This window comes from Salmo trutta, chromosome 25, assembly GCF_901001165.1.
Source record: "Salmo trutta chromosome 25, fSalTru1.1, whole genome shotgun sequence".
NCBI lineage: Eukaryota > Metazoa > Chordata > Actinopteri > Salmoniformes > Salmonidae > Salmo > Salmo trutta.
This window is the reverse complement of record NC_042981.1, coordinates 40,060,699-40,118,312: the sequence shown is the minus strand read 5'-3', so window position 1 is coordinate 40,118,312 and position 57,614 is coordinate 40,060,699. Positions and strand designations below refer to the sequence as shown.

At 41.9% G+C, this 57,614-nt stretch overlaps 2 protein-coding genes across 11 annotated transcripts; both read left to right on the top strand.

Annotated features, from left to right (window-relative positions):
- The first annotated feature begins 5,662 nt into the window (after positions 1-5,662).
- On the top strand, positions 5,663-14,724 carry LOC115162550 (heterogeneous nuclear ribonucleoprotein Q). 5 transcript variants are annotated; one of them, XM_029713977.1, is made up of 12 exons: positions 5,663-5,804; positions 7,327-7,486; positions 8,251-8,369; positions 8,478-8,585; positions 8,703-8,816; positions 9,050-9,226; positions 9,335-9,470; positions 10,122-10,327; positions 10,536-10,685; positions 10,785-10,906; positions 11,093-11,436; positions 13,418-14,724. In XM_029713977.1, exons 2-12 carry the CDS (start codon positions 7,339-7,341, stop codon positions 13,441-13,443), a joined length of 1,650 nt encoding a protein of 549 aa, XP_029569837.1. In that variant the 5' UTR covers positions 5,663-5,804; positions 7,327-7,338; the 3' UTR covers positions 13,444-14,724. The 5 variants fall into 5 exon arrangements, with proteins under 5 accessions (XP_029569837.1, XP_029569835.1, XP_029569834.1 ...); XM_029713975.1 differs by having other exon boundaries at positions 11,093-11,463; XM_029713974.1 differs by having other exon boundaries at positions 11,093-11,463; positions 13,415-14,724.
- Positions 14,725-15,123: 399 nt separating this feature from the next.
- LOC115162549 (sorting nexin-14) lies at positions 15,124-46,470 on the top strand. Of its 6 annotated transcripts, none has more exons than XM_029713968.1 (30): positions 15,124-15,431; positions 15,517-15,745; positions 15,967-16,087; positions 17,646-17,716; positions 19,649-19,727; positions 19,822-19,865; positions 19,968-20,055; positions 20,145-20,229; positions 20,327-20,483; positions 20,698-20,773; positions 20,958-21,083; positions 21,170-21,284; positions 25,403-25,558; positions 25,853-25,977; positions 29,328-29,386; positions 29,974-30,000; positions 30,599-30,757; positions 31,352-31,484; positions 33,373-33,559; positions 42,016-42,099; positions 42,342-42,442; positions 42,932-43,043; positions 43,220-43,260; positions 43,596-43,715; positions 44,119-44,242; positions 44,521-44,685; positions 44,837-44,932; positions 45,153-45,244; positions 45,827-45,883; positions 46,170-46,470. In XM_029713968.1, the coding sequence occupies exons 2-30, from the start codon at positions 15,609-15,611 to the stop codon at positions 46,212-46,214; spliced, it is 2,982 nt and encodes a 993-aa protein (XP_029569828.1). In that variant the 5' UTR covers positions 15,124-15,431; positions 15,517-15,608; the 3' UTR covers positions 46,215-46,470. The 6 variants fall into 6 exon arrangements, with proteins under 6 accessions (XP_029569828.1, XP_029569829.1, XP_029569827.1 ...); XM_029713969.1 differs by having other exon boundaries at positions 17,643-17,716; positions 46,173-46,470; XM_029713967.1 differs by having other exon boundaries at positions 17,643-17,716.
- Positions 46,471-57,614: the final 11,144 nt, after the last annotated feature.

Here is a 57,614-nt window from a genome sequence, read left to right as displayed (position 1 = left end):
TGACAGGAACAGCCTGTTCTCTTGATGAAATCCAGTTTGAGTTATGTTCGTACCTCAAAGTCAGGTGCCATTAATAGTGGATGGCAGTTGGCCATTACATCAACCATTACATCAAAGTTCCAAGAGCTTTTCATTCGAAGGTCACCTAGGAAGAAATTTGTAGGTCAGTGTGATTACCCAAGTGCCCCCAGGACTGGCCATCAGCAAGGGTAAATGTCTGTTTCTGACATGGAGACAATAGCACTGCCTCTGGCTCCCAGACTTCCAAAGACTTTCTTGGATCAGTGAGGAGGTACTGCCAGTATAAATCAGGAGAGGTTCTGTCATCTCTCCACTTTATATGCTGACTTGTAGGCAAAGCTCTTTGAATTGCTGGAGCTAAACTCTGATGTCCTTCGATCGCCGTTAGAGGTCTTCTTTTAAGAGTTGTTCTTTGCATCATTGATCTTGGTCCAGTGTTCTTTCACGTTAGATAAATTATGTTCCACCATGTTCCCAGTCTATCAGCTCTGTAAAATAAATATCCCTGCTGTGCCTCAGAAGGCAGCAGACATCTTGGGGTTGGCAATTCATATTCGTCTTACATTATTATAATCTTATACACCAAAAATTAGTTGCTAGCCAAATGGCCTCATGACTCAATTATTTTTTATCAGCAAGTCTTTTAACCCTACGTTGGGTCCAGGCATTCATTGAGTTTGTCTTGGTGCCACAAATGTCCTCAGTATTCACCTAGATCTCACCTATTACCTCAATAAGTATGTTTGAAAGGAACAGAATTTCAAAGGAGTTTCACATTATGCACCACTGGAATGCATAAAATGTGATTGGACTAAGGTTTTGTGTAATGTATTGATCATGAAGCCACGTCATGGTTATGATCATCCTCAGCTTTGTCTGTGTTATGTCATTCCACCACTAAATTAATTTAGTGATGACTAGCCCAGACAAGAGCCCAAAATCATGTGGGCTGTAGTGACTTCCCACTGGGCACACACTGGTTGAATCAACGTTGTTTCCACGTCATTTCGACATTGAAACAATGTGCCATAGACGTTAAATTGACGTCTATAACCAGTGGGTTGAGACTGTAGCTAGACCTAACCCCTAGTCCCATATAATTTAGAGGTCATTTGTATCACAGAAAGACATACAACATTAATGTCAACAATATGCTAATATGACACAATACTTGGATCAATTTATGATGTGTCATGCAGCTTCAGGCCTAAATATGGGCTGTCCTTCAATGTACTTTCTCAGTTTATTCTTATTGATTGGTAGAAAAACTGTTAATGCATAGCACATACAGTACATTACTCAATTGGCCAAAAAGCTGGAGTAATGCATAGCCCTCTCGTGGACGATAATTACCTTTAGTGTCTATTCATGAAGGTATCTTCTGTCTGGAGGAGTTTTGATTAAGAGCCCCTACACGCGTTCTGAGCGTTAACACGCAACGCTTGCGGTGCGGTTTTGGAAACATAAGGAACATATCTTTCATATCACTGAGAAATATATATTTTTTAAACTAAAGGTTGAATTACTACACACCCATTTGGTTGGATGGATCTGTGCAAACCTGCTACAGTAAATGTATATTTTTTATTTGAAAGATTCTTTCTCGCTGATATGAAAGATAAGTTCCATGTTTCAAAAGCCGTATCGCAAGCAATGATTATTGACGTTTCTAAACGTTAAAACAGAGCATCGGGATTGTAGTTCACATGGCCCCAACGGTAAGCTGTGCTTATAGCTGAGAACCTTTGGGATAAAGCAGAATGCCTTGTTAATGCCTTGGGTTCTCGAGAGCTAGAGTAATGCATATCAGATCCAACACGCTCATTACACATAATAGAGTTGACAACTTTCAAGGCGCTCTTTGACTTTCATGCTATTATGTTTTTGAATCTAATGTAAAAGATCAAAGGGGACTTGAACAGAAACTAAAAGAACTAAAGCCCTAAAGCCCTCTGCCAAATCTTCATTTAAATTACAAATGCACAGCCTAAACTGTAAGATGAGGAGAGTAACGATTAATGATCTAGCAAGCCCATAGCATAGGGGGAAAACATATTAATCAAATGTACTTATCCTACAATACTTCAAAATAGTTAATCACTTACTTTCTCTACACAAATGACTAGTTCATAGTAGTGATGGGGGGCAAAATCGATTTTTTTCACGATATATTGTATCGTATCGTTTATACAATATCGGAATATTAGTTTTGCGCTAGTTTGCTGTACCTGCACCAAAACTTCAGTATTTTCCCTTCATACGCTATATATACAAAAGTATGTAGACACCCCTTCAAATTAGTGGATTCGGCTATTTCAGCCACACCAGTTGCTTACAGGTGTATAAAATCGAGCACACAGCCATGCAATCTCCATAGACAAACATTGGCAGTAGAATGGCCTTACTGAAGATCTCAGTGACTTTCAACGTGGCACCGTCATGGGATGCCACCTTTCCAACAAGTCAGTTCATCAAATTTCTGCCTTACTAGAGCTGCCCCGGTCAACTGTAAGTGCTGTTATTGTGAAGTGGAAATATCTAGGAGAAACAACGACTCAGCAGCAAAGTGGTAGGCCACAAAAGCTCACAGACCTCTGAAGCACGTAGCGCTTAAAATTAGTCTGTCCTCGGTGGCAACACTCATTACTGACTTCCAAACTGCCTCTGAAAGCAATGTCAGCACAATAACTGTTTCTCAGGAGCTTCATGAAATGGGTTTCCATGGCCGAGCAGCCGCACACAAGTCTAAGATCAACATGCGCAATGCCAAGCGTCAGCTGGAGTGGTGTAATGCTCGCCTCCATTGGACTCTGGAGCAATGGAAACGCATTCTCTGGAATGATGAATCACGCTTCACCATCTGGCAATCCGACGGCTGAATCTGAGTTTGGCGTATTGCCAGGAGAATGCTACCTGCCCAAATACATAGTGCCAACTGTAAAGTTTGGTGGAGGAGGAATATTGGTCTGGGGCTGTTTTTCATTGTTTGGTCTAGGCCCCTTAGTTCCAGTGAAGGGAAATCTTAACGCTACAGCATACAATAACATTCTAGACGTTTCTGTGCTTCCAACTTTGTGGTAACAGTTTGGGGAAGGCCCTTTCCTGTTTCAGCATGACAATTCCCCCGTGCGCAAAGTGAGGTCACAACTGAAATTATTTGTTGAGATCGGTGTGGAAGAACTTGACTGACCTGCAATGAGCCCTGACCTCAACCTTTGGGATGAATTGGAACACTGACTACGAGCCAAGCCTAATGGCGCAACATCCGTTCCTGACCTCACTAATGCTCTTGTGGCTGAATGGAAGCAAGTCCCTGCATCAATGTTCCAACATCTAGTGGAAAGCCTTCCCAGAAGCAAAGAATGGACCAACTCCATATGTCCATGACTTTGGAATGAGATGTACGGCGAGCAGGTGCCCACATATTTTTGGTCATGTAGTGTAGCTTGTTCTCCATCTTCTTTTTAAACAGGGAGCCAAATTATTTTCAGCACTTTTATTTCCATGACTGATCAAAACACATTTTCGCATGTCTCTTTCTTGTCCCTCTGCAGCAGACATATCGTGAGCAATATGTTTGGAATATCGAATCGCAAAAATCACAGTATCGAATCTCAACCCATAAGAATCGTGATAATTGCAATACATATCCTATTGGTATCGTGAAAATATCGTATAGTGAGATCTCTGGCAATTCTCAGCCCTAATTCATAGGTACCATCCTAAACTGTCCAAACAGTCATACTTTTAGCTTGTCATACACAATATAAACAGTTCGTAAATGACAAAACTAGACAGCTGATGGAGAATTGTATACTTTTGTAATTGAATAACAATGCTGCAGTTGTTAATAATTAGTGTAACTAATGCTTTGTAATAACTAGAGTATAAAACATTCTTATACCTGCGGTAGTACAAACTTATGCTTAGCTCCATCTGTGCAAGGATTCCCATTCCAGAGGGACGGTGGAAAGCAAACCCTAGGAGATAGGGAGAGTTTTCGGATACGACTGCTGTAGAGTCAGGTCACCAAGCTCAGCTTTACCTGTCGATAAAGCACTGAGGTGTGGGGGCATATAGTGGGCCTATGTGCATATTTATGAAGTTCAGAAAGTCCTTCCAACCACCCCTTCCAGTTACGGAAATTGATTATGAGTGTGATATTCAGAAAAAAATGCATATTTTACAATGACGTCTCGTTTATCCATAAGGCTTCTGTCTACCAAGTGAATAAATTAGGTGCAAACCCATCATTAGGGTCCTGTCTTCCTCAAATGGTGATCCTAGAGCTCATGAATGACAAGGGCACTGCTTAATGACATTGGTCATGCCCATTCCTCATGCTCCATATCTTATGAATAAGGAAAGGGCATGCTCAAATTGCTCTGGTAAAATACGAAACTCTCTGGGCATTCAAGCCAACTCCTTATAGCAACAGTAAGTGATAGGATTGTGGTGGAGTATCATGCAATCTTGATAGGATAGAGGCTATGATAAAAATTGGATAAAGCCAAGCATTAGCCTACTGAGAAAAGGTCTGTTGGAGGAGTGAAAAGTATAAATACAGCATGTGCTCACAAGTGCCAGTTTAGCATTTTTTTTTTTAGAGTCAATGACTAGCCAATCAAATCTGTTCATCAGCAAATCCTCATCTACTCAAACTATACCGGGTTTTGTGAATACTGTATAGGCCTGGTTGTTTGTTTTGTTTAAGTTCTTTGTTCACATCGTAAGTGTATGAAACAAGCCAATGAAGAGGGTGACACGCTGTGGTGGAAAGTGGCATTTTCAAGGGTGTTTCTTTACTACGGCTCTCTCTCAACCAATGATGATTTCAACTCACTAGAAGCAGGGTCATATTCATTATAGGCACCAAACCGAAGAAAACAGACTGAACTTGTCCAATAAGAAACAGGTGTTTTCCATTTTGCTACGTTTTCAGTGTGCACTAGTGAATAAAACCCTGTCTGCATTACCAGGACAGTTTGACTGAGAGAACAATACTGGCCTCTACGCCTCAGTGTGCCTGATTGTTCTTCTAAAATATTCACTGGAATTCAATAGAATCTGAACTGTGTAAAAACTGTGTAAAAACATGACTGAGACACTCTATGAGACACTAGTTATGTCTAAAAATGGTAATGAAGTTGAAAATAGCCCATCACAATGGTCTCAAGAACAGCCAACCAGTTTATAAAAGATTTGAAAAGGGTTGAGGTTTATTCCATGTAAATTCTGGCATTTCAGGAATCGTTTCAAATTCTAATTCAAGAACTGTAAAGTTTCACAATTTAAATTTCATTTGATATTTTTCGAATTTCAAAACTTCCTGAATGGACCCAAAACATAAAATTACTGATATACTGTTAACAAATATTTAGAATTCTAACAATAATTTAGGCAAAGGTGCTGAACATTGTTACGATAGCCTACTGTTCAAAATCTATCTTTACAGAAATGTTGAGTTTTAATCCTCGCCTCTCTGTCATTCAAACCATTTCAGATGCAAAATCAGAGGTAAAATATCACTGTAGCACTACATACAAATAATTTTCCACTTTACTGTAGAGTGCATGCATATCAGGCAAGCCCGTGCATGGGTGTCTAAGAAACCCCATTGACGAGACAAAACTCGCGGCGTGAACGTGGCAGCCATTTTACATCCTCAAGAGTGAATGAGTGGAGCTGAACTAGTGCCGGGAGTTGTACACTTTTCCTCTTGTAATTATCAAATTTTCCTTCCGAAATAATCAGCACCATACAAGTTGGTGATCCATCGGCAGGTATGATGAATACTACTAACTGGTCACGTGATCATAGTACAATTTATAGCTAAAGTAGTTGAGCGTGTGGTGTTTCAAACAATGTGGAAACGGGTGGTTGGGACGGGCTCTCCAGACCGGCTTTTTGAAAATGGACTCTCCCTATGTGGCGGCACGTTGACAAACCACGAAGCTAGCTAGTTACCATACTACAAGGCCTCTCTCTGTTCTACATATGGACATGTCGAGCCGAATTAAGTCAACCATCAAGCTATATATAAGCTTTCGCTGTTTTAATGGTGTCGCTAGCAAACTCAGCCAAGTGGGATAATTATGCTACATCATGAATGACTTGATCATTGTCACTACCTAACTGAACCAGCCAACCAGGGAGCTAACATCAGCGCGTGAGCGTGCAAACTTCGAGATAATTGCCTTTGTCAGATAGTTTTGATTCAACTCGCGAACTAACGTTAGTTTAGCGTAACCACTTTGGCTAGCAAAACATTTGGTCGTCACTCCGCTAACGTTGCCTAGCTAGTATGGATAACTAGCTAGGTTTGTTATTGTGACTTGACAGGGTTGGGTGACCATGATTATTTAGCATGCTATTATTTAGCTGGCTGCTAGCTAGTAACTGCTGGGTAGCTAACGTTATGGAAAACGCAGCTAGATGACGTTGGCTAACAATGTGTCTGAACACTTGTGGTTATAGCTAGCTAAATTAAGTTAGATATGGAAACTACCTGTAACGATGTTGCTTGTCAAGTTTAGCTAGAGAATTGGGTAACGTTAGCTAGTTCGCAAACGTTAGTTGGCTACAATGAAGACTTTGCATGAGCACAAACTGAAATGGTTTCGCATTAGACTGCTCCCTTTACCCTAACTAGCCAAGTTAGCTATCTATCGGTGGTTTGCGACGCGTTACCAAACATTTTAACTAGATAGATGTAACGTTAGTCTACCACACCATGTCATTTGCTCCTGCATAAATGCTTGCTGACTGTCTTATTAGCTACCGGAAACGGGTGGCTTAGAAACTCTGTCGCGGCACTCTGCCGAAGGAACACGTGTATCAGCTAGCTAGTTAGTGCTGAAGTCTGCAATCGGTAGGCTAATTTATAATTTAGCAATCAGGCCATGCCGTTGTACGCAGCGGGAGATGAACGTAATGTTAGCAGCTATAGCAGTGTTGTGCCAAGTTGTTATTCCAACACAGTCAAAGGCGGGAAATGTGTCATTACGTGTACACATTTCACCATGTAGCCTAGCTAACTCTCCTCATACATTGCACATGCGAACGAAGATAAGTATAAGGTGTGCAGTTATCATAAATAGCAATTCATACTTTTATTAGGTGTCAGCATTTTCAAAATTGATACAGACATGCAGATTCCAATATCGTAATTGAAATGTGACCTGATTCCACTCTTAAGGGACCACATGAACCCACATGTGTGCCTGTTGCACATGACACCCCCCAAAAGCTATCAACAGTCTTGCACTTGACCCAGGATTAATTTGGCTCATTGCATTTGCACAGATTTCTGGAGACATGGCCACAGAACATATTAATGGAAATGGTCCAGAAGAACCAATGGACACCACTGCTGCAGTTACCCATTCTGAACACTTCCAGACTTTATTAGAAGCTGGTTTACCACAGAAAGTTGCTGAAAAACTAGATGAAATTTACATAGCAGGTAAGGCACATTGAATATCCAGCATATTCGTACACAAACTATACTTTTGCTATTGCATGTGCTGTCATATTTTACATTAACTTTGAATGTGGGAATTGGGATCCTCAAGCAACTTTTTGTGGTTTCCTACCAAAATGGGTACTGCAGTGTAATGGAAAAAAGAGAATTCATACACCACCAATATCGATGTGAAACAAATGTTTTGGGTACATGTCCATTGTCTTAAAGGTATATCTGGGCAGAGCACTGGTGTCACGGACACTTTGTGTTCTCAATAATTAAAGTGTAGCAGCACAGAAGAGCAAAGAGTTAGGCCACAGTTCAGCGGAGGTCTCTCTGGAAAGTCTCAGGCAGAGAGTGCAGCCAGATGGGCACATGCAGCAACAATGGCAGCAGCTGTCGGTGGCAGGGACAGGTGATGGGACCTCCAAGAGCAGAATGTGCACAAGCTCATTAGGGGTGCACAGTGCACAGGACTGCCATATCAAGTTAAAACACCACGTCTGTTGTGATTAGTTCTGCAAAGGTTGAAGAAAGTGCTTTTACTCAATGCACTTTGTGAATTTAGAAATATTGGTCTCCTGAGATGGTTCCTTTTCTCTGATTTATGTTATTCAAATTATTCCAATTTAAGCAATCCCAAAAGAAGTCACCGAAACAACTTTTATACCCCCAAACATGCATTGTGGCTAGACCCGTTTGAAAAGATGTCATCCCGTAGTTCTGTTCCTGCTAGTAACTGATGTTTTTTTGATGTCCCTCAGGTTTGGTATCACACAGTGACCTAGATGATAGAGCGATTGAGGCTCTGAAAGAGTTCAACGAAGAAGGTGCTCTGCAAGTTCTGTTGCAGTTCAAGGACAGCGACCTCTCACATGTTCAGGTATGTATGGCGGGGGATGGTGGATTGATTGCATTGTGTGATCACGTCTTGAAATTAAATGCTACCATTTCACCCTCTAAAGTGTACAGATTTTTCTTTAATCAACAGAACAAAAGTGCCTTTCTTTGTGGAGTTATGAAGACATATAGACAGAGGGAGAAACAGGGTACCAAAGTCTCAGACTCCAATAAAGGACCAGATGAGGCCAAAATCAAAGTACGGTTTTAACGAACATTCTTGATATAAGTGATAATGGAGACATATCATTATCATATACTGTGCAGTTGTTCTCTGGAAGGTGTTTGACCTCAATCATGTTATTTCAATGAACAGGCCCTGCTGGAGAGAACTGGCTACACACTCGATGTGACAACAGGTCAGCGGAAGTATGGAGGCACCCCTCCAGATTCTGCTCACACAGGGGCACAGCCCACAATTGGGACAGAGGTATGTCTCTACAATAATTCAATGGTGTATTTGATTAGTGTGTTATAGTTTACTTCAGCGTGTATGATAGTGTTTCTGCATTCTGTGTCCAAATAATGAAAATGTCATTTTTCCTGGAGTAACTCCGATTGTGCTGTTTTACAGCTAAGAGCTGACTGGACACCAATTCTGTATTTTGGAGATTTATTGTGTAACAATGACCCAATGTTAACCTAATTTTGCTTTCATCTCAGATTTTTGTTGGCAAGATCCCTAGAGATCTATTTGAGGATGAGCTGGTCCCTCTGTTTGAGAAAGCCGGGCCCATTTGGGACCTGCGTCTGATGATGGACCCCCTTAGTGGCCTGAACAGAGGTTACGCCTTTGTCACTTTCTGCACTAAAGAGGCGGCGCAGGAGGCTGTCAAGCTGGTATGTACTACTTGTTGGAATCCTCTCTCATGATAGGAATGGGGAATTTAGCCCACCCAATCATGACATGTCATGCACTCTCTCATACCCACTCCCCTCTTTCCACAGTGTAACAACAATGAAATTCGACCCGGCAAACACATTGGTGTGTGCATCTCTGTGGCCAATAATAGACTATTTGTTGGCTCCATCCCCAAGAGTAAAACAAAAGAACAGATTGTGGAAGAATTTGCCAAAGTCACAGGTAAGCAGCATCTCTTTTTGTTGAATGATCTTCTGGGACAAATTGACATTTTGCTTGGCCAGTCATATTCTGTCTTGACAAAGATTTATATTTACAGTGTCTTTGACAAGTGTTTAAACATTGCCTTATGTTACTGAATGCAGCAATCATGATCAACCGCTAGTGTGTTAGATTGCATTTAGTCTGAGTTTGGGTTTATGTACGGTATGCTATGTAAAGCTGGGCAATATTTGCTCATATGTTTAATTGCTCATTTCCAATGTCAGGGTTCAGTGTCCAAATGATGAAATACATATATTCTATCCTGGAGTAACTCTGGTTACGCTGATAGTTTACCGCTAAGATCTGACTGGACACTTTGCACTTAACTGGGCACAAATCAGTGGTCTCAAGACTTGTCCAAAGAGAACAGCCGTGTCAAAGAAAGGGGACACTAAATGTTTTGACTAAACCGAAGGAAACATTCCATGAATGTGTAATATTTTGTTCTGCTGCCAATTATGTTTCAGTAAGGTACTTTCTAGAGTAATTCCGTTCCATTCGTTTTTGCTTTGCATTGTGCATGGAGATAGAGCAAGCTTTCTTGTGCACTGGTCACTGTTCAGCTAGGATACCTTTTATGCCTTTCCCCTTCTGCCTCTCTTTCAACAGAGGGTCTTAACGATGTCATACTGTACCATCAGCCAGAAGACAAGAAAAAGAACAGAGGCTTTTGCTTCTTGGAATATGAAGACCACAAAACTGCCGCTCAGGCCCGCCGCCGGCTGATGAGTGGCAAGGTCAAGGTGTGGGCGAACGTGGTGACTGTGGAGTGGGCTGACCCCATAGAAGACCCTGATCCTGAGGTCATGGCCAAGGTAAGGGGAGCAAAGTTAACAGGACTCATTTCGCATGTGACATTGTTTGTGTATTGTCCACCCATTAAACTTGTGAAATATTGCAGAGTTCATATTGATTTGATTTCGACGCTGTTTACCAGGGAGTAAGAATGGAAGTAAGCACCAGTGTATGAGAGAGACAGACTTTTCAAGTGTAATTGATAAGCCACTACCATTTTCCTCCCAGGTGAAAGTGCTGTTTGTCCGAAACCTTGCGAGCACTGTAACGGAGGAAATACTTGAAAAGGCCTTCAGTAATTTTGGCAAGTTGGAGCGGGTGAAGAAGCTGAAAGACTACGCCTTCATCCACTTTGAGGAGAGAGACGGCGCAGTCAAGGTACATGCTGGAGTCTTTATATTACTCTAACCAAAGTATCACAAAACTGGTAACAATGGCTGTTTTTTGTGTAGTTATTCAACTTGTCTCTTTTGACAGGCCTTGGCTGACCTGAATGGGAAAGACCTGGAGGGAGAGCACATTGAAATAGTCTTTGCAAAGCCACCTGACCAGAAGAGGAAAGAACGCAAAGCCCAGAGACAAGCGGCTAAGACACAAATGCAAGCAAAGACCATTGATTTTCAGTTACTTGAGACATGCAAATACCGGCCAAAATGATAGTTGCGTTGTTGGGCGGCCTTTCACCATTGATTTCTTTTGAATGATTGAATAGAAAAGTTAACGTGATCTAACAAGCGCAAATGCGTCCTGTACGGTTACTAAACAAGTACATATCCTCTCCTCAGGTATGACGATTACTATTACTACGGCCCACCTCACATGCCACCTCCCACAAGAGGCAGAGGACGAGGCGGCGGCCGAGGAGGCTACTCTTACCCCCATGACTACTACGGCTATGAAGATTACTACGATTACTATGGCTACGACTACCACAACTACCGGGGTGGCTATGAAGACCCCTACTACGGCTATGAGGACTTCCAAGCTCCCGGCCGAGGACGAGGAGGGGCCCGAGGCGGAGCCCGTGGTGGTGCCACCCTATCCTCCCGGGGCCGTGGAGCTGCCACACCCAGGGGCAGAATGGGTGGCTTTTCTCAGCGAGGTGGAAGTGGCCCTGGATCGAGCAGAGGTGTGCAGGGGACCAAAGGGGCACTGGGTAAATAGGGACTGTTGGCAATGGTCAACAGCAAATGTTTGCTATCAGCTACACAAAAATGCAAACATACTATCTGGACAGGACTTACCCCCCCCCCCCCCCACACACTTGAATAACCTTAAACAAATGTTTTCAACCTGCATTCATTACTTCCTTATGGCACAAATTGACCGTAGTTCGCTATTTACATTCTGTGTAAAATATAGGCCTTGAAAGTAAGAAATCATAAAGATGCAGACCTGCCAACCGGCACGTATCTTGCGCACGCAATTTTATGTCATAGAACGCTGGTACGAAAAACAACCCTAAAATAAATAGGCTTCTAGTTGGCACATTGTGGTTTTTGATACTACTCATGTGTGAGGAAAAAAGGTAGGGAAAATGGAGAACAAACTGTTTGCCGACTACATTTCCCAGAATTGTATGTGTTTGTTACAGCGTTTAGCGAGAACACTTTCTTTCCCGCACATGCTTTGATCTCTGCAAAGGTAGTAGGCGCGAGCGCATTGATGAGCAAGGAAACGGGGAAGTGTTGCGGTAGTTCAGTGCACGTCACTGCGTGGATGGCAATAGACATGGCAGAGAGAACTGTACCGCTAATACCGTCCTTCACAGAAAGTTATATTAAAGGTTAGTAGGCCTATGTTCATTAGTCTGTTCTTGGTCTGTCCTCTTGATATAGCTGTCAACATTAGGCTGATAATGACGTGATAGTAGTCAGTTTGCCAATGACCAAGGTATGTTGAATGAATGGCAGCCTAGTTGTCCGACCTAATTTAATGGATTATGTCAGGGATGGAGATCTGAAACAAGCTCAAAGGCCTAGTTCAGTTTCATATTCCAAATAGCTTACAGTAAACCAGACTACTGAATGATCCTTTGCTTCCAGTAATTGAATTATATTCAGAATTTTCTCCCCAAACTAAATTAAGCCAGTTTTTACACTTTCACTAGACTATCCACATAAAGACACCTATTAATTAGAATAATCATTACCCCTAAATTTAACATAGAAAAGAATTCAGGTGTCAATTAGACCACCTCAATTTCATTTAGGATCAAACAAGACTTTGGTTGACTACATTGTTTGATGTACTTTAAGACTATGTTTCAGAAAATGGCAGTTACAGGTTTTTCAAAAATGATAAATCCTCTAACTTCCTCTGGACCTCCCCCTACCCAACCTTAGGCCTACATCAGCACCACCTTGTCAGAAAATCCTAGGGAGAGCCCTGATTTTGTACATTTTAAACATATTTCTAGTTATCTACTGAAGAGCAGCCACTTACCAAGTACCCATAACAGTCTATAGTCTACCATTCCTACTGAGCCAGTCTTCTGCCAGCATTAGGCAAAAAAAGGTGCATTTGCCTATCATTTGAGCAGTGTGGGTGTCGACGAGCGCTGTTATGGGAGCTGGGGGTGCCGCCGCCACACTGAAGTGGTACTCGTAAAAATTATTCAAGGTTGGCAGGTCTGCAGACGTCACCATTTTAGTCATTGTCTTTTGAAAGCTGAGCCTCACATTCAATTGGTAATTTTAAATGTACAGATGTGCATTTAGCTTTCAGTGTTGAAATTATGAAAATACGTATATTCTATCCTGTATTAACTCCGGTTACGCTGATGGTTTACCGTGAAGATCTGACTGGACATGTTTGATATTTTTTTAATTTCTGTCCATGTCTTTAGAAGACTTCCTCAAATTAGTGATAGGTTCTCACATTTGAAAACACACCTGCCCTTTGGCCTTAGGTCTAAACCTTGACAGGTGTCACCTTTCAGAGCACCAACTGAAAGGTCGGCTCCTCTGCAGATTTAGGGTCACCCTAATCTAGTTTTTTATTATTTTACATGATTGAATGTCATTAGGCATGTTTATGTTCTGTGTTGTGATAGTTTTTTATTATTTTGAATTCCATTCCAATTCTGTCTCTATTTGCTTGGTCAGCAGGGAAAAGGGGTCGAGGCCGGTCCTGACCTGTCACTATGAAGACTGACTTACTGTGTTGGGTTACACCAGAAGCTGCAATGGATACGGATGGAAAAGTCAGCAAAATGGTCCAATATTCCAGCCTTACAGAAGCATCTCCCCCAAACTGCCACCTAAACAATCACCGGATTATTTAGAAAAACTTGCCTCCCCCTGTATGCCCCACACCCCCCCAAAAAATGCCATTTTAAATAATTATTGAAGAATTTGCACTTTTTAAGTTTCTTAGTTTGAAGTGGCTCAAAGGAGCTTGATGCTATTGTATATTTTTGTGCTAATCACAATTTTTATTGTTGGAATATCCCTGTTAATCTTAATCGTTTGATTTGGATGTTTGAAGAGAACATTTGCAGGTTTTAGGTGTAACCACCTGGCATGGATAAGTCAGGCATTCCAGGAAAGTGGTTCTATTCAGAACTTGTCTTTTTTAAAGGGTTGGTTAACTACCTCAGTACAGAGGATTAAACTACCCGGCCTGTACTGTAAATAGGGAAACTATATTGATGAAAGCAGGGCTTGTTTCCTACAAAATATGCACAAGAGCAGCAGCACAACCAAAAGGACTTGCTGCAGCTCTGACATGGCAAACAGTCAAACTGGGCATGCAAAAATAATCTCATATGATGAGCCTGAACAAGCCCTGCTTTTATCCTATTTTGAACTGAATAAGCCACCTTGCTTCTTCAGATTATTGTAGTTACTGGTTGTATAGTTTGGAAAATGTTACTTTTGTAAAGGCTTGAACATCAACAAAGGCATCAACTGCCTTGAAAAAGCCCTGCAGTGTCCCTTTGCCGCTCCAATAATTTTTAGTTTTTAGAATAGATCAGAATTATGTTCAGTACCATCCCCTTTACTGTAAAATAAATATCCCAATCATGTGACATCTTGAATGATCCCTCTAACTCTAAGCCAGCTACTATGTAATCAAGTCTCTTGATTAAAAAGGAATTGCCATACTGCCCAGCCAGCGAGCATGTGTGCCTGTAGCTGTTTCGAAGGGGATCGTGATCATAGTGGTAAAAGGGATACTGCAGCTATTATTCGTATTCCATGTATAGCGAAAAGGAGACTGAACTATTCATCTGGTTTTGTACACTGTTAACTCCCTCAATAAAATAATTACAACCACCTTTTAAAAAAATGTTAGCAGTTTTAAACTATTGTTGGTGGCCAACCACGTTTTTGCATTCCTGCAAATAAATTGTTTTATACTGTAAAATGGAGGTGAGTGTAACTTATTTTTGTAATAAAGTTTTTGATTTCTATCTGTGTCTTACTCTCTGTATGACATCTTGTTAAACCATGTCACACATTGTATGCACTGATTATAGCTTTCTGATGCACACCACACGGTCACAGAGTGCACTTTCTCATTCCCAGGGAGCCTTCAACCAGAGGCGCATGTGTAACGTCACTGTCCTGTGATTTCAATTGAATCATTACATCCAGTTATAACAAGCACTTCGTTGACAATGAGTACTGCTGCCACGCATGTTCGCCGTTTGCCGCTAGCTTGCCACAACGAAATCAGTGTTGTTGCGATGCATTTGATGTGATTACATTTCAGAATACTGTATATTCACCGTTATGTTAGCAGGGGGCAGGGCAGGTGAAATAGGCTAGAACGTTGCATGATCCCATAATGAACCGGATGTGACATCAGCCTGACGACGACTGACCGTCCAGTTATTTTAACGACGAAAACACATGGTGAAGCTGGGTGGACATTGATAATACTGATATTCAGAAGTATATAGACGGTGAACGCATGTGAAGCCTTTATTGACTCGACTGGTAACACAGGTTTACAGCAGACTGGCGCGTGCCCTGCACACGTCAAAGATCGTGCGCATGTCAATGAGCGCGCTGCGTGCAGTATAGAGAGGGGATGTTGACGTTTGGCTAGCATGATGATAGATAGCGTTTCATACATCAACTAGCTAGCTTGACTAATCCTGCATATTTGATTGTGGTGAGTATAGACGACAAATTATCAGATTGCACCGTTATTCTGCATAGTCATATGACGTTTCTAACATCGCACTTATTTGTCGCAGTGTTCATCATGGAAGGTCCTCCATTGCTCCCCAGTGAAAGTGCAACATAACTACGTGATTATAATTACTTGTGTACGTTGTCCATCCTGACAATGGGATGCATCAGAGTCTACCTGCAGAAGATGAGGCACAGGATGAAGCTGGACCTATTGAGAGAACTGGGCCGCCAGTATCCAGTCTTCTGCTTCCTTCTACTTGTCTTGCTCTTATCCACTGTTTTGTTGAACAGGTGGGTACAAATAGGCCTACTGTATGCTTACAATGTTTCAGACGTTTACAAATTGGCCTGCCTACAATAAAACAGACTATTGCATGATGCTCAGAATCACGAATAGGCAGTATTTGCATCAGTTGAGTTAACATATCGATTTAGGAATGACTGAGGTAGACTAATGAGTCATAATACATTCCCAATGTAAGCGTATGTGTAAAATGTTATTGAATTCACAGGTATCTGCACATTATTATGGTTTTCTGGTCGTTCCTGGCTGGAGTTGTCACATTCTACTGCTCTCTTGGCCCAGAGACTCTGTTGCCTAATATCTTACTGTCTATAAAGCCAAAGACCAAGGTAGGTTTACCTTATGTACAGAAAATATACACCTGTAACTAGAGGTCGACCGATTTTATGATTTTTCTTATGATTTTTCAACGCCCGTACCGATTACCAAAAAAAGCCGATACCGATTAATCGAACAATTTTTGTATTTTTTATTTGCATGTATGTATATATGTGTAATATATATAATATGACATTTACAACAATACTCAATGAACACTTATTTTAACTTAATATAATACATAAAATCTATTTAGTCTCAAATAAATAATGAAACATGTTCAATTTGGTTTAAATAATGCAAAAACACAGTGTTGGAGAAGAAAGTAAAAGTACAATATGTGCCATGTAAAAAAGCCAACGTTTAAGTTTCTTGCTCAGAACATGAGAACATATGAAAGCTGGTGGTTCAATAATCACAGTTAAGACTATTTCTCTCTATACCATTTGTATTTCATATACCTTTGACTATTGGATGTTCTTATAGGCACTTTAGTATTGCCAGCCTAATCTCGGGAGTTGATAGGCTTCAAGTCATAAACAGCGCTGTGCTTCAAGCATTGCTAAGAGCTGCTCACAAACGCAGTAAAGTGCTGTTTGAATGAATGCTTACGAGCCTGCTGCTGCCTACCACGGCTCGGTCAGACTGCTCTATCAAATATCAAATCATAGACTTAATTATAATAAACACACAGAAGTCGAGCCTTTGGTCATTAATATGGTCAAATCCGGAAACTATAATTTCGAAAACAAAACGTTTAGTCTTTCAGTGAAATACGGAACCATTACGTATTTTATCTAACGGGTGGCAACCCTAAGTCTAAACATTTCTGTTACATTGCACAACCTTCAATGTTATGTCATAATTATGTAAAATTCTGGCAAATGAATTACGGTCTTTGTTAGGAAGAAACACTGTTCGCAACGAGCAGGCGGCCAAAACTGTTGCATATACCCTGACACTGCTTGCACTGAATGCAAGAGAAGTGACACAATTTCCCTAGTGACTATTGCCTGTTAACATGAATCTCTTAACTAAATATGCAGGTTTAAAAAAATATACTTCTGTGTATTGATTTTAAGAAAGGCATTGCTGTTTATGGCTAGGTACGTTTGTGCCATGATTGTGCTTTTTTCACAAATGCGCTTTTGTTAAATCATCACCCGTTTGGCGAATTTGAAGTAGGCTGTGATTCGATGATAAATTAACAGGCACTGCATTGATTAAATGCAACGCAGGACAAGCTAGTTAACCTAGTAATATCATCAACCATGTGTAGTTAACTAATGATTATGTGAAGATTGATTTAATGCTAGCTAGCAACTTACCTTGGCTCCTTGCAGCCACAAGGTCCTTTTGACGCTGCACTCGCGTAACAGATGGTCAGCCTGCCACACAGTTTCCTCATGGATCGCAATGTAATCGGCCATAATCGGCGTCCAAAAAGGCCAATTACCGATTGTTATGAAAACTTAATATCGGTCCTAATTAATCGGTCGACCTCTACCTGTAACTATATATTTACTTATAGTCCAGGTTGATAGAGGGTGGTATTGTATCTGTCAGCAGGACCAACAAGAGTTGTTTCCCTTGGGTCACAGCTGTGCAGTCTGCGGGAAAATAAAGTGTAAAAGGCACAGGTGAGATCACTGCTCCAAAAATACTGTATGTGAATGAATGTTTATTAGGACGTTGGCCTTATTGTATTTATGTGGGATTGAGAGTGAATAATACTGCTTGATGTTCCTACTGTTGGGTCTCTGTAAGTTTACTGTTCATCTCTCTCTATTAATTTGACAAAATAGCGCAGGAATTCCGTATACCTTACTATTTTGATGTTCACATTCATTGACGGGAGTTGTTGATTTTGTCTATCACCAGGCTGCTAAATGGCGTTTTACCGCACCCCCAGTGGTAAAATAGTATACTGGAGCACATAATGGAATTGAAAGTGTAGTTGGTAGTTTTAGTAATTTTGGCTAGATGAGACAACCGAGTGAACTAATGGTTTTATCAATATTTCACAGACTAATTGAAAACAAAAAGTAGATGAATTGCCATTATAGTAGGTGTGTCAAGTTTGGACACACCTACTCATTCCAGGGTTTTTCTTTATTTTTACTATTTCTACATTCTAGAATAATAGTGAAGACATCAACATTATGAAATAACACATATGGAATCATGTAGAAACCAAAAAGTGTTAAACAAATCAAAATATATTTTATATTTGAGATTCTTTGAAGGAGCCCCCTTTGCCTTGATGACAGCTTTGCACACTCTTGGCATTCCTTCAAACAGCTTCATGAGGTAGTCACCTGGAATGCATTTCAATTAACAGGTGTGCCTTGTTAAAAATTAATTTGTGGAATTTCTTTCCTTCTTCCTGCATTTGAGCCAATAAGTTGTGTTGTGACAAGTTATGGGTGGTATATATAATATATCCCTATTTGGTAAAAGACCAAGTCCATATTATTGCAAAAACAGCTCAAATAATCAAAGAGAAACGACAGTCCATGATTACTCTCATGACGACTGCCACAGGAAAGGAAGACCCAGCGTTACCTCTGCTGCAGAGTATAAGTTTGTTAGAGTTAACTGCACCTCAGATTGCAGCCCAAATAAATGCTTCATGGAGTTCAAGTAACAGACACATCTCAACATCAACTGTTCAGAGGAGACTGTGTGAATCAGGCCTTCATGGTCGAATTTCTGCAAAGAAACCACTACTAAAAGACACCAATAAGAAGAGACTTGCTTGGGCCAAGAAACACGAGCAATGGACATTAGACCAAAGGACAGATTTCCACCGGTCTGAGTCCAAATTTGCAAATGTTAAATTTTTTTTATTTTTTTTTATTGTTTTAATTTTTATTCCAACCGCCGTGTCTTTGTGAGACGCAGAGTAGGTGAACGGAGGATCTCCGCATGTATATTTCCCACCGTGAAGCATGGAGGAAGTGTGGGGGTGCTTTGCTGTTGACACTGTCTGTGATTTATTTAGAATTCAAGGCACACTTATCCAGCATGTCTACCACAGCATTCTGCAGCGATACTCCATCCCATCTGGTTTGGGCTTAGTGGGACTATCATTTGTTTTTCAACAGGACAATGACCTCCAGTCTGTGTAAGGACTATTTGACCAAGAAGGAGAGTGTTGGAGTGCTGCATCAGATGACCTGGCCTCAACAATCACCTGACTTCAACCCAATTGAGATGGTTTGGGATGAGTCAGACCGCAGAGTGAAGGAAATGCAGCCAACAAGTGCTCAGCATATGGGGGAACTCCTTCAAGTCTGTTGGAAAAGCATTCATCATGAAGCTGGTTGAGAGAATGCCAAGAGTGTGCAAAGCTGCCATCAAGGCAAAGGGTGGCTACTTTGAAGAATCTCTTTTCTTAACTCTTTTTTTGGTTACTGCATGATTCCATATGTTATTTCATAGTTTTGATTTCTTCACTATTATTCTACAATGTAGAAAATAGTAAAAATAAATAAAGAGAAACCCTTGAATGAGTAGCTGTGTCCAAAACCTTTGACTGGTGGTCTATGTAAATAATGTTCTATTGACAGACCAACATTACTATTGGAGAACTATCAACCATGGCTGGACTTGAAAGTTCCCTCCAAAGTGGATGCCTCTCTATCAGAGGTATGGGAACCTGGGAAAAAATCATTTTATTTTGTGCCTTCTGGAAAGTGCTTCTGTCATTCTAAGATGTGATATGTTTTTGCTCTGTTTCAAGGTTCTGGAACTGGTTCTTGAAAACTTTGTGTATCCCTGGTATAGGTTTGTTACTGTATATTACTCACAAGTGCTCCGTGTTGCATTAAATACATCCTCTGGCATGGTATATGTAGACATATGACCTGTTTTTTTTCTCCTGTGAAGGGATATCACAGATGATGAGGCGTTTGTGGATGAGCTGAGAGTGACTCTGCGTTTCTTTGCCGCTGTGCTCGTACGTCGAACTCAAAAGGTGAAACAAACAGGATTTAGACTATTCTAGATATCAGATGATTATTCATTTTTTTTAACCTTTTTTATAATATTTATGTCCTTTCTCAGGTTGATATCCCAGGTCTTATCACGGCCAAACTGCTTAAAGTTTCCATGAAGCACATTGAAATAATAACCAAAGCAAGGCAAAAAGGTAATCATCTTCATTTTTAAATATCTTTTACTGCCAGAGTTCTTTCCAAAGAGTGGAACTTTGACCAGTGGACCCTTGATTTGTTTCTACCCCCTAGTGAAGAACGCTGAGTATCTGCAGCAAGCAGCACTGGAGGAGTACGGCCCTGACCTGCACGTGGCACTACGCAGTCGCAGAGATGAGCTCCTCTACCTCAGGAAGTTGACTGAGATGCTCTTCCCCTACATTTTGCCCCCCAAAGCCTCTGACTGCAGGTAACATGGCACCATATTTCTTGAGGCAATATAGGTCATTGTCTCCTGGGTTGTGTTCATTAGGGCACACTGTTATGACAGAAAACAAAATGTAGCATTTCTTATTAATTGTTCAGATAGTGCCTTCTTGTTTCGGGGAGTTTCTGTTTCATGATAACTGTATTCGAACCTGGTCTCTATTTTCCAATTTCTCTCGTCTCTCCACTATCCTCAGATCGCTTACTCTTCTGATAAGAGAGGTGTTGGCTGGCTCTGTTTTCCTCCCCGCCTTGGACTACCTGGCTGATCCTGTAAGTGCTTTGTAGCCATGAAACATGTTTCATTTAGAAAACATGTAGCATGTTTCTATTCTGATTCATATAGGATTGTTGTTTTCAGACTTGATGTGATTTGCAAGTCTCTTTCCCAGGACATAAACAAATCCAGAATGGGCATAGATTGTCTGTTGTAAATCAATGCTCATTCCCATTTTAGGACACAGTGAACCATTTGCTTCTCATATTCATTGACAACTCTCCACCCGAGGCCGCCATGGAGCCCAGCTCAACCTTGGTTCCCTTCCTGCATAAGTACTCTGATGTTCGCAACAAAAAGCCCTCTGTAAGTAGCCAAGTAACCCTTCCTTTCCCCCTCTTCTCCCCATATACTGCCCTTTCAAACCACTCATCTTCTCCCCTCTTTCTCAGGTGCTGAAGCTGGAGCTGAAGGAGATCAGGGAGCAGCAGGATCTGCTCTTCCGCTTCATGAACTTCCTCAAGCAGGAGGGGGCCGTGCACGTTCTCCAGTTCTGCCTCACTGTGGGTAAGTAGGCTTTGGCCATTCGCCATTATCCCAGATATAGATCAATACAGACTGACAACTATGTCCTGGCCCAGAAACTCCCCCCTTCCCATTGTTTGGCCAATCTGAGGAAAAATGGATAAGTGTAGGGTGTCCAATCAAAAAGGCATCTTTTGATCAATGGTTAAAATATGTTAATTGCGTAGATACTTCTCTAAGAAAACAAATGGTCCAAACCTCATGTCTGTATCATGATTCATTCAAAGTTATAGAAGTACCCTTGTAGGATGGCCAGAATTAGGGTTAATAAATCAATGGAGGCCAGAGGTAAAACATTTTGTCAAAAATCTGGAAAATTAAATTACTGGCTATCTGACAGGCTCACTTTCCTGTTGATCGTTCTTCTCGAATCCGCAGGACATAAAACAATATCGAGGTAAGATGGATATCGATTTTGAGACATGGCAATTGGTACACCCTGATAATTAAAAGTAATACGCTATGAAAGTGACGTGTTGTTTACGAGCAAGATGGCGGCGTAGGAGTTTTGCTCACTGTTGTGCAACGTTTTTAAACGCTAATTCTAGCGTTCTTTTGACCATCTGAACTAATCACGTACAAGAATGAGCGCCGAAATGCCTGCCAAGAGAAATATCAACATGTTAGAGCCGGCTACTCCGTCTCCAAATCAAGAAGATAAGAAATAGAAGCTGTTAGCATCCCTCTGTACATGGGTCTACAGGGACGCAGCTCCCCGTCAAAGAGGAGTTGGTTCTATCTCACTTGCTCCTTATGTCATGGAAGGCTTGCTGAGCTAAAAGAGTCTCCGAAATGTGCACCGATGTAAAAACTACTAAAGTCATAGTGATCGCCATCCTTTCAGACATTGAATCATTCGAGATGAAATCCACTCAATTTGAGATTGTAATTGCGAAGGTAAATCAGTCCTGCACATCACAATCAATCCGCACAGACACAATACAAGCGGAACAGCGTGAACACCATGATATCAACATCGATGCGGAGAACATCCAGGGCATGACGGATCGTTTAGCTGAGATGGAGGATTATTCATGCCGCTCATCCCTACGCCTGGTCTCGCTTTCTGAGACCCAGGAGGGTAGCGACGCTGTATCATTCCTGCAGAAGCAGCTACCTGTGTGGCTCTTCAGCCTATTATCCTGCGGGGTGATTGAGATGGAACGCAAACACCGCATCTACACTAGACCGCGTCTATACTGCATTGTGGTCATATTATTTTCCCTAAAACATGCCATTTCATCTGTATGGGTCGTTTTTTTTTCTTTTTCTTTTGCTCATAGTCTTTCATTTTGAGGCCTGGGCATGAGAGAAAGTATCATAGAGTATTCTAAAGTCTTCTATTTATTATAATAAAATTGCATACCCTTATGTGAACTTCTTTTTTTGCTGCTTCACTGCGTCTTTTCCTTGGAGTCTTGAGGCTGGTTTATATTATGAGTGTAGCGGTTTCACTCTGCAGTGGATTTAGTTTATATCTAATATAGAGAACATTATACCTTTTTTGTTGTTGTTTATGGTTTGCACGGTGTTCCCATATTGTCATCATATGGTGGTATCTGGTGCCCACGGGGGTATGACTCGGCATCTGCATATCACCAATGCATGAGAGAAAGGGAAAGAGCAGGTAGCATTAATGGATTGTTGTGTGACCTACACTGAGTGTACAAAACATTAAGAACACCTTCCTAAGGCCTCCTGGGTGGCGCAGTGGTCTGAGGCACTGCATCGCAGTGCTAGCTGTGCCACCAGAGATTCTGGGTTCGAGCCCAGGCTCTGCCGCAGCCGACCGGGAGGCCCATGGGGCGACGCACAATTGGCCCAGCGTCGTCCAGGTTAGGGAGGGTTTGGCCGGCAGGGATATCCTTGTCTCATCGCTCACTCGCGACTCCTGTGGCGGGCCGGGCGCAGTGCACGCTGACCAGGTCGCCCGGTGTACGGTGTTTCCTCCGACGCATTGGATGCGGCTGGCTTCCGGGTTGGATGTGCATTGTCAAGAAGCAGTGAGGTTGGGTTGTGTTTCGGAGGATGCATGGCTCTTGACCTTCGCCTCTCCCGAATCCGTACGGGAGTTGCAGCGATGAGACAAGACTGTAACTACTACCAATTGGATACCACGAAATTAGGGAGAAAAAAGGGGGTAAAAAAAAGAAAAAAAACCACCTTCCTAATATTGAGTTGCACCTTTTGCCGACAGTTTACCTTTTGCCGTCAGAACAACCCCAATTCATCGGGGCATGGACTTTACAAGGTGTCAAGTGTTCCACAGGGATGCTGGCCCATGTTGTCTCCAATGCTTCCCACAGTTGTGTCAAGTTGGCTGGATGTCCTTTGGGTGGTGGATCATTGTTGATACACACGGGAAACAGTTGAGTGTGAAAAACCCAGCATCTTTGCAGTTCATGACACAAACCGGTGCACCTGGCACCTACTACCATACCCCGTTCAAAGGCACTTAAATATTTTGTCTTGCCCATTCACCCTCTGAATGGCACACATACACAATCCATGTCTCAATTGTGTCAAGGCTTAAATTCTTCTTTAACCTGTCTCCTCTCCTTCATCTACACTGATTTGAAGTGGATTTTACAGGTGACCTCCATAAGGGATCATAGCTTTCACCTGGTCAGTCTATGCCATTGAAAGAGCTCTTATTGTTAATGTTTTTGTACACTCTGTATAAACATACGTATGTACTTGAAATACAGGACAATCAGATCTACTGTGTTTTTCTCTTGCGATACTTATGACTTGTCTTTTTTTTTTCCCCCCTTTGGGATTCCAAGAAATCAAACACTGGAACTAAGCGAGCACTATGTCCTGATTTTTATTCAGAGGAAAAATATTGATATTACTTTAATACAATAATGTGGTAGTTTGTAGAACTCTAGAAGGCAGCATTATAGACTCCTGGAATGACAGTGAAGGCAGGATCCTTTATCTCTGTATATGCTCCAGCCATATTTGATAAAACCTTAGTGAAATGATCTAATATATTGATTCAATTGTCCTTTTATTATATATATTAATAATATATATTTCTTATTCTTTAAATTTGGTCGAAGAAGCACACACGACTGCAGTTATTAACCCATGTTTAGATAGATCCAATCCAACTATGAGCAGCTCACGAACGTCTACTTCCAAGGACCTCCTTGATCTTTGGAGACCTAAAAATCCATCTTCTAAAGAGTTTACTTTCTTTTCTCATAGACATCAGTATTACTCGAGGATTGATTACGTTTTGTCCTCTGTCACTATGTCCATTATTACAGAGCACTTAGGTCCTCCATTCTACCTTATCAGATCACCATGCAAACTGTTGTGTTTTTGACTTCAACTCCCAGAGCACCTTGTTGGAAATTGAACATATCTTTACTCCAGACTTCATTTCTTTTAATATTAATTCAGTAGTTGATTGTCTGGGAGGCGATTAAAAATAAAAAATAAAAAAAAAGATTTGTAAAGGACAATACAACATTGTTTGCATCCCATCTGAATAAATCTAGAACGACGAGAATATCTGGTTTAGAAAATAAATACGAATCTCTGATTTAACCCAGCAATCCTCCTTTTGTGATTCAAAGGCTCTTCAGCTCCGTCTTTAAGAAGCGAGCTGAATTCCTTACTCAGGAGTCAAGTCAATCATTTTTTTTTTTTTATCCAGAGGTCATTGCAAAACCATTAAAGTAATGATAGCCATCCATCGCATCTTCTAACCATTAAACTCTGTTTTTAATGAACGGCTGCCCTCTCTTCAATTAATTCTCACGGAGACTGTCACTGTTTACGTTCACAATTAACTAAATATTGTCTGATTTTACTTTGATCAACTTCTTAAATCTGAGTTCTAGCTTGATACAGAGAATTGTCAGGCCTTTTTTGACAATCTTGATCTTCAGAAGCAGTCAGGCTGATGATCTGGGGGGGGAAAAAATGAATTTAATAAAATAACCTGGGCCAGATGGAATCCCTGTGGATATGTGTATATATATATTTTTGCTTGGTAGGGTGTGCGTGTACTATTAGTTTGCTTCCGATTTGTTGCCTAATCAACCCTGGGTTAACTCTAGTTGGACCTTTCCCTTCATCCCCACCAGAGGAATTCAACGACAAGATCCTATGTCCGGAGCTGTCGGACTCTGAGATGCTGATGCTCCACGAGGAGGTGAAGAAGGTCTACGAGACCTACTGCCTGGATGAGAGCATCGACAAGATCCGCTTTGACCCCTTCATTGTAGAGGAGATAAAAAATAGTGAGTCATAGGGATTTGTTTGACATTTCCCGTTTAAGGCACGGTCGTTGTATTCATCATAGCTTTTGTCATAGCTCAGTCATAGCTTTTTGTTGTTTTCTCTTTGAGAACTTATAATAACGTATCCTCTCCTTCAGATATGCATTTTAATATTGTATCTTCAGCCTTATCAACAGAATGTCTTTAAATACTGTTTATAAATAGCCATATGAACAGTTTTTATTAACAGAATGTTCATTATTACAAATGGCAGCTTGGTTAGGTTATGCTCATGTGATAGGTTTCCGTCCCCAGTTGCTGAGGGCCCTTATGCCGGGGTGGTGAAGCTGCAGACCATGCGCTGCCTGTTCGAGGCCTACGAGCATGTCCTGTCCCTGCTGGAGAACGTCTTCACTCCCATGTTCTGCCACAGCGACGAGGTCAGGACTCGGGTTGCAAAGGGAGGGTATATTACTGGAAACTTTCAAAGTCTACCCGAATTTGTGTCTTTCAAGGATTTTATGTAATCTGTCACAAGACATCTAGTGGCCCTTTTGGGTACTTCAGATTACCACAGGTGTCTGTCATGTCTCTGGCCCTCTTGTGTGGCCTTATCACATGTACTCTGAACAAAAATATAAACGCAACATGTAAAGTGTTGGTCCCATGTTTCATGAGTTGAAGTAAAAGATCCCAGAAATGTTCCATATACACAAAGCTTATTTCTCTCAAATTTAGTGCACAAATTTGTCTACATCCCTGTTAGTGAGCAGCTGTCCTTTGTGACGATAATCCATCCACCTGACAGGTGTTTCTTATCAAGAAGCTGATTAAACATCATGATCATTACACAGGTGCACTTTGTGCTGGGGAAAATAAAAGGCCACTCTAAACACAATGCCACAGATGTTTTGAGGGAGCGTGCAATTGGCATTCTGACTGCAGGAATGTCCATCATACCTGTTGCCAGAGAATTAATTTAATGTTAATTTCTCCTACCATAAGTCGCCTCCAATGCCGTTTTAGAGAATTTGGTATTACATCCAACCGGCCTCACAACCGCAGACCACGTGTATGGCTTCATGTGGGCAAGTGGTTTGCTTATGTCAACGTTGTGAACAGAGTGCCACATGATGACGGTGGGGTTATGGTATGGGCAGACATAAGCTACAGACAACGAACACAATTTCAATTTATTGATGGCAATTTGAATGCACAGAGATACTGTTACACTGCATGAAGCAAATTAGGCACTACATACTGACTGCTTTTCTGATCCACAACCCTTTTTCGATTAAGGTCTCTGTGACCAACAGATGCGTATCTTTATACGCTGTCATGTGAAATCGATAGATTAGGGCCTAATGAATTTATTTTAATTGACTGATTTCCTTATATGAACTGTAACTCAGTAAAATCTTTGAAATTGTTGCGTTTTATATTTTTGTTTTGTTAAATATTTACAAATAATGAAATATGATGATAAAATATATATACACTGCTCAAAAAAATAAAGGGAACACTTAAACAACACATCCTAGATCTGAATGAAAGAAATAATCTTATTAAATACTTTTTTCTTTACATAGTTGAATGTGCTGACAACAAAATCACACAAAAATAATCAATGGAAATCCAATTTATCAACCCATGGAGGTCTGGATTTGGAGTCACACTCAAATTAAAGTGGAAAACCACACTACAGGCTGATCCAACTTTGATGTAATGTCCTTAAAACAAGTCAAAATGAGGCTCAGTAGTGTGTGTGGCCTCCACGTGCCTGTATGACCTCCCTACAACGCCTGGGCATGCTCCTGATGAGGTGACGGATGGTCTCCTGAGGGATCTCCTCCCAGACCTGGACTAAAGCATCCACCAACTCCTGGACAGTCTGTGGTGCAACGTGGCGTTGGTGGATGGAGCGAGACATGATGTCCCAGATGTGCTCAATTGGATTCAGGTCTGGGGAACGGGCGGGCCAGTCCATTGCATCAATGCCTTCCTCTTGCAGGAACTGCTGACACACTCCAGCCACATGAGGTCTAGCATTGTCTTGCATTAGGAGGAACCCAGGGCCAACCGCACCAGCATATGGTCTCACAAGGGGTCTGAGGATCTCATCTCGGTACCTAATGGCAGTCAGGCTACCTCTGGCGAGCACATGGAGGGCTGTGCGGCCCTCCAAAGAAATGCCACCCCACACCATGACTGACCCACCGCCAAACCGGTCATGCTGGAGGATGTTGCAGGCAGCAGAACGTTCTCCACAGCGTCTCCAGACTCTGTCACGTCTGTCACATGTGCTCAGTGTGAACTTGCTTTCATCTGTGAAGAGCATAGGGCGCCAGTGGCGAATTTGCCAATCTTGGTGTTCTCTGGTAAATGCCAAACGTCCTGCACGGTGTTGGGCTGTAAGCACAACCCCCACATGTGGACGTCGGGCCCTCATACCACCCTTATGGAGTCGGTTTCTGACCGTTTGAGCAGACACATGCACATTTGTGGCCTTCTGGAGGTCATTTTTGCAGGGCTCTGGCAGTGCTCCTCCTTGCACAAAGGCGGAGGTAGCGGTCCTGCTGCTGGGTTGTTGCCCTCCTACGGCCTCCTCCACGTCTCCTGATGTACTGGCCTGTCTCCTGGTAGCGCCTCCATGCTCTGGACACTACGCTGACAGACACAGCAAACCTTCTTGCCACAGCTCGCATTGATGTGCGATCCTGGATAAGCTGCACTACCTGAGCCACTTGTGTGGGTTGTAGACTCCGTCTCATGCTACCACTAGAGTGAAAGCACCGCCAGCATTCAAAAGTGACCAAAACATCAGCCAGGAAGCATAGGAACTGAGAAATGGTCTGTGGTCACCACCTGCAGAACCACTCCTTTATTGGGGGTGTCTTGCTAATTGCCTATAATTTCCACCTGTTGTCTATTCCATTTGCACAACAGCATGTGAAATTTATTGTCAATCAGTGTTGCTTCCTAAGTGGACAGTTTGATTTCACAGAAGTGTGATTGACTTGGAGTTACATTGTATTGTTTAATTGTTCCCTTTATTTTTTTGAGCAGTGTGTGTGTGTGTATGTACGTGTGTGTGTGTGTGTGTGTATGTAATGTGTGTGTGTGTGTGTGTATATGTGTGTGTATATGTGTGTATATATATATATATATATATATATATATATATATATATATATATATATATATATATATATATATATATATATATATATATATATATATATATATATAAATAAATACGATTGGTGTTTTAATATGAGGGTCTCACCATAAAATATACTTTTATATTTGTTTTACACACCTGGGGATTTTTTTTTTTATATACAAGTCTATGTATTTGTTGTCAATGTTTTGCCGTCAAACTGGTGGCAGTTGGTAAATTACAGGTAGCTTTGCAACCCTAGTCACACACACACACACACAAACACACGTGAGATCATGTCATCAATACTGGACACACGACTGACCAATGAGCTTGTGCATACATTACACTACACAGATTCTCTCATTTTATTATCATACTGAAACATGAGGTGAAATAGTGTTGTCTTCCACCGATCCCTGAATACATAGAGTATCTGGAAAGTAGTTATTCGTAAGAGTCGTTAGATATCATGGTTATGGCCTGGTGTTTTTCCTGTTCATGTCAAATGATCAGGAAAAACGCTGGGACCCGATCACAGTACTTTGTTCAGTGTTAAATAGATAGTCAGGGAGGGGAGGAGGTCCTAATATGTGTGACTGGTTTCCTCCCTGCCCCTTTTTTCCCCAGTATTTCAGGCAACTGTTGAGGGGGGCCGAATCCCCCGCCAGGAACTCTAAATTGAGCAGGTGGGTGCTGTTTTTCCATGGCCATAGAACGATGGTTGTATCTATTTTGTGTCTTATGTTCTGTGTCTTTTTTTAACGTAGGCTTGTCTTTACTGTGCACCCGTGGTGTCGGTAGACTAGTTAATCGCGAAGGCACAGTTGAGCTTTTTGGATCCTTTTTGTGCTCACAAGTACATCAATTCTCCCATCGGAATTTGGTTTTGGACCAAAAGGGAACTCCGAAGCTCCTCTGTGCCATATTAACTCATTCACCAGGGTGTCTATCACAGGAGGTTGCTGGCACCTCAATTGGGGAGGACGGGCTCATGGTAATGGCTGGAGTGCGAAGGTTGAATGGCATGAAATGCATCAAAACGCATTGATGCCAATCCATCCGCTCCGTTCCAGCCATTATTATGAGCCGTCCAGGTGTGTACAGATAACATTGGACTTATACTACTCAAGCTAAATAAAGAGAGACTGTTATCTGTACACACCTGTATCACAGTGGCCAAGTTCAGTCAGTGTCTGTGTCGCCTGGTGATGTGTTTTCATGGGTGTTTGAGTGGCCTGTCATCCTTAACTCCTTGTGCCTGCTATTATTCCAGAAATAGCCTGAGTTTGGATGACATCCGGTGAGTATGCCCCCTCAGTATGGTGCTCGGCAACGGCTGTCCATTGCCTAGTAAACACTGCACGCAAGATATGTAACTATACTTGCCTGAATGCAGTCTGAGGAAAGAATACTGCCTTTGTAACAAACTCAACAAACCCTGGTGGAGTTTAGCCAACGGCGCTATGTATAAACAATCGCCTCCTTTTATAACGCACGTTGTTAAAGAAAAGTTTGAAAAATGTATTTTTTTGCACAGATCTGTGCTCCCTTGCAGCAAAAAGGAAGGTAGGGTGGGGATTAGTTCTTGTTCTCTCGTAGGAACAGTCTTTGTTAAAAAGGCAGTGGTCAAGGCAGCATGGACTGTGTGGTTGTCAGAAAGGAGGAGGTGAACGAGGAGAATTTTTTTTTTTAAAGTAGAGAATGGCACTTTCTGCTTCGGCACCCCCATGTGTGAACACTGGCCCTGTCGCTAACCCCCTCCCCTTGTCTGTCTCTCTCTCACCAACTGCTCGCCTATATCCACCATCTTGGACAGTGCTTGTTTTTTTTTGTTTTTTTATCCATCCATCCCTCTGGATGTTCCATGCCTTACACACTGATGGCTCCCCGCTCTAAAGCTCCTGGGAGTGGGACTATGCCCAGAGCCCTGAGTCCCCGTCCAGCACCCCTGGTTCCTCCTCACCTGCATCTGTTAACCACCACCTTCATGTCCAGTCCATTGTAGCCCTCCCATCCGGCTCTTATGGCTGTCTAACCTCACGCCCTGGCTCGCTGAAGTAAGTCGGGGTCCATTGCGAGGCCTGTGTGTATCCTACATCGCACCTCTATAAATCGCCCTTGCCTCCCATCTCCTACGCATGGGTGCTTGTCTTGTGGTGCTAATGTTTCTTGATTTGTTCCCCTACCAGCATGGCCTCCTTGTTTGTGACCGTTATGGGTCTTGATTTGAATGTGTCAATTTTGTGTTGCCTTTCAGTGTTAATTTTTGATTAGGGTGACTACACAGTGTGTGGTTTCATCAGTCATTCACAACGTGTCAGTGTTGTAATTGTACTTTTTTACTTGGCTAAAGCAACATTAGTTTGTTTTCAAATGAGTGTGGTTTGAGTGTATACCCCAAGCCACTCTCATCCTATATTCTCATCAATTATTTTTCATCCACTTCTACTTTATTAATCCATTCAATTCACTGTTATCTGTGGTCTGGTGTGGCTACCCTGGCTTCTACCTTCCCCACCTCAACCCCGAACAGTATACAGTATCCCTTCTGTCTTCCAGTCCTGCACCCACACTGCATGCGATGTGCTGAAGCCATGCACAACAACCTGCATTGTCACATTTTGTGACAATCTCTCTTCTTTGGCCTGCAGGAACACCTCAAAGCGGGGCGAGTCGTTTGGGATCAGCCGCATCGGCAGCAAGATCAAGGGGGTGTTCAAGAGCACCACCATGGAGGGAGCCATGCTGCCCTCTTACGGACTGGTGGAGGGAGAGGATGACATGGTGAGTAGTGTGTGGCCACTGGGCTGCAGTGTGGAGCCAGGATTAGTTAGGATCGCACACTCAGGAAATGAAGGATTCATGGTAGAGGTGAAACTATGGAAGTCTTGGTAGATATGGTTTCTGTTGAATCCATATGGTATAGGATGATGTCATCCCGCAGAGTGTACCTTGAATATGAAAGATGGGCTTGGGACCCTACTTCTTTGAATTTTATTGTTGATAATTTAAATTTTGAAATGAAATCGCCAGAGACTTTATGAAGCAATACTGATTGCCAAGAGGAGTCATTTTTAAAGGTTGTGAGTTTTCACTAACCTTTTCATTGGAAATCTGGTTAATAGATGACAATTGCACGGTCAGGTAGATAAATAAACTGGAATGGGGGCCTGTTGACCCAATTTCATTATCAGAGGTAGTATTTTTGTTTCTTGTCCTCCGGCCCAGTGCCCATAAACATCGTACGGGGATGTACTGGCCTGTATGTTTGCTTATTCAATACCATGATGTGTTTCTTTCTTTGTACTAAGCAGACAACAATTAGGTTGAACTTTTTTTGGTATATAATTTCTACTTGATGTTAATGGTGAACACCCTGCAACAAATTCACCAAAGGGGAAATCTTTAGCGTTTCTGCTAAGAAAATATATAATGTTGAACTCAACTAAAAATGGTTTATGATCATTTTTGATTCACTGACAGAGACCACTGCCCTGCCCCCTCTGACTAAGTATCATCATCATCATTTCCACAGCATTGCACAGCCGACCTCAGTATGTTTCTCTTCTTCTTCTCCCAGAGCCTTCCGTAGCTGACCCACTAGGTAGTTCACATTCTAGCTATATTTTACCCCCACTAGAGCTGCTGTCAGTGAATACATCTCCCATTTTACATCCTGTACTTTGTTGTTTATTCTAGTACGTCTTGTATATGTCACTCAATATCAGTGGACCTTTGCAGTTTGTCTCCCTTCTTACCTTGTGGTTCTGTGCAGCTTCACACAAGCTTTACCATGTATGGTACCACAGACCAGGCATGTATTCACAAAGAGTCTTAGAGTAGGAGTGCTGATATACATGCACTAGACAGTTTATTAGGTACACCCGTCTGGTACTGGTTCGGACCCCCCTTTGCGTCCAGAACAGCCAGAATTCTTATAAAAATACATGCCATTTAGTAGACGCTTTTATCCATAGTGATTTACAGACATGCGTGCATACATTTTACGTATGGGTGGTCCTGGGAATTGGACCCACTATCCTGGCATTGCACGAGCCAAAGCCATGCTCTACCAACTGAGTTAGAGGACCAATTCTTAAGGACATGGATTCTACAAGGTGTCGGAAACGTTCCACAGGGATGTTTGTCCATGCTGACGCGATGGCATCACACAGTTGCTGCAGATTGTATGGTGGTACATTCATCCTGCGAACAGCCCATTCCATCTCATCCCAAAGATGCTCTATTGGGTTTGGGCAGCAGCAATGTTCAGATACACTGTGGTGTTTAATTGGTATCAAGGGACGTAATGTGTGCCAGGAAAACATTCCCCACACCGTTGCCACCAGCCTGTATTGTTGACACCAGGCAGGATGGGTCCATGAACTCGTATTGCTTACGCCAAATCCTGACTCTGCCATCAGCATGACGCAACAGAACTGGGATTCGTCGGACCAGGCAATGTTTTTCTACTCCTCAATTGTCGAGTGTCGCGTTTCCCCTTTGAAGCCGTTTCTTGTTTTTAGTAGATAGGAGTGTTGCAATAGCCTACTCTGAGAACCTTTTGTGAATAGAGGCCCAGATTCCATACCAAACTTTGACTGTCATTCATTGTCTTGACCTTCACCCTCTTATCTCTGACCGCCCTCTGTCTGTGGCTGGGCTCTGTCAGGTGGAAGAGGCCATGATGGTTCTGGAGGATGACTCCCCCATGGAGGCCGTCAGTACCCCCAGCACCCCTCGCAATCTCTCAGCCTGGACCATCACCATCCCCTACATAGACTTCTTCGATGATGACATCAAGAGGGAGAGGATCCCCGTGTTCTGTATCGACGTGGAGCGCAACGACAGGAGGGCAGGTGAGATTCACAGGATGCTCTGGGATCAGTGTGCCTTACAGGTGAAACTAGGCCCAGGGGCTTAAGTATTACCTACAGGCTGGTCTGGGATCAGTGTGGTGTACAAGTGAAACCAATACTGCTGATACTGTACAGTTGAAGTCGGAAGTTTACATACACTTACAGTGGGGGGAAAAAAGTATTTGATCCCCTGCTGATTTTGTACGTTTGCCCACTGACAAAGAAAGGATCAGTCTATAATTTTAATGGTAGGTTTATTTGAACAGTGAGAGACAGAATAACAACAAAAGAATCCAGAAAAATGCATGCCAGAAATGTTATAAATTGATTTGCATTTTAATGAGGGAAATAAGTATTTGATCCCCTCTCAATCAGAAAGATTTCTGGCTCCCAGGTGTCTTTTATACAGGTAACGAGCTGAGATTAGGAGCACACTCTTAAAGGGAGTACTCCTAACCGGAGCTTGTTACCTGTATAAAAGACACCTGTCCACAGAAGCAATCAATCAATCAGATTCCAAACTCTCCACCATAGCCAAGACCAAAGAGCTCTCCAAGGATGTCAGGGACAAGATTGTAGACCTACACAAGGCTGGAATGGGCTACAAGACCATCGCCAAGCAGCTTGGTGACAACATTTGGTGCGATTATTCGCAAATGGAAGAAACACAAAAGAACTGTCAATATCCCTTGGCCTGGGGCTCCATGCAAGATCTCACCTCGTGGAGTTGCAATGATCATGAGAACGGTGAGGAATCAGCCCAGAACTACACGGGAGGATCTTGTCAATGATCTCAAGGCAGCTGGGACCATAGTCACCAAGAAAACAATTGGTAACACACTACGCCGTGAAGGACTGAAATCCTGCAGAGCCCACAAGGTCCCCCTGCTCAAGAATACATATACATGCCCGTCTGAAGTTTGCCAATGAACATCTGAATGATTCAGAGGACAACTGGTGAGTGTTGTGGTCAGATGAGACCAAAATGGAGCTCTTTGATATCAACTCAACTCGCCGTGTTTGTAGGAGGAGGAATGCTGCCTATGACTCCAAGAACACCATCTCCACCGTCAAACATGGAGGTGGAAACATTATGTTTTGGGGGTGTTTTTCTGCTAAGGGGACAGGACAACTTCACCACATCAAAGAGACGATGGACGGGGCCATGTACCGTCAAATCTTGGGTGAGAACCTCCTTCCCTCAGCCAGGGCATTGAAAATGGGTCGTGGATGGGTATTCCAGCATGACAATAACCCAAAACACACGGCCAAGGTAACAAAGGAGTGGCTCAAGAAGAAGCACATTAAGGTCCTGGAGTGGCCTAGCCAGTCTCCAGACCTTAATCCCATAGAAAATCTGTGGAGGGAGCTGAAGGTTCGAGTTGCCAAACGTCAGCCTTGAAACCTTAATGACTTGGAGAAGATCTGCAAAGAGGAGTGGGACAAAATCCCTCCTGAGATGTGTGCAAACCTGGTGGCCAACTACAAGAAACGTCTGACCTCTGTGATTGCCAACAAGGGTTTTGCCACCAAGTACTAAGTCATGTTTTGCAGAGGGGTGAAATACTTATTTCCCTCATTAAAATGCAAATCATTTTAACATTTTTTACATGTGTTTTTCTGGATTTTTTTGTTGTTATTCTGTCTCTCACTGTTCAAATAAACCTACTATTAAAATTATAGACTGATCATTTTGTAAGTGGGCAAATGTACAAAATCAGCAGGGGATCAAATACTTTTTCCCCCCAATGTAGGTTGGAGTCATTAAAACTCGTTTTTCAACCACTCCACAAATTTCTTGTTAACCTCTCTTGGGCAGGTGGGATGCTAGCACCCACGGTTCACACTATTCAACAGCCAGTGAAAAATCAGAGCGCCAAATTCAAAACCACAAAATGTCATAATTCAAAGTTCTCAAACATACGACTATTTTACACCATTTTAATGATACACGTCTCCTTAATGTAACCACGTTGTCCGATTTCAAAAAGGCTTTACGGCGAAAGCATAAAGTTAGATTATGTTAGGACAGTTCCATCACAAGAAAAACCACACAGCCATTTTCCTAGCAAGGACAGGTGTCACAAATACCAGAAATTCTGCTAAAATTATGCACTAACCTTTGACGATCTTCATCAGATGACACTCCTAGGACATCATGTTACACAATACATGCATTTTTTGTTCGATCAAGTTGATATTTATATCCAAAAACAGCCTTTTACATTGGCACGTGATGTTCAGAAAATATTTTGCCTCCAATACTGCCGGTGAATCAGCACAACAATTTGCAAAAATACTCATCATAAACGTTGATAAAATATTAAACTGTTATTCAAAGAATTATAGATGAACATCTCCTTTATGAAACCGCTGTGACAGATTTCAAAAAAGCTTCACGGGGAAAGCCCACTTTGCAATAATCTGAGTACTGCGCTCAGAAAAATACACTAGGCAATACAGATACCCGCCATTTTGGAGTCATCTAAAATCATAAATAGCATTAAAAATATTCACTTACCTTTGATCTTCATCAGAAGGCACTTCCAGGAATCCCAGGTCCACAATAAATGTTGTTTTGTTTGATAAAGTCCATAATTTATGTCCAAATAACTCCTTGTTGTTTCCGCATTCAGTAAGCTACTCCAAGTGTAGGAAGTGCGCTGAAAATTTCACGATGAAAAGTACAAAAAAAGTTATATTTCCGTTTGTTCAAACGTTGTATAGCATCAATCTTTAGGGCCTTTTTAACTTAGAACTTCAATAATATTCCAACCGGACGATTCCAGTGCCTTGAAAAACTTTTTCGAACACAGCTAACTCTCACGTGAAAGTGCGCCAATGAACTCATTTGCTTTCCTGAGTCAACAACTTCCAACTTCCTCTGTTCGCTCTCTGTTCATCATAGACACCTCAAACAACTTTCTAAAGACTGTTGACATCTAGTGGAAGCCTTAGGAAGTGCAAAATGAACCATAAGTCACTGTGTGTTCGATAGGCAATGACTTGAAAGGACTACAAGCACCAGACTTCCCACTTCCTGGTTAGATTTTTCTCAGGTTTTTGCCTGCCATATGAGTTCTGTTATACTCAGACACCATTCAAACAGTTTTAGAAACTTCAGAGTGTTTTCTATCCAAATCTACTAATAATGTGCATATTCTAGTTCCTGGGCCCGAGTAGTAGGCCGTTTTAATTTGGGTACGTTTTTCATCCGGCCGTGAAAATACTGCCCCCTACTCTAGAGAAGTTAACAAACTATAGTTTTGGCAAGTCGGTTAGGACATCTACTTTGCATGACACAAGTAATTTTTCCAACAATTGTTTACAGACAGATTATTTCACTTATTCACTGTATTACAATTCCAGTGGGTCAGACGTTTACATACACTAAGTTGACTGTGCCTTTAAACAGCTTGGAAAATTCCAGAAAATGATGTCATGGCTTGAGAAGCTTCTGATAGGCCAATTGACATAATTTGAGTCAATTGGAGGTGTACCTGTGGATGTATTTCAAGGCCTACCTTCAAACTCAGTGCCTCTTTGTGTGAAATCATGGGAAAATCAAAAGAACTCAGCCAAGACCTCAGAAAACAAATTGTAGACCTCCACAAGTCTGGTTCATCCTTGGGAGCAATTTCCAAACGCCTGAAGGTACCACGTTCATCTGTACCAACAATAGTACGCAAGTATGAACACCATGGGACCACGCAGCCATCATACCGCTCAGGAAGGAGACGTGTTCCATCTCCTAGAGATGAACGTACTTTGGTGTGAAAAGTGCAAATCAATCCCAGAACAACAGCAAAGGACCTTGTGAAGCTGCTGGAGGAAATGTGTACAAAAGTATCTATATCCACAGTAAAACAAGTCCGACATAACCTGAAAGGTCGCTCAGCAAGGAAAAAGCCACCACTCCAAAACCCTCATAAAAAGCCAGACTACGGTTTGCAACTGCACATGGGGACAAAGATTGTACTTTTTGGAGAAATGTCCTCTGGTCTGATGAAACAAAAATAGAACTGTTTGGCCATAATGACCATCGTTATGTTTGGAGGACAAAGGGGGAGGCTTGCAAGCCAAAGAACACCATCCCAACCGTGAAGCACGGGGGTGGCAGCATCATGTAGTGGGGGTGCTTTGCTGCAAGAGGGACTGGTGCACTTCACAATATAGATGGCATCATGAGGAAAGGAAAATGATGTGGATGTATTGAAGCAAAATTTCAAGACATCAGTCAGGAAGTTAAAGCTTGGTCGCAAATGTGTTTTCCAAATGGACAATGACCCCAACCATACTTCCAAAGTTGAGGCAAAATGGCTTAAGGTTAACAAAGTCAAGGTATTGGAGTGGCCATCACAAAGCCCTGACCTCAAGCCCATAGAAAATCTGTGGGCAGAACTGAAAAAGCCTGTGTGAGCAAGGAGGCCTACAAAACCTGACTCAGTTACACCAGCTCTGTCAGGAGGAATAAGCCAAAATTCACCCAACTTATTGTGGGAAGCTTGTGGAAGACTACGTGAAACGTTTGACCCAAGTTAAACTATTTAAAGGTAATGCTACCAAATACTAATTGAGTGTATGTAAACGTCTGACCCACTGGGAATGTGACGAAAGCTGAAATAAATCATTCTCTCTACTATTATTCTGACATTTCACATTCTTAAAATATAGTGGTGATCCTAACTGACCTAAGACAGGGAATTTTTACTAGGATTAAATGTCAGGAATTGTGAAAAAATGTAATGTATTTGGCCAAGGTGTGTGTAAACGTCCGACTTCAACTGTATATGGGTCTAAAAGGGCTTTTTTGAATAGGTTCAAATCTACAATGGCTAAACAAGGCTGTTCTATACTCCATTAGCACTGGATGAAATTCGGCTTCATGATCTATTATCATGCTGCCTGTTGCTCACATAATGCAAGTAATTCGATGACAACTCTAAATCAGAGAGCTTCCTGTGTTCTGTCAGTCATCGACTTTTTCTTTCCATCAAATATTTCAAATACCTTATGCTTCCTACTTATAGCAAAACAGATACACAAGTGATGATTTTGCCGAGATATTTAGAGTATGTAGGCCTACTGTATTCACACCCCTTGACTTTTTCCACATTTTGTTGTTACAGCCTGAATTTAAAATTGATTAAATTTAGATTTTTTTTGTTTGTCACTGGCCTACACATAATACCCCATAATTTCAAGGTGGAATTATGTTTTTAATTTTTTTTATTATTTAAAAATGAAAAGCTGAAATGTCTTGAGTCAAAATTTGCTTAATAAGTTGCATGAACTCTGTTTGCAATAATAGTGTTTTAACATGATTTTTGATTGACTACCTAATTTCTGTAACCCACACATAACATTATCTGTAAGGTCCCTCAGTCGAGCAGTGAATTTCAAACACCGATTCAAGCACACAGACCAGGGTGGTTTTCCAATGCCTCGCAAAGAAGGGCGCCTATTGATAGATGGGTAAAAAAGCACACACTGAAAATCCTTTGAGCATGGTGAAGTTATTCATTACACTTTGATGGTGTATCAATACACCCAGTCACTACAAAGATACCAGTGTCCTTCCTAACTTAGTTGCCGGAGAGGAAGGAAATCGCTCAGGGATTTCACCATGAGGCCAGTGGTCAATGGTCACAATACTAACCTAATCGACAGAGTGAAAAGAAGCAAGCCTGTACATAATAAAACTATTTCAAAACATGCATCATTTTTGCAACAAGGCACTAAAGTAAAACTGCAAAAAAAAATTGCAAAGAATTAACTTTATGTCCTGAATACAAAGCTTTATGTTTTGGTCAAATCCAACACCACACATCACTGAGTACCACTCTTCATATTTTCAAGCATGGTGGTGGCTGTATCATGTTATGGGTATGCTTGTCATCTGCAAGGACTAGGGAGTTTAAGATAAAAATGAGCAGAATAGAGCTAACCACAGGCAACATTTTAGAGAAAAACCTGGTTGTCGGCTTTCCAATAGACACTGGGAGACAAATTCACCTTTCAGCAGGACCATACACAAAGCATAAAACACCATGCCCAAATATACAGTGCCTATTCAGACCCCTTGACTTTTTCCACATTTTGTTAGGTTACAGCCTTATTCTAAAATTGATTCAATTGTTTTTTCCCCTCATCAATCTACACACAATACCTCCATAATGACAAAGCAAAAACAGTTTTTTATACATTTTTGCTAATTTATATATAAAAAAATGAAATATCACATTTGCATACAGTACCATTCAAAAGTAGGGACACACCTACTCATTCCAGGGTTTTTCTTTAGTTTTACTATTTTCTACATTGTAGAATAGTAGTGAAGACATCAAAAGTATGAATTAACACACATAGAATCATGTAGTAAAAAAGTGTTAAACAAATCAAAATAGTAATATATTTGAGATTCTTCAAAGTAGCCAACCTTTGCCTTGATGACCGCTTTGCTCACCCTTTGTCTCGATCCTGACTAGTCTGCCAGTCCCTGCCGCTGAAAAACACCCCCACAGCATGATGCTGCCACCACCATGCTTCACCGTAGGGATGTTGCCAGGTTTCCTCCAGACGTGACACTTGGCATTTAGGCCAAAGAGTACAATCTTGGTTTCATCAGACCAGAGAATCTTGTGTCTCATGGTCTGAGAGTCTTTAGGTGCCTTTTGGCAAACTCCTAGCGGGCTGTCATGAGCCTTTTACTGAGGAGTGGCTTCCGTCTGGCCACTCTACCATAAAGGCCTGATTTGGTGGAGTGCTGCAGAGATGGTTGTCGCTCTGGAAGGTTCTCCCATCTCCACAGAGGAACTCTGGAGCTCTGTCTGCGTGACCATCGGGTTCTTGGTCACCTCCCTGACCAAGGCCCTTCTTCCCCGATTGCTCAGTTTGGCTGGGCGGCCAGCTCTAGGAAGAGTCTTGGTGTTTCCAAACTTCTTCCATTTAAGAATGTGTTCTTGGTGACCTTCAATGCTGCAGACATTTTTTGATACCCTTGCCCATATTTGTGCCTCTACACAATCCTGTCTCGGAGCTCTACGAACAATTCCTTCGACCTCCAAGTCTTGGTTTTTGCTCTGACATGCACTGTCAACTGTCGGACCTTTTTTTTATATAAACAGACATGATTTGGAAAAGCACATATCTCATCAATGAAATTTACCACAGGTGGACTCCAATCAAGTTGTAGAAACATCTCAAGGATGATCAGTGGAAACAGGATTCACCTGAGCTCAATTTCAAGTCTCATATCAAAGGGTCAGAATATTTATGTAAATAAGGTCTTCCTGTTTTTTATTTGTAATAAATTAGCAAAAAATTCTAATCTGTTTTTGCTTTGTCATTATGGGATATTGTGTGCAGATTACTGAGTATTTTATTTGATCAATTTTAGAATGAGTCTAACGTAACAAAGTGGAATAAGGCAAGGGGTCTGAATACTTTATGAAGGCACTGTACACTGTGGTTATTTACAAGATGACATTGAATGTTCCTGAGTGGCCTAGTTACAGATTTGACTTAAATCGTCTTGAAAATGTATGGCAAGACTTGAAAGTGGCTGTCTAGCAATGATCTGCAACCAACATCTGAATAGATCCACCATTGAGCACAAAAACAGAATATTTTACATAGAAATAACATCTGTCAGACAAACCATGCCTGACAACATGATCCAATAAGACAGAAAAATAAAAGAACATTTAAAGGCTGTGGACATTGTGAACTGCAGTCAAGGGTGTGTGAAAGAATCAATGATTTGACGACAGGATCACAAAATCATTTCAAGGACATGAAGGGCAAGGCTCCTGCTCTTTTGGTTTACTGACGGTGTCCAAACTCGTGCCTTCATACTTGAAGAATTTTAAAAAGAATGTGCAATCCAGGTATCCAAAGCTCTTACAGACTTACCCAGGAAAATTCACAGCCATAATCACTGCCAAAGGTGACTCTAACATGTTGGGGGTTGAATACAGTTGGTTGGAGGTTTACATACACCTTTGCCAAATACTTTTAAACTCAGTTTTTCACAATTCCTGACATTTAATCCTAGTAAATATTCCCTGTTTTAGGTCAGTTAGGATCACCACTTAACAAGTCCTAACCGATTTGCCAAAACTATAGTTTGTTAACAAGAAATTTGTGGAGTGGTTGAAAAACGAGTTTTAATGACTCCAACCTAAGTGTATGTAAACTTCCGACTTCAACTGTACTTATCTAATCAAGATAGTATATTAGTGTTTTATTTGTCATTTTGTTTCCCCAATGTTAGACTTTTTTTTCCACTTTGACATTAGAGTATTTTGTGTAGATCGTTCACAAAAAAAGACAATTAAATCCATCTTAATCCTACTTTGTAACACAACAAAATATGGAAAAAGTCAAGGGGTACTTTCTGAAGACAGTATGTCCACTCTTAATATTGACGTATTGTTCCCCTTTGTATTTCACAGTGGGTCATGAGACCGAGCACTGGTCTGTGTACAGAAGATATCTGGAATTTTATGTCCTTGAATCAAAACTCACTGAGTTTCATGGTAAGTACATGTTTTAGATGATTTCTTCAGGTTTCAGTCCCTGTAACCACCAATCGCATCGTCCATTGTAAATTGACAGCCAGAACATATGAATCTCGAACATTGGCCAAATGTTTCTTCTCACACTGAATAATTCCACCCATTTCTAAGAATAGTTATAACAGTATTTTCACATGGTTTGATTGTCTTCAAGCCTTCTCATCCAGGATTTGTTTTTATTTTGTGCTCCTCTGTCACAACAGGCTCATTCCCAGACGCCCAGCTGCCTTCCAAAAGAATCATCGGCCCCAAGAACTATGAGTTCCTGACCTCCAAGCGGGAGGAGTTCCAGGAGTACCTCCAGGTAGGTAGTCATTATGGACTAAACAAGCGCCAGGGTGACGTTTCCCATAGGTACAGATGTAGGATCAGCTTCCCCTCCCCGAATCCTAACCTTAAACATTAGTAAGGACAATACAAAATTGACTCAAAGATCAGCGTCCAGCGGAAACTTCACCTTACAACAGAGAGGCCATGCTTCGGGAAATAGCTGGTCTCTCCCAATGGATCTATGTCAGCTTATGTAGCTGATGTAGAGGCTAGAGAGGTATTAGCAACCAGAGGGTTTATGGTTCAAATCCCAGGGCTGCTGGGTTCAGAATCGACCACCAAACCCCAAATACAGGGTTAGTGTGGTTGACCCTGAACTGGTTCCAGCTTCTCAAGTATGTGTGGTGACTCAGGGGTTGGGGAGCCATTGTTACAAATGAATAACTAAGTGCTATTCTATGCCAGCCCTCACTGAATATGTCAACAAAGTGAAGATTGTTGGATCTTTCTGTTTATTTTCCAGAAACTGCTCCAACACCCTGAGCTGAGCAACAGTCAGCTGCTAGCAGACTTCCTCTCCCCTCACAGTATGGACTCTCAGTTTGTGGACAAGATGCTCCCTGATGTCAATCTAGGTATGCAACACTGGCCAAGTAGCCTCATCTCAGATATGTTTGTGCCATCTTGCCGACTCCTATGGTCATTGTAACGCGGCCAAGAGTTCTATGTTAATAACATCTCTCACAACCTGCTCTCCTGTTGAGCTCATTGTTGAACTCATTTGAGTTTAACATTGTTTATTTTCCGACAGGGAAGATCATCAAATCAGTGCCCAGCAAACTGATAAAAGAAGTAAGTCATGCATTTTCGACTTGGGTTGGGAAAGAACGTTGTGGCGGCATCCTTGTAAAATAATTCCTGGGATAGTCATTTAGGAATGTAAGCCAAACATGCCTGTGGAATCCACTTATAAGTCATGTCAGCTATGTTATTATAGTATGCCAGTTGAAATAAATGTGAACAGCAGGGATCCTGTAACTTAAATGTCAAATAACACATTTACCTGTTTAAGAGTGCTTTCACAGTAACCTATAAGGAATCTCCCGTGCTTTCACAGTAACCTATAAGGAATCTCCCGTGCTTTCACAGTAACCTATAAGGAATCTCCCGTGTTTTTCCCGTTTTAGAAAGGGCAGCATTTGGAGCCATTCCTCAATTCCTTCTTTAACTCCTGTGAATCGCCCAAGCCCAAACCCAGCCGGCCAGAGCTGACCATCCTCAGTCCCACGTCAGAGAATGATAAGAAGGTGGGCTTACACTACACCTGGCTGTAAATAGTATTTCATTTCTTTCAAATATTTTAGGTGCGCTTGATTTGGCTTACCTAGCCTGCTGAGTTGGGGTGGGGGGAAGGTTTGACTTTGCACTAGTCCATTGGTTTCATTAGACTGGGGTCGCTAAATCAAATGGACATGAAATATTTGGAAATACTTTTTCGACCTGTGTCTGGCATGCTTAGACTCCCATACTCACACACGCTTACCTTAGTTGACAAGTGTTTCGTGTTTCTAGTTAGGAGAGCCACTTGATCGCTCAGCCGAATTGGAACAGATCCTTTTAAATATAACTGCTGGATGTGTTTTTACATGTCGTTATTTTGTTATTCCCCTCCATTTTAAAGTGTTGTTGACCTTTGCTTGAACTCCCTAGCTCTTCAATGAACTATTCAAGAACAACGCCAACCGATCAGAGAGCACGGAGAAGAAACATAACCAGAACTACTTCATGGAGATGATCACTGTGGAAGGAGTGTATGACTACTTGATGTTTGTGGGTACGTCGGCCCCACCCATAGCATTTGTCCATCCAGCGACAAAGTAGTGCAGGAATTTAACGCTCAATACTAAACTGGTCTCTACTAGGTACTAGTGGAGATATGAAAGAATTAAGTAGGTGTAAACAATATGGTGAAAATTCTGTCTAGCCAATCAGAGGGTAAATCAGTGTTATTGCCACCTTACGTAAATCCTATACCTATTTAGAAAAATCAATAATTGATTGGACATAACCTAGCATCTCATCACTCTCCCACTGCTTGACTGTCATTGGCAGGTCGAGTGGTCTTTCGCATCCCTGATTGGCTGCACCACCTGCTGATGGGCGGGAGGATCCTGTTAAAGAATACCCTGGAGGCGTACACAGACCACTACCTGCAGCATAAACTGGACAAGGTGTTCCAGGAGCACCGCCTCATTTCTCTCATCACCCTGCTCAGAGGTCGCTAGCTTACCTCCGACCTTCTACTGTTTTCTATATATTTTTGTCTACTATTTTCTATTATTATCCTTCTATTTTGTAAAACAAAAAATGATATACAAAAGCAATGAGTGATATGACTCTTATTTTGATGTTTGTCCTTGTGTACTAGATGCTGTGTTCTGTGAAAACAGTGAGCCACGCTCCTTGGCAAATAAGCAGAAAAGGGCCAAGAAGACCTTTGAGGAAATGATGAAATACATTCCAGGTCCTTAGTAGATCTCTTAGATTCAGTTGGTTTCATGAAGTACATCTCAAGTTAAAGTGGGAAACTTGGCGAGGACTATTAGGTCTTATTTTGGGTTCTATGTAGTTGAAAAAGTGTTTTTAATTTTTACTATAAAGTCAAGAAAAAATGTATTATTAATTGAAAACAGTCAGAAGTCAATTGATTTGACCCTCTAAGATGACGAGTGTTTTCCCTTCAGAATTCCTGGGCAAGTGTATTGGAGAAGAGGCCAGGTACGAGGGGGTCCGCCTGCTCTTCGATGGACTACAACAGCCTGTTCTTAACAAACAGGTACGACGATGCAGCGAGGCATCTAAAGTTACAACTAGCATCACACAAAGTACAGGAGAATGCAGGGTTGAAAAGAATACTATCATATATTGTTGTTTCAAATGCACAAAAACTGACTTGGTTGAAGTGTGAAAGCTCATTAGCGTCCTCATGCATTGTAGGGTCCTCATGCATTGTAGGGTCCTCAGGCATTGTAGGGTCCTTACTAGGATCCTCAGGCATTGTAGATGTTGGAGGCTTGTGAAGGCCAGTTAGTCAGTGAATTGTTATCCTGCATGTAAACACAGGAAAGGCAGCCTTATTATTATTATTATTATTATTATAATTTCAGACAGACCATGTGTAACATGAGTATAAGGTTGCTACATACCGTAGCTCATTGTAGCTCAGTGTGTTTAGTACAGTACACTGCACTACATAGTTTACCACAATTTATTGCGTCTTTTAAGGGTTGTTAATCTCGACTGTATGGCTGCACTGTATGATTTAGACAGCAGTAAACATATTTTAGATCAGCGATGAAAAATCCAATTTAGGAATTTGTATTCATTCTAATAATCCCTCCGCGTCACTTTTCCTCAGTTGACCTATGTCTTACTGGACCTGGCTCTTCTAGAACTGTTTCCTGAACTGAACAAGGTAAATAGATTATTTCAATTTAACTTCAAAAGGGAGACGCCCGCATATCTGGTAAGAGGTGTGTTGGAACACGAAATTCGATTTACAAGACGTTTCTGTACTCTACTTACTTGAAATGTTTAATTCACTTAATTGAAAGGCCAACATTTTGGTCTACCGACCGACAAGTATAAGTGCATTGTGTAAAAAGCCAGAACCGTCATCCTATAATCATTCCAGCGGTAATCATTGTTTATACATTGTATACGTATTTTTAATTAATGGATTGATGTATTTTTTCCACCAGCAGCCGGGACAGAAGGAGACTCCTAACATGGCTCCATGGATGTAGCAAGAGGATGGGGACTCGCTTTAGTCTTTGCTTCATCAGTTGCATGTGCAATAGACTATGTACATAAACCATTGATACCGCTGCACTTGTGATAATTTTTACTGTAAGCTGTGCTTAGCCTGTCATTTTTTTTTACCATTGACAATTTCCTAAGATACAGATTCGTAAAAGTATAACACTGGAAAAATGTGTTTTGAAGATAAGCATGATTATGCTAATAAAATATTTATTAATAAAATTTAAAAAAACATCCTGATGTTCCTGAGTGTCAAGACTCATGACATTAATCCGACTACGCTTGTCCAAACTTGGTCACTGATTTTGTAAACTTCTCCACGTGGTTTCTGGTTTCCTGTCTGGCCTATATCAATACGTGTTCAGGTCCATGACTCATTTTTAGTCTGCACTCTGCGGTAGTCCTTAGCAACATGCAGTCTTCCCTTCTCGGCAAGCCTTCGAAATAGGGACACTTTTTAATACCATGGGTATTTCAAAAAGTGATATGGAAGAGGATTCTTTAGATTCCTCCATCGGTCTGTCAACACTTGAGGTGAAACACAATGGCTCTCCCGGCAGATGTACAGGACATGTCAGTTCTTAATCTTAGAAATAATTTAGAGGTCTGAATATCAACGTTTTTGCCTACAATATTTTATAATCCTTTACAAACATGTCATTCAACATGACTGAATTGCAAAAAATCTGCAAGAAATATACAGGGCTCTAGAAAAGTGACAATAAAAAAATGATTGGTAGTTTTTCCACTTAGCTGTACGTACAGGTAACTGACAAAATAAAGGGAACCTTTTGTAAATTAAGAATACAAAGTATATTGAAAGCAGGTGCTTCCATACAGGTGTGGTTCCTGAGTTAAATAAGCAATTAACATCCATCATGCTTAGGGTCATGTATAAAAATGTAAAGTTACCCATTATTTTGGCTACCATGGCTAGAAGAAGAGATCCCAGTGACTTTGGAAGAGTTTGTCAGTCACCAGATCTCAACCCACTTGAAATTCTGGAGTGGTGCCTGGAAGTGTTTTCCACCATCAACAAAACACCAAATTATGGAATTTCTCAGAGGAGAATTCTGTGGCATCCTTCCAATAGAGTTTCAAACACTTGTAAAATCTATGCTCAGGTGCATTGCAGCTGTTTTGGGGGCTTGTGGTGGCCTAACGGTGTATTTATATACTCTAGTGTTGCTTTCAGTTGTCTTGGGTTGCACAAAAACAGTCCCCGGGAAGCCTGAGTTTAATACAATTCCATTTCAACTTACTGTGCCGGTGGGCAAAACAGTTGGTCATTATGACGGGGGAATTTGAGACAAAATATCTAAAGGATCATATTATTAAACAGACTTTCCAAATGTGGGTCTGTTGTAGACCAACCTCTCAGTTTACCTCATGTCAAAATAAAAGTCCTGCAGGTGTGCCATATGTGGACAAAAAAAGCTCCTTTATATATTTTGCCTCGAATTCCCCCGTCATAATGACCAACTATCCTACCCACCGACAGTTTGTGTAACCCAATACAATTGAAAGCAACGCTAGTGTATGCAAATACACTCTCGTTGCTAAAAGCACCTACCCAGTGCCCTATTAAGACACTTCATGTTGGTATTTCCTTAATTTTGGCAGTTACCTGTAACGGCATAGTAAGAAATATATAGTAATGCAGATACAAATACATTTTATTGATATAGTATACTTTGCTTTCTCGTAAACAGCAGCCTTTTTACAAAAATAGAAAAACTGGTATGTGCCACACCACCACAGAAAGCAGCCATATTGTAATCTTGTGGACAGTGTTTCTCAGGTGTGTGGATAGGCCCCATAGCAGGCCTAGCAGTAACAGAGTCAGACAATTGGTTTCTGAACTTATTGCGGCCCTCCACGGTTGGGTACACCAGCTTCATCTCAGTGATATAGTTGGAGAAAACAGAGCGGTCCACATCACCTAGAGGCAAGAGTAAAGAAAAGCATGCTATAGCAAGGTTAGATTGAATCATTTGATTTCAAACGCATACAGTACAGTATTGGTTCACTGTGTGGCTTGGGGTCAGGCATCAAGGTTGTCACAGACAATATTAGCTAAAAAGATATTCATTAACAAGGTCATTCTGTTAAGATGTTTAATGCATTTTAATGGCATATTTTGTAAGCCTGTGTGGCACCATAAGCAAAGTCAGCAAGTATTTAAAGTCTGTACTCGTGAAGCGATAATTCACTTCTGTCAAGTACTCAAGTGTTCCTATAACTAGGTGGCTTTATTTACAAGTCCCTTCACAGATATTTACTGGAAATCGAAGGCCATTTATTTATCTGTAATGTCATATATTACAGTCTTAAAACAGCAGATCCTCAGGTGACCAACACAGAAGTCGTTTTTCATGTGTGAATTTTTTTAAAGGAAAGGTCGTTTAGAGTGTACATACAGTAATATGTTTCTGTCAAAGACTTGCATTGGGTCTGAGAAACAACTCTGAAGTGTTTAACAGGGCCAGAGTACCCACAACGCTAATGAATTCTAACACCAGCTGTTACTCTTCAGTGACACTCACTGGTCGATTTCTCATTTGGGACTTTTCATTCAGATGTTAATCTTCGAAAATAGTTACTACATGATCCTATTTACCATTTATCATGAGGCAAAGGGATCTTATTTTTCTCATACAATGTCTATACCAACAGGGCCTCCAGTACATTTACAATTGTGCTAATCAAGTACAGTATATTCAGTGAGGTGAAATGTAATGATTAGAGTTCACATAATTCCCTATTTTACATGACAATTTCCATGTGACTATCGTTGCACCCACCTGAACAGTCTCCTGTTCTGTTCAAACCAAACTTCCGCCACCCTGCCCAATGAGCTCACCAGCATCATGTGTCAGCTTCTCCTCCTTGATCATGGTAAAGCCATCTCCTCCGTCTGCGATGTCTGGATCCAGGGGTTCATATCTGGGCACACAGCACTGATAGCAGCGGAGGCTTAAGGCTGTCACACGTTCTCACACCAGCAGTGACAGGTCGTATTCAACATGAACTCCTGGGAAGTTGATGACGGCAGAAAGGGATTCAGTATTAATCTTTACATTTGATGTCAGCATCCGAAAAGAGAATGTGTCGGTCAAAGACTACACTGCACACAAAAAGTAGAGGAAGGAATTAAGAAATATCTATAAAGACATAAAAAGTTATGTAATTGTCTACAGTGAATGTACTACAGGTGTGGTGATTCTTTAAGAAATATGTATATTCTCCAATTATATTTTTCAACAACAGTGACTAAAATAATCACTTACTGACTGGTACCTGAATCTTCCCAAATGGTAAGACTGATAGAACCTCCATGGTGATGGTGCCTTAAGAAGCAATGTAGAATAAATGTATGGTGTCCATATTAGCACAGCCTCACACTGTAGAAGTGAAACCCTTCATTTCATAAGTCATGAATAGCATCAGTATAAAGCAGTCACTTTACAGTAACTCCTTTTCCACTTTAAAATGTTTAGTTAGTAATATAAGGAGTTCTTAAACGAGTTGGCAGTATTTTCAAACACTTTATGAACCCGTTATGAGCTATAACACACTATTGCTGTCCTTATGGCTCCACTGTTCAGGATGCATAAACTGACGTGATTCCACTGGACCTCATCTGCATACTTGATATCGTTATGAATCTAGAATACTCAATGGAAACACAATGGTCGTACTCAAGCCCTCAACCTGGGGCAAGTCCACCTATACTGGACAGTTCAGCCCATCATGAAAACAGATCCTTCCACTAGGGTTGAGATACTCACCATGGGGCACAAAATCAAGCGTGAGCATTAAATGATGAAGTCATCTGCCTCACCATTGCATCACAGATAAGGTTCCCAAGGTTGCACACTCGCATACACCAGAGTCTTCCCCACATACTAAGACAAGAGGCCGTGTCCAAATATCCATACTTGCATTCTAAATAGGCCATTTGAGTTTCCGAAATAAAATGACATTTTACAGTGTGACATTTAGTTTTGATAGCTAGATCTCTTTAAGTAAACAACTTGTAAGATGACAAATAGTGAAGCTTCTGTGATGGTGTTCAAATGTAACTCGTTTTTGTTCTCCTTAAAATGATCACAACTATTTCATCATACATGTTTGAAAACAGATTTGCAGCCAGCTGCCTGCCGTGCATTTAGCTAGCTACTTGCCTTGGTATGACTGGAAGTTAAAGCTAACTGTTCGAACAGTAATGTTAACTAGAGGATTACTTGCTGTTTCATTGCACTTAACCTGTTATTTGAAAGTAATGGTAATCTGCACTTGTTACTGTTTACCTTGGCACTCCAATTTGATAAAGTATGTGGCAGTTTAGCTATCTACAGAACGTTCACACAATTCCACTTCGCTAATGTTTAGGTCAATGTCGTACTTCATCTTATGTCTATTCAGGATCTCCGTGAAGGAGCGTGAGCTGGAGGGGCAGCTGTCACCTGCATAGGTGAAACATAAGTGGGAGAACCTGAAACAAAAATACAAGGAACGCTCCTGTATGTTATCTTAACATGTATTGCGGTGCTGTACTTGACTAATAAAGTTCCCCTTTTTTCAGTGAGCAACAACACTTTCCCATCTATACTGAACAAAAATATAAACACAACATGCAACAATTTCAACGATTTTACTGAGTTCCAGCTCATATAAGGAAATCAGTCAATTGAAATAAATTAATTAGGCCCTAATCTTATCACGTTTCAGGTAAGACTCAGAATCGAAGTAACAAAAGTTTTTTGCTAGTACAGGGGCAGACAAAACAACAGGTCAAGGGCAGGCAGAGGTCACTAATCAAGGGTGCAAAAGGTCCAGAACGGCAGGCAGTCTCAGGGTCCGAGCAGGCAGGTGTCAATAATCCAGTGTGATGTGGCAAGGTACAGAATGGCAGGCAGGCTCAGGGTAGGCAGAATGGTCAAAACTAGGAAACAGGAACTAGAACAGACAGGAGCAAGGGGAAAAACGCAGGTAGTTTACACAAAACAAAACCAACTGACAACAGACAAAACAGAGAACACAGGTATAAATACACTGGGGATATTGGGGAAGATTGGTGACACATGGAGGGGGGTGGAGACAAGCACAAAGACACCCCCCCTCTAGGCTCGCCACCTGGCACCTGGCACCCCTAGCGGGGACCCAGCACCTCTCCTCTGGGCCATAACCCTCCCAGTCAACCAGGTACTGTGGGTAGAGTCTAGTGAGTGTGCAGGTAGAGTCTAGTGAGTTTGCATAGAGTCAGTGTAAGAGTCACTGCAAAAAAGTGTCAATGCAATAGTCCAGGTAGCCATTTGATTAACTGTTCAGCAGTCTCATAGTTTGGGGGTAGAAGCTGTTTAGGTGCCTTTAGGTCCCAGACTCGGTGCTCCAGTACCACTTGCCGTGCGGTAGCTAAGTGAACAGTCTATGGCTTTGACAATTTTCCGGGCCTTCCGCTGACACTGCCTGGTACAGAGGTCCTGGATGGCAGGGAGCTCGGCCCCAGTGATCCACCTCACCCTCTGTAGCACCTTGGGATCGAGGGCGGTGCAGCTGCCATACCAAGCGGTGATGCAGTCAGTCAAGATGCTCTCAATGGTGCAGCTGTCAAACTGTTTGAGGATCTGAAGGGCCATGCCATATCTTTTCAACCTCGTGAGGGGGAAGAGGTGCTGTCTCACCTTCTTCAACACTGTGCTGGTGTGAGAGGACCATGTTAATCCTTTTCATTTGCAGATTTAGACACTGATAAGTGCCTAAATTGGAACGCAGTGGTTGTACAGTAACATGCTATAGATAACGTCAGAGCTCAGGCTCTTCGCTTCACAGCGCTGTATGGGTTTTGACTGACAGCCATTCTTAACTTGAGCACTGTGCGCGACAAGTTGCCCCCATCCCTTTTGCAAATGTTTTGTTGTCTGATTGGGGGAAATACTGTAAATTAAGCAAGCCAAACACAGTGATGTCCAAATGTGCACTTCACATTTCCATATCATAAAATGCATGTAATATACAGCGTCAACGTTTATAATCACTATGTTTGAATTACAGTTACAAGATGACATTGTGTTATACCCAGGGTTGTCCTGAACAGAATGAGCCTGTTTGTTGTATAGTAAAAAGAATTGCTACGGACCACGCATCTGAATGCACTCATGACTACATTCTATGCGCACCAAAATTAGAATCTGCTTCTCTGAATTGCCTTGTGAATGCCTAACACTGTAAGATCGTATTTTATAATTTAGCTAGTCATTTTGGCAATAAAACAAGCTTTAAAATGATGCCCACCTGATCCAGATTGTGATTTATAAATGGACTGTTTTTGGATTGCGTAAACAACAACAGTAATTGTGTGATGCAGGCCTGTGTACAAAACAACCACAATACAAGTGTGCTTGTGTAACAGTATTGCTTCCGTCCCTCTCCTCGCCCCGAACCAGGGACTCTCTGCACACATAGACAACAGCCACCCTCGAAGCATCGTTACCCATCGCGCCACAAAAGCCGCGGCCCTTGCAGAGCAAGGGGAACAACTACTTCAAGGTCTCAGAGCGAGTGACGTCACCAATTGAAACGCTATTAGCGTGCACCACCGCTAACTAGCTAGCCATTTCACATCGGTTACACTCACCCCCCCTTTTGACCTCCTCCTTTTCCACAGCAACCAGTGATCCGGGTCACGGCACCAATGTAACAGTATTGCTTCCGTACCTCTCCTCGCCCCTACCTGGGCTCGAACCAGGGACCCTCTGCACACATAAACAACAGCCACCCTCGAAGCATCATTACCCATCGCGCCACAAAAGCCACGGCCCTTGCCGAGCAAGGGGAACAACTACTTCAAGGTCTCAGAGCGAGTGACATCGCCGATTAAAACGCTATTAGCGCGCACCATCGCTAACTAGCTAGCCATTTCACATCGGTTACACTTGCTTCAGTTCCTTAACAGCACAGCTAGGAGAGCTCAAAAAAGCACCTTATAGTTGAAGACTGCATTGAAATGACTTAGGAACTATGCACACTTTGGAGAGGTGTGTGGCCACTTGGAGACACCACTTTGACCTCTCACTCAAACCCTTGTGAATACTTTTGTTTTATGTTGCACCTAGCCCAAATTTTCCAATAATATTCTTATCATGTTTCCTGAATGTATCCAGAGTATTTTCAGATTTCGTTATAAACAAATGTACAGTAAATGTAAAATGCACATCAAATCAACAGTGTTAATGTTTCAATTCAGTCTTGTGTCAGGTGAATTTAAGTAGGCTCCCTCTAATTCTCCCATGTGACAATTCAAATTTGATTTGATTTGTCTCTCTCCCCACCCGGAGGACCTGAGCCCTAGGACCATGTTTTAGGACTACCTGACCTGACTCCTGCCTGTCCCCGTCCCCAGTCCACCTGGTCATGCTGCTGATCCAGTTTCAACTGTTTTGCATGTGGCTATGGAACCCTGACCTGTTCACCGGACGTTCTACCTTGTCCCGGACCTGCTGTTTTCGACCCGCTCTCTCCCCATCTCTTGCACTCCCTCCCTCTCTCCCACATCTGCTGTATTTTCCTCTGAATGCTCGGTTTTTAAGAAAAGCCATCTGACATTTACTCCTGAGGTGCAACCTCTACAACAGTGGTCACCAACCTTTTCTGAGTCAAGATCACTTTCGCAGTCCAAAAGCAAGCCGAGATCTACCACTCAGATAATTTTTTTCTTTACATGACTTAAAAAATGTAACATTAACCTAATAAAAACAGTTCTGTACAAATGAGGTTTGGGCATTAGGCCTAATACATTATCAAAGCATATTGACTATATGCCTGGCCTGCCAATATTGTACTTCTCAGACCATTATATATAAAAAAAAAATTGAGCATTGATTAAAAAACAATTGTTCAGTTGGTGTAGCACTTGCCAGGCACTGCGGAGCATAAATTGAAATAATTAGCTTTTTTATTTTGCTGGACTGATGGCGTGGTACCAGTGGAGGCTTCTGAGGGGAGGACGGCTCAGAATAATAGCTGGAACGGAGCAAATGGAATGGCATCACATGGAAACCATGTATTTGATTCCATTCCACTAATTCCGCTACAACCATTAGCACGAGCCCATCCTCCCCAATTAAGGTGCCACCAAACTCCTGTGTATGGTACCTGCATCTGATGGTCATGGTGCTTTCAAGACAACTGGGAACTCTTTAAAAAAAGAAATGGTCAAATCATGACGTCAGTGATCTTCAGGTCAGAAGTTCCCAGTTGTTTTGAACACAGCATTAGTTTCAGCGGAGGGAGGGAGAGAGCAGCAGAGGGTCCGCCTCTCACGATCCCTGCTCTCTCCATAGCCGCGGGAAGTTATTACACTTTGGATGGTGTATCAATACATTCAGTCACTACAAAGATACAGGCGTCCTTCCTAACTCAGTTGCTGGAGCGGAAGGAAACCACTCAGGGATTTCACCATGAGGCCAATGGTGACTTGAAAACAGTTAGAGTTTAATGGCTGTGATAGGAGAAAACAACATTGTAGTTACTCCACAAAACTTGACAGATGGAAAAGAAGGAAACCTGTACAGAATACAAGGTGTTATGTTTGGGGAAAATGAAATATAACACATTATGAGTACCACACTCCATATTGTCAAGCATAATGGTGGCTGGATCATGTTATGGGTTTGCTTGTAATCGTTAAGGACTGGGGTGTTTTTCAGGATAAAAACGAAACACAATGAAGCTAAGAACAGGCAAAATCCTAGAGGAAAATCTGGTTCAGTCTGCTGTCCACCAGACACTGGGAGATGCATTCACTGTTCAGCAGGACAATAACCTAAAACAAGGCCAAATCTACATTGGAGTGGCCGAGTTACAGTTTGACTTCAATCTACTTGAAAGTCTCTATGCCAAGACCTGAAAATGGTTGTCTAGCAATGATCAACAACCAATTTGACAGAGCTTGAAGACTTTTGTATAGGAGTAATGGGCAAATGTTGCACAATCCAGGTGTGGAAAGCTCTTAGAATTACCCAGAAAGACTCACAGCTTTAATTGCTGCCAAAGGTGTGTCACGTCCTGACCAGTAAAGGGGTTATTTGTTATTGTAGTTTAGTATAGGGGTGTTTTTGTAATGGGATTTGTGGGAAGTTGTCTCCTGTTTTGTGTCTGTGCACCTGACAGGACTGTTTAGTGTCGTTCGTTGTTTTTGTATACGTGTTTCTTTTGTTTTTCCTTCTTTTAAATAAATAAAGATGAGTATACACGTTCCCGCTGCACCTGGTCCAATCCTTACGACGCTCGTGACAGAACTACCCACCACCAACGGACCAAGCAGCGGGGTAAGGAGCTGGAGAGGAGCTATCGGGAGTCGTGGACCTGGGCGGAGAGCCTAGCCGGAGCGGGACCATGGAGGAAGGCTGGAGAGGACCGGGAGTGTTTTGCTGGAACACGGTTGGCATGGAAGCCTGAGAGGCAGCCCCCCCCAAAAAAATTGGGGGGGCACACGGGTAGTTTGGCTGGGCCAGGGTTGAGCCCTAAGCCAACTCCCCGTGCTTACCAGAGGCAGCGTGGTACTGGTCAGGCCCCGTGCTATGGGGTGATACGCACGGCGTCGAGGCCAAGCATCCACAGGCCGGTATGCTCGGTGCCAGCGTCCTGCATTTGCCGGGGGGAAGCGGGCACCCAGCCAGTAAGGGTGGTGCCAGTCCTGCGCTCGAGACCGCCAGTGCGCCTTCACGGCCAAGTGTATCCTGTTCCTGCTCCCCACACTAGCCCTGAGGTGCGTGTCTCCAGTCTGGCATCTCCAAAGCCAGCAACACACACCAGGCCTTCAGTGCGTCAGCCCAGTCCAGAGCGTTCGGCGACAGTGCCTCGTCCAGAGCGTCCGGCGACAGTGCCTCGTCCAGAGCGTCCGGCGACAGTGCCCAGTAGAGAGACGGCCCACAGTTCGGAGCCGGCGCAGCGAGAATCGCCCTACAGTCCGGAATCGGTGCAGCCAGAGTCGCCCTACAGTCCGGAGTTTCCAGCGACGCGCATCAGCCCGAGGTCTTCAGCGATGCGCCATAGCTCAGAGACTTTGGGAGGGGTAAAGTTTAATGAGTATTTAGAGGGGATGGACAGGGTAGGTTGGGGAGTGAAGCCGGGGCCACCTCCGTAGTTGGGGGTTGGGGGAGGGGGGGGGTGTAGCACAAGAACCGTCGGTGACGGTGGCCACCCTCCCTTCCCTCCCTTTAGTTGGGGCTTATTTTATTTTTTGTTTGTGTTTAGAGTTATTGGATTAGTTTTTGTTTTGTTGTTTTAGGTGCACCCGAGGTCTGCACCTTTTTGGGTCACGTCCTGACCAGTAAAGGGGTTATTTGTTATTGTAGTTTGGTCAGGACGTGGCAGGGGGTGTTTGTTTTATGTGGTTCGTGGTTTGTTGGGCTATCAACTTATGTAAGAGGGGTGTTTGTTTTATGTGTTCCGGGGTTTTTTGGTCTATGTTTAGTTCATTGGATTGACCTTCAATTGGAGGCAGCTGTTCCTCGTTGCCTCTGATTGAAGGTCCTATGTATAGGGGTGTTTTTGTAATGGGATTTGTAGGTAGTTGTCTCCTGTTTTGTGTCTGTGCACCTGACAGGACTGTTTAGTGTCGTTCCTTGTTTTTGTATTTGTGTTTCTTTTGTTTTTCCTTCTTTTAAATAAATAAAGATGAGTATACACGTTCCCGCTGCACCTGGTCCAATCCTTATGACAAGGTGCTTCTACAAAGTATTGACTCAGGGATGTGAATACTTACTGTACCAGTCAAAAGTTTGGACACACCTATTCATGCAAGGGTTTTTCTTTATTTTACTATTTCTACATTGTAGAATAATAGTGAAGAGTGTGCAAAGCTGTCATCAAGGCAAAGGGTGGCTACTTTGAAGAATCTCAAATATAAAATATTTAGATTTGTTTACCACTCTTTTGGTTACTACATGGTTCCATATGTGTTATTTCATAGTTTTGATGTCTACACTATTATTCTATAAATGTAGAAAATGGTAAAAAAAATCTCATAATTTCTTTAAACAAAAAAGAAGCTAATTTAACAACATTTCTAAAAAATGATATATAGCGTTTTGGAATGAAACTCTTCTTAAGTTGTTCTAAGAGTTGTGCAAAGTTGGTAGAATCTTATTCAAAATGATTCACAGCTGTAATGGCTGCCAAAGGTGCGTCCACCAAATATTATCTCTGGGGTGTGAAGACATAGGCAATCAAGACATCTTTCTTTTTTACTTTTAATTAGGAAAAGTTTCTATAATTTTTCTTTAGAAAATGTGGAGTAGGTTGTGTACATTGAAAAAATCTAATTCAATCCATTTTTAGATTTCATTTTGAGGCAGCAAAATGTGAAGACTGTGCAA

Bases quoted from the DNA above. Each gene is read 5' to 3' on its own strand.
- LOC115162549 (XM_029713967.1), top strand. From the start codon at position 15,609: ATGGGATGCATCAGAGTCTACCTGCAGAAGATGAGGCACAGGATGAAG. The intron at 16,088-17,642 runs GTAGGTTTACCT...TGTATCTGTCAG, and splicing joins CTATAAAGCCAAAGACCAAG to CAGGACCAACAAGAGTTGTT. The intron at 17,717-19,648 runs GTGAGATCACTG...TTCTATTGACAG, and splicing joins ATAAAGTGTAAAAGGCACAG to ACCAACATTACTATTGGAGA.
- LOC115162550 (XM_029713974.1), top strand. From the start codon at position 7,339: ATGGCCACAGAACATATTAATGGAAATGGTCCAGAAGAACCAATGGAC. The intron at 10,328-10,535 runs GTAAGGGGAGCA...TTTTCCTCCCAG, and splicing joins ATCCTGAGGTCATGGCCAAG to GTGAAAGTGCTGTTTGTCCG. The intron at 11,464-13,414 runs GTAAATAGGGAC...TTGCTTGGTCAG, and splicing joins GGGGACCAAAGGGGCACTGG to CAGGGAAAAGGGGTCGAGGC.